The sequence below is a fragment of the Pecten maximus genome, chromosome 12 (genome assembly GCF_902652985.1).
Source record: "Pecten maximus chromosome 12, xPecMax1.1, whole genome shotgun sequence".
Taxonomy (NCBI): Eukaryota; Metazoa; Mollusca; class Bivalvia; order Pectinida; family Pectinidae; genus Pecten; species Pecten maximus.
The window spans coordinates 20,266,617-20,330,305 of NC_047026.1; the positions used below are offsets into that span (position 1 = coordinate 20,266,617).

General features: G+C 34.2%; 5 protein-coding genes across 8 annotated transcripts; 3 read left to right on the forward strand and 2 right to left on the reverse strand.

Moving 5' to 3' along the window:
- The first annotated feature begins 719 nt into the window (after nucleotides 1–719).
- LOC117339118 (ferric-chelate reductase 1-like) lies at nucleotides 720–27,179 on the forward strand. 3 transcript variants are annotated; one of them, XM_033900527.1, is made up of 16 exons: nucleotides 720–805; nucleotides 9,460–9,566; nucleotides 17,572–17,715; nucleotides 18,128–18,276; nucleotides 18,617–18,708; nucleotides 19,123–19,216; nucleotides 19,923–20,126; nucleotides 20,490–20,585; nucleotides 21,035–21,200; nucleotides 21,853–21,969; nucleotides 24,575–24,690; nucleotides 25,043–25,129; nucleotides 25,455–25,611; nucleotides 26,295–26,435; nucleotides 26,756–26,896; nucleotides 27,026–27,179. In XM_033900527.1, the coding sequence occupies exons 2-15, from the start codon at nucleotides 9,518–9,520 to the stop codon at nucleotides 26,872–26,874; spliced, it is 1,731 nt and encodes a 576-aa protein (XP_033756418.1). In that variant the 5' UTR covers nucleotides 720–805; nucleotides 9,460–9,517; the 3' UTR covers nucleotides 26,875–26,896; nucleotides 27,026–27,179. The 3 variants fall into 3 exon arrangements, with proteins under 3 accessions (XP_033756418.1, XP_033756416.1, XP_033756417.1); XM_033900525.1 differs by having other exon boundaries at nucleotides 26,756–27,179; XM_033900526.1 differs by lacking the exon at nucleotides 720–805 and having other exon boundaries at nucleotides 9,319–9,566; nucleotides 26,756–27,179.
- Nucleotides 10,464–16,716, forward strand: LOC117339119. Of its 2 annotated transcripts, XM_033900528.1 has the most exons (4): nucleotides 10,464–10,729; nucleotides 11,862–13,233; nucleotides 13,645–13,863; nucleotides 14,091–16,716. In XM_033900528.1, exons 2-4 carry the CDS (start codon nucleotides 11,863–11,865, stop codon nucleotides 14,151–14,153), a joined length of 1,653 nt encoding a protein of 550 aa, XP_033756419.1. In that variant the 5' UTR covers nucleotides 10,464–10,729; nucleotide 11,862; the 3' UTR covers nucleotides 14,154–16,716. The 2 variants fall into 2 exon arrangements, with proteins under 2 accessions (XP_033756419.1, XP_033756420.1); XM_033900529.1 differs by lacking the exon at nucleotides 10,464–10,729 and having other exon boundaries at nucleotides 11,556–13,233.
- A 2,000-nt stretch (nucleotides 27,180–29,179) lies between the features above and the next one.
- LOC117339117 (macrophage mannose receptor 1-like) lies at nucleotides 29,180–42,990 on the reverse strand. Its single transcript, XM_033900524.1, has 14 exons — nucleotides 42,861–42,990; nucleotides 39,537–39,703; nucleotides 39,048–39,187; nucleotides 38,593–38,720; nucleotides 38,094–38,266; nucleotides 36,911–37,032; nucleotides 36,490–36,620; nucleotides 35,867–36,024; nucleotides 35,312–35,436; nucleotides 35,074–35,195; nucleotides 34,317–34,495; nucleotides 32,528–32,661; nucleotides 30,128–30,261; nucleotides 29,180–29,801 (listed from the first exon to the last, which is right to left on the reverse strand). Exons 1-14 carry the CDS (start codon nucleotides 42,895–42,897, stop codon nucleotides 29,722–29,724), a joined length of 1,830 nt encoding a protein of 609 aa, XP_033756415.1. The 5' UTR covers nucleotides 42,898–42,990; the 3' UTR covers nucleotides 29,180–29,721.
- A 5,883-nt stretch (nucleotides 42,991–48,873) lies between these two features.
- On the forward strand, nucleotides 48,874–53,916 carry LOC117340007. The gene is made up of 5 exons (XM_033901750.1): nucleotides 48,874–49,058; nucleotides 49,475–49,918; nucleotides 50,105–50,245; nucleotides 50,661–50,862; nucleotides 51,510–53,916. Exons 2-4 carry the CDS (start codon nucleotides 49,481–49,483, stop codon nucleotides 50,811–50,813), a joined length of 732 nt encoding a protein of 243 aa, XP_033757641.1. The 5' UTR covers nucleotides 48,874–49,058; nucleotides 49,475–49,480; the 3' UTR covers nucleotides 50,814–50,862; nucleotides 51,510–53,916.
- Nucleotides 53,917–56,975: 3,059 nt separating this feature from the next.
- Nucleotides 56,976–59,774, reverse strand: LOC117340072. Its single transcript, XM_033901848.1, has 3 exons — nucleotides 59,265–59,774; nucleotides 58,562–58,775; nucleotides 56,976–58,251 (listed from the first exon to the last, which is right to left on the reverse strand). Exons 1-3 carry the CDS (start codon nucleotides 59,335–59,337, stop codon nucleotides 58,122–58,124), a joined length of 417 nt encoding a protein of 138 aa, XP_033757739.1. The 5' UTR covers nucleotides 59,338–59,774; the 3' UTR covers nucleotides 56,976–58,121.
- Nucleotides 59,775–63,689: the final 3,915 nt, after the last annotated feature.

A 63,689-nucleotide genomic window follows, 5' to 3' on the forward strand; every position in this document is an offset into this window, starting at 1 on the left:
TGGTGGTTATTTAATGAACTAATTGCGCTTCAGCACGGATAACAAAATTATATCAGTTTGAATCATTTTTGGTGATAACAAGACTGCAATTGAATCAGGGATATACTTTTATCAATGTGTCATTTGAATAGATACATCAACTTATTCATCTTGCATTCAATCTTAAGTTTGTTTCGTTTTTAATTGCATAGCTGCATTTTCCATTTACCGCTACATTGACCAATCATATACTTCATCTTGACCAGTAACGCCACCTGTCGCGTCATATCCGGGGCAAAAAAAGAATATTATACAGCTATGCCGAAAATAAATCATAAAATGATTACTACAATTTTGAACAAAGAAGACAACTTGTTTCCTTGTCATAAAATATATATTTGAAATGCCTAAAGTCACAAATAATCAACACCGTATCTGCTCCGGTTGCGGATGATGTTGCTGTAACGATGCCTCGCGCGCTAGCTTGACCTCATTTCACCACTCTAGCTTTGCAAAAAAAAAAAAAAACACTCTAACCACGCAACCCTCTCGTCATCCCACTTGAAGTACATGTGTCCTTACATCATTAAAATAATCAATCCGCTGCATAAGTATTTGTTGTAATGATATTTATTATATCTACGATATAAGGCTAAAGGTCGCTAACAACGATATCCCGAGGTTACATATTTACTTGCTGAACCTGACTAACTCAAAACAGCCGGGGGCAATACATCTACAACGCTCCCGGAACAACCATCGACCACCACCACCATCAGACTGGCCGGTTACCATAGCTTCAATATTAGGAGCTGTCACGGACATGGTGAGTTACAATTGTTAAATTATTCTCCTGTTTGACAGTTGATATAATCTCTCTAGTATACAAAAAGTGTGTTACAGCGTTTATTGAAAGTGTAGGGAAAGATGGGTGTTGGCTTTATTTTGATTAAAATATATGTGCGCCTCACTGACTAACTGCCGTTCAGCAGCATGCTTGATCTTCTACATAGTCGAATTAGCTTATAAAACGCATGATAAATTCGTCATGGCGGCCATCAACTGTGAATATGTATACATATTCATGATATTAAATAAGCAATTTGTCAAAGTCTGGTTTCTTTACATCACTTTTATATGATAAATACATGTTATGCAGATACGTATATACGTCTCTGATGTTATGTGAACAATTAAGACATATATGTACAAGAAATACATCTGTACCAGCGTACCGCGTCTTTTAACCTAAAACTAAAGCAACAATCATTTGTATAGATAAATGTATATCAGACACAGTGATTTTGTACTTACTCCCCATTCCACAGTCGGTTTTATGTGTATTATGATTATTTTATGATGGACATAGATGGACTGTGGGGCTAAAAAAGGTTTGTCCATGTGATCAGAAAGGTAATGCGCAGTTTTCAGAGTGATATATATAAATAAACAGACCATTTGTGCTAGAGTATTATACACGCTAACTGGCATCAGATTTAACCATTTATCCGGTCAACTTAACGACTATAAGCGAAGGTAAAATAGTAGAAGTATGAAAATAACTACTACCACTGTTATGGTTTCTATTAAAAAAACTATATTTTTATATCTTTATCATTTTTATTTACCAAGTCAGTTTAATATTTTTAACAATGAAGATAAAAATCGTGGCGTTGTCTGGTCCGTAAGCTGTACATACATTTTGATTCATGCTTCAGTGATGAATGATACGTTTAACGGTGAATAATTATCTACGTTTATCATGTACCGATGGTTTTTGTTACTACATTGCATATATATAGCCTCTTATTTACGAAAGGAAATATTCATGAAATTAGGTCATTTAAAATCCCAACCATGAGAAAAAATTAATCCAAACGCTAGCTTGACATTTTTTGCTTAACCTGATAGAAAATTCTATTGACAAATAAATTGTCACCAATGTCGTACAAAATAGACATAGTTTTACCTGTACCACCGACGAACTTACCGCCTACTTGGTAACAATGTTTGCAGTGACAGATCCGACACATTCCTTTCATACGGTTTTCACTGACAGTCATACTGAGGTCAACAGATTGATATGACACAGTCAAATGAAAACAAAATCTTCTGTCCCGCAAAAAAGGTCTATCTGAACATTATTGAAATACCGGACTAATGTGGCCCGAGTTTAATTAAGACGACGAGTTTAATTAAGACGACTTGACTGGACATATGCCTCTTTACATAACGTCATTTACATAGGATACAAACCGTATTTTTTCTATCCAAATGAAAGTGAAATGTGTGTTATTTTATTCGAAACCGACTGTATAGTATATAAATGTATCCAAATTAGTTACATCTACATTAATTTGTTCTATTGTTTTCCTGTTTTTTCTTCGAAATTGAATGTCTCATGGATGTCAAAATCAACACGATCGTTTGTTTGTGTTTAACGGCCCGTCGACGGGTTGTTTTTTTTTTTTTTTATTTAAGGTTCAATATTTTTATTTTCAAAGACACCAACAAATTAGGGCCATGGTGATTCATTTATTTATCTTCTTTTGAACAAACATGTGGGTAGCGAAGATAAAATCAGATAAAAATGTTCATTTTTAAAAGCATTCTCATAGCATGTTTAGATAATTAAATAAAATAGGATTAAATAATAAAAGAGATAGCGATAAGATGACATTGACTGTGATATATAACGTCAAATGGGGTAAGGTGGATAGGAAGACCTCAAAGTCTGTTGAACGGTGTGTATATAAATGCTAATTAATTCATGTACTAATATGAACTATCCAGAGAAAATACCTGCACTTAAAAGATCAGAGAATTGATCATTATTTTGTCTAAACGTTTCTTAATATACTATGCTTGTCTACGGTGATACATGTCTATTCAATATTTAATATTTTGTTTATTTATTTGTTCTAAGAACACCACCAGAAAAAAGACTATTCTAAATATAAGTTTTAGAAAAAATAATTTAGTTTCGTTTAAACTTATTTCATTGTCGATTGAACAAAATGATAGGGCACACGTTTTTACAACTTAGAAAAGCCCTCACCAAATATACAATTAAACATACAACATTCAACATACAAACATAATCAACAGTATTTTCCAACAGATGATGGTTAATTCCATCATGGCCCGATGCCTTGCCGAGTTTCAGTATTTTTAATTTCGCTTTGTGCTACTACTATATCACTAAGTGTATCATTAGTTCTGGAGGGAAAATTTGGTAAAACATGTTCACTGTCATCAAGACGAGTAATGTTACAGAAGTATTTATTTAATATATTAGCCTTTTCTGTGTCTATGGTGGCTAGGGAATCAGATTCGGTATCTATAAGGGTTGGAATTTGTTCAGATGTAGTATTAGATTTCATTAGACGTTTAACAAATCGCCAGTAAGATTTAGGATCAGAACTATAGTACTCGTCAATAAGACCATGAACGTTTTCGTAGAAAATTAAGCGTGCATTTTTTTCATGTTATTAACCTTATTTCTTATTATTCAAATAATTTAGTAGTTAGTTTTGGTAAAAAAAAGTAGATATACAATGGTGAAAGCTTAACATTCAATATTATTTATACGGTATATGTGCAATGAAAGGTTAATACTTTATTTAAAACATATGAACAACATGTAAAAGCAGAAACAAACAAAATAATCTCGAAATTGATTGAATTACAAGTTGAGGCACCTCGATCCCTTTATATATCTTATTATCAGCTAAGGCTTATTCTAATTTCCCTGACTTCCCACCTAGATTTCCACAAGTTCGACCCATATCTTCAGTGACGATCATTATGATAAAGAATAACTGTTTGGTGATTATTTTGTGATTGTGATTAAGCATCTACTGTGTCCATCTTTATAATGAAATATTCAATGATTGATAGATTGGCCTAAGGATACTAAGGACGTTAGCAAGATGTACTAAATTTATGGCAAGGCGGCGATGGACACTTTCAGAATACTTTATTTGAGTCATCGTCAGGGAAATTAAAATAGGCCTTAGCGATCAGTCGACAGTTTCCAGAAAGCTGATCACCTCTGACAAACATTAATTTATATTTGTTGTTATCTTGACACTTTGACAATCATGGTATACCTTTGGGATATCACGCTTTTTTCTCATCATTCCAAATATGTAAAAGGTTTTATTTTCGGTCACCACGAAAAAATACAGTTTCTATATAGTTTCGCCATGTTGGATCGATTTCCCCATGCTTTTCACGAAAAAGGTGTGTGAAAAATAGTCCATCATATGTTAGGTACACGTATATGGAATAGAGAAATTCTACCCTCGGCAAGCCTCGATTTTGACCCCAAATTCTACACCGTCGGATAGAATTTCCCTATCCCACATACCTACATATGACGGAATCTATTATTCACCATTCGGCTTATGTACAACAAGACTACTGTATTTCACCATTGCAAAAGTGTAAACCTACCTGCAGCAGTTGCGCGCTCAACAAAAGTCATATACTCCAGCCTAAAAAAGACCTGATTTTGATTTCCGACATAAATATTTGAACGGGAGCCGGGTCCGTAAGTATTGAGTTTTAATTGCCTTTGACAAAGAAATGAAAATTATCAAAAACATTAAGATATTGTATAACTTATTTTTGCCGCCATCTTTATTCCCGCTGTTTTCGCTAAAAGTGGCGTGAGATTTATCTTCTTAGAGCGAAAAAAAATGTCGTCCTTGTTCCGAGAATAATAAAGAACAGTGTTCTCTGGCTCGCCCAAAGACACCCCTGTGTGTTGGGAGACACAGGTATGTTTGTGTTTGTCTTCTTGTGATGCGGACGTTAAATTGCTACGTACCTCACTGAGGTATACTGTTGAAGACACCCAGCATGACTCCACACTTAATCAAATTATACTGACAACGGAGAACCAGTTGCCCAACTCCCAAAAATGTTGAGCGCTAAGGAGGAATAGCAAGTTCCATTTTAATAAACTCCAGTATGTTTCGGTCAGGAGACAGAGCCCAAAGCCTTCCTTACAAGGGCGAACGTTCAACTAAAGGCTAAGTGAGGAGTGTCAGGTGTGTGCAGGGTAGCGGGTAGAACGGAGCAATCATGATGATGTCCTCGGAATAGCGTTGGTGGGTGGACACTCGGAGTGGTGTCCGTGGGTGTTTTGCCGGTGATGCCGAATGACGTTAGGTATCATTGGAAGAGCGGTTTCTGTAGAAAACTCCTAGGGATGATGACATCGGCCTACTGGATGATGTAGTAGATGGACTGAAAGCGAAGTTGCAAAGGGAATGAATGCTCACCTTCGAGAACTGCTTTCTTGAGTACCATATTGTTAAGTTTATGAGAGATGCCTTAGAAGAGTCTAGCATGAGAATATGGAACCAGTTTTATTTCTGTATTATCATCATAATTTCAAGGGGCTGTGGTTCACAAGATCCCAAATGCCAAAAGTGGTGTTGTAAAATGTAGAGTATATGCTACTAATTCCGTCATCAAATATCAATGCCTAACAGGTAGGGCGTAAACAATCGTAAGAGGCTTATCTTTTTTCTACTTTCTAGCAACTTTATTCTTCCGAATGTCTCCTTTGGCGCTACCTCACTTTTGACATTTAGTAGAGCGTTCGCTCCTGTATGGAAGGTTTTTGGTTCTCCCTCCAGGCTGAGACATACCAGAGTCTTTAAAACTGGTAGTTGCTTCTCATTCTGGACGCTCAGCAATTTGGGGAGTGGAGCGACTGGTTTGCCAGTTGTCAATATGTGACCGGGTGAGGTTTCCTGTTGAAGAAGTGTAAAAGGAACAGGTCGGTATGGCTGGTACAAACATCGTAGAGCTAAATAGGACCCTGACACTAAGATGACGGAGCATGGTTCATTGGCGCAGGGGGTAGAGCCGTAGCACATTACGACGGAGAGCCGGGTTCGACTGCTGTCGGAGTACTCGGCAGGAATGTGTTTTCCAAGTCATTTCACACAGGTATGTATTTCGCACACAGCCAAAGCTGTTAATAGGACGTTAAACTGTAAAACCAAACCAAGCAATGCATCATCAATATCGGAACCACTGTCCATAAAGACGTGCCCACTCACTGGACTGCAGATCCCGATAAACATCCTGGCCATGCATCGGCAAAAAGTGGTTGGAATATCGAATCTCGCATGTCTCTATAAGACGGCAAGTTAATGAAGTTAATATTGAAACACTGCTAAAATGCCGTTGTTTGCCAAATAAAAATTATGTATATTTAACTACTAGAATTTTATTTAATCCTTATATTATTTATACATGTGGTAGAGTTCCGGAGTGGTTGGTTTGTTGGTTGGATTGTTTACATCTCTATATCATGGCCTTAGGTGTGTGCTAAGGCAAAGCGAGGGGTGGTGGCTTGAAGCCCTATCGGTTTGAACTGGCCTGAGGCTGCTACTATACTGCGTTATAAAGGCACAGCTTAATTTACTGATCTTTACAAATAAATCGTTATGGCCAGTGATCCAAGAAAACTTGATGTAACGGCTTTGCAGACACAAGGAGAACTTAAGAATAATCATCAATTGTCAAAAAGTATTTCATTTATCTGCATATCCACTCTGTTGAGTCCTCAAATGCGTTTCCTAGCCGGTTGGCCGGTTTTGCCACAGGAAAATGTGTTTTCCTTTGGGGGTAATTTTCGCGATTAGTATCTGAGATACAGAGATGTATATCTTAATATACGTATATATTAAATGAAAACGTGTTTACATGTAAATTATAGTTCAGAATAGCAGGCGGTGCTATGGGAAAGTATACCAGTCCTGTAAGAAAGAATGCTTCATGCGTGGATAATCAGAACTACAAAAGTTGTTATTTTCTGATGTAGAAGTGTGAACAGTTTTTGTAGAATGATGTGGTTGTGATTAGAGCGAGTAAAATTACTAGACGGGCCGAGTAGTCATTTTGTTCCCGCTTCGCAGCAACTTATTCTTGTTTAAATTTTGATGGCGGACGTCTGTATAAAAATCAATAGTTTATGCTAAAGATCTGTATATCTAACCTTCCGTGTGGCTACTGGCGATAGCATAGGACATTTACAAATGTGTAAACCATGGCATAGAATTCACTTCCCTTTATCACCATGGTTGACTATGACATTATGTGGTATTGAAGATAATCTCTATGTAGAGTAAATGTTGACCACTCGAATACATTGATACATATGGGTACATTTTTGTAAAGTATTTTTGCTTGATGCAGAATAGTTTTGTCAGTAACAACCGAGAGGCTTCAAAATGCGCCTGTGAATACCGTATTATGTGGTAACACAATAACCAGTCACGATAGTACTTAACTCGAAAGGTTTCTGATGTTTTATCGACCTTTTACAGAATCTTATATGGACCGACTTACATCAGATATAGTAAGGGGAGATTTATAATCACGTGATTAACACTACAACAATTACTTCCGGTAGGGTGTGTTCAGTGAGTTAAGTTTTTTGCCATACATACATGTAATACCTTATTATTTCACTGAAGACGAGAACGTGATTTTATAATTAATTCTTTACACCTGTATATTGACCTTTTTTTTTTGAGAACTTACACCAGAAAAATGCTATTGACTTGTATATTTTTATATACACGTATAAAATTATATGTGTAAAATAACCACAACCTAGGAAGGTGAGCGTCACAAAAAAATCATGATCGAGCCTACCACGTATTGCTGTCCTGACTCCAAGAGTATCAATAAATGTTGAAAACAATTAAACACCACTTTTTCAAAACACGTTCGAAAGTTCGAATGAAAGATGATATTATATCAAGCATGAATGACAGGGTGAACAAGACGGAAGTTAAAAGTGAGTCTTTTCTGTAAAAAATGGAAGGATGCAAACAAATCTCTCAAAGAGGTCACCATTTCAAAATTGAAGTAAAGCTAAATAACGAATCAAAAGGCGTTAAGCGCTCGAGGTCTGAGACCGAAAGTGGAACAGTAGTAGTACAGTAGTGATGGGGGGATACGAAGGAAAAGCCAGTAGACTCCATCGTGAACCGAGTTTTCTATGACCAACATCAAATTAAGTGATGAGGCTGTCAAACTGTTCATAGGCAAAAGGAACACCATTGTGCAATTCTTTTCACTTATGGATGATGGCATCAATCTAAGTCAGGCAACGTCGGTTCTTGGATCTAAATTACGGTTTTCTGTCTCCCTGACTTTCAACATCCCTTGGCAAAGCTACACTACAACCTTCTCGGAGAAAGAAGAGACAAGAAGAGCAGTCAAAATATAAACTGGTGTATTCGAAAGAATCAACGTTTCTTAAGTTGCTCAGGAAAAGGTAGAATGGGAATGAAAAGAAGACATTTTTTTATCTGTGATACTTGACTCAAGCATGACATCATCCTGGATGGCATGTACGCGCGATAAAGTAGTTTTGAATGCAAACTGGTTTCATGGCACATACACAAAGATAAGTTTTACACGAGCACGCTCCCACAGTGTGTGTCGGTTTTTTTTTACCACTACACAGGTAGCTTTATATATGAAAGGTTTCAGATTCTAATGTAACACGAATATGCATGCATACATTAACTACGACTAAGTATATTCATGTATATAAATACATACGTACAACTCTGCAGATAAACGTGCAGTAATATACACACTATACATGTTTCATGTGTGTATATATTATTCGATAATTACAAATATAGAATACTGATGTATTTTTTAGATTGAGCATTCCGCTCCAACGGTTTACTTATACATTGTACGGCAGGTGTGGGTAATCTACAATAGAAGACAACTTATACCCCAACATTTAGGAATTGTTATCAATCCCTTTAGATTATGAAGGGAGAACACTTTGTATTTAGTTTTCTTTCATATGTTGACCTTTGAATTTCATAATTATATACTGTTTTATTGTTATCTTTTTACTCAAAAATACTGTAAATTTACAAACTTTTTTTTTGAGCAAGACATTAACCGCTGGGTGGTGGCCAATCTACACACAAATGTGTGGCTGAGTGATAATGAATCAATCAAGTCCTTATTGTAATGTAGATCGTAATCTTAGTTAATTAGCTTCAAACGCAAGATTATTTCTACAAAATGTAATTACTTAAAGTGTTATACGGGCGCTACAAGTCAGTAAATTAATCATCAATAATTAATGGTTCAGGTAATACATAAATATGTTGTGCAGGTAATATACATGTTTTTCATAAGAAAAGGTAAAGACGAATATACAATATTTATTCAAATACATTGTTTTCCTATAAATCACCACTTAGATTATCTCCCTTGTTTCAGTTATCTTATTCTTCTTCTCGTCCTTCTGTGTTGACGTTACATATTTTATTTTATTTGTTATGCTTTTAGAAATGATTCTGATCATTTAGTTGAAACTATACACACAAAATGTTATTAATAAATGTGCAATTCATTGTTTTTAAAGATATAGTTCATCTCTAAATCAACAGATTGTCATATCTTGTTTCACAGAGCTCTAATCAATGATCGTGATCAACAATATCTTTGAAGAGTGACTCTCCCGACAAGTATGTCTTTACAAGGAGTGACCGTTATCATACTGACCGTGGTCGTAGTAGGTAAGTCTGCATTCATTGATATCGACCTGGTATAATATTATTGCCTTATGATGAAGCCCGAGGTCAATCGCTTTCTACTAGGAGGATATTTATCAATTATGGAACTTTGATGATGTCAATATGTTGTTATATTATTTTCTGATTGGTTGAAATCAGGTCACGTGATCACATACTTTGATGGTTATTCTGTAAATGATGGTGACATTAATGCTACACTTCGCAGGTTTTTATTAAGGTATAACTAACGTTCTTGTACGTGACAAGTAAGGCCGCCAACATAAACCAGAAAACTACACTCTTACACATAGAAGTGGCATTCGACGACATTTAAAACAAATATGGATATTATAGCTTCAGTTAATATGAAAAATGAGCAACATAATATCTCAACCGTGAGTCAAAGGATAAGGTGCAATAAGGGCCATTTTTGGCCCCAAAATTTAGAGAAATTAAACTGTGACAATTAGTTTAAGTGTATGCCTCAATAAGAAGTTGAATAAACGTAGTTCTAGGGGACAATTTTCGTTTTTTTTTAAATAATTGTCAAAATCTAACAAAAAATGAGTTTACTTGACGCCGATATGCGGGATTTAGGCATTTTGTTGGAAATTTCACTCAGAAAAACTTAAATTTGAGATTGGCCGCATGGATGTCCCAGCATCATATTTTGCCAATGGAATAAAATAAAAATGTTACGTGCATGTGTTGAATTTTATGCTGGGACATCAATGCGGCCAAATCCTAAAAAGAAAAAAACGACGATTGCCCCCGACGCTGTTGCCATGAGGTATACTGTATTAAAAAAACGACCGGAAAGCACGGTTTTCAGAAGTCCGGAAGACAACTCCAATAGAAAATAATCATCTTGTTAAAATCAAAACAAAATTCATTTTATCCGTATTGTTGTTCAAAATAATATGTATAATTTATATTTTCGAAATAAATATAAAATATTGACTTTCAAGGCATATTTTTATCTCGCAAAACATAAACTTAATTCCGGAAAGCGTCACCACCATGGCTGTTTCGTTATATTGTAATAGACCGGCATCGAAGACGTGTTTGTTTACATTATTTCGCGATGACAGAAGAGAGAACTGATCGTCCTCCTTGAAGTTTGGCTGATGGATTTGTTCAACAGAAGATGTTAGCAGTAGAAACAGGTATTTAAGTGTTGATCTGTTCCCAAAATCTGACCAAAGTGCAAGTTTCTTCCGTATAAAGTGGCCTTTTCTTTCAGTCCTGTCATTAACATACACATACAATGTACAGTGCTGCTTTCGATCGCTCGGTCGCCGTGGCTTTAACTACGACAGGCCCAACAGTACATCCCCTAGTGTTTGCTGTTTTTCGTTATCAATAAAGACTTGTTTTTATGTTATGATCATGGTAGATCTATACAAATCATTTGAAAAGAAAGAAAATTATTTGTTTCTTCTGCTGCCCCGACGCGGGCAGACGACAGCTGCAAAGTGTTTCAGTGTTTACATCTTCAAAAACGGCTACACTGACCGTCGTAGGACAGGTTTATTAGAAGATTATGTATAAAATACCATGATTTTTACAATAACTGTAATGTTAAGGTACTCGCACAGTTTAAATAGTCGAAAATCAAAAAATGTGGTTGTAAATGGAACGTGAAAAATTTACGCTGCTGGCTTTTACTTCCAAACGTATAAATTGCATTTAAACTTTGAATTATGACATACCGCCAGCGTGGTCGAGGGGTTGAATGATTGGCCGCAGTGCACAAGATCGCGGGTTCAAGACCGCTTGACGTCATATTTTTTTTCTTTTGGAAATTAAAATGACCTTTTTTTCTTTCTCTCTTTTTTTTTAAATCTTCCAAGTATGTCTGTGAAATTCGTTTTATAATTTAATATTAAAAAATCAAATAATTTTACTTCTTTTAAGCCAAATCTAGATCAGAATTTTGTCTTTAAAAAAAAAAAAAAAAAACAACATGATTTCCCAAATTCAGTGTTATATTTGTGTTATTAATGTTTTTATGACCTGATTTGAGTTTTCACTTAAATTTTGGTTATGTGACATTAACCAGGAATGCAGAAAAGTATTTAAGCATTTAAAATAGGTCAATACTAAATTATTTAGTACAATTAATGTATTAAAATCATTTCAAACTAGTTTTCATTAAACCCTGTTGTATTTTCTCGATTAAAAAAGCATGGGCTATACTATATATATATATATTAACCACTAAATTGACAAAATATGTAAAAAGAAATTAATATTTGTTAACTTATACTAAAATATTATTTATGATTTGTATTGCAGAATGCCAGGGACCGGGCCTAAGTCTTTTCAATGCGTTGCTTGTGGCAAACGTACACGGCCAAAAGAAAGAAGATTTGTGAACACTGATGTCTACAAAGGCTTTATTCAGCATTTAACCATAGAAGTTGCAGCAAATGATGTAACATGTCAAACATGTTTTGTGAAATACAAAAGGTCAGCAAAAACTGTAAAACCTAAGTTGTGTGAAAATGTGACCGATAGTGAAGATACACCAAAAGATCCGAACTATGTTCCACCGCCTAAAAAACCTAGAAATGATAACCAATTTAAAAGTCCTCAAAATATTCCATTACCCATTTTGTCATCTGGTAACAGTCATTCCACCTGCTGTATATGCAAAAAGAGAGGTTCAAAATTGATGACAGTTTCCATCGACTGCAGAACTAGACTATTTGTAGAAAAGGGTCATCTGCTTCTAGCTGGATCTAGATGTTGCTGTAAACACCTTGATTCAGATAAATATTTCAATGAAGAGGCACTTTGCTCTGTGACCGACAACTCGACGAATTCTCAGGAAGGCAGCACATATTTCAATAAAACTGATATTTCGTCACTAATTGCAAACATAAGAGCTATTGCAGTGCGAAATGAACGATACCGAATTGACTTTGATAATAACCATTCTTTAACTGATGCTGATTATCAGAATCTCACAGGCATTACAAAAGCTGACTTCAATGACTTGTGCTTACTTTTATCGAGTAGCACATCCATTAGATGTACAAAAAACCGAACAAGTAGAACATGTATTGCGTTATTGCTCGTTAAATTGAGAACAGGTATGTCAAACCGACTACTGTCCACTTTATTTAATATAGGAAAATCTAGTGTGCGCAGGGCGATTATGAGTGCAAGACAATTTCTTTCTGTTAATTTCACACCAAGAAATGTGGGATTCCAGCATGTAACACGAGATGACGTAATTGAACACCATACAAGACCACTAGCGCAAGAATTGTTTGGCACCATGATCAACAAACCCGCTATATTAGTTGTGGACGGCACATACATATACATTGAAAAGAGTAACAATTTTCAATTTCAACGAAGATCTTACAGCATACATAAAAATAGACCACTCGTCAAACCCATGGTAATCGTAACAACAACTGGGTACATCGTTTCTATTCTGGGACCATATCACGCCGATTCAAAAAACAACGATGCTTCCATACTGAAACACAATATCAAGACCAACATGGAGAACATGAAGGATTGGCTGCAGACAGATGACCTCCTAGTTGTGGACAGAGGATTTAGGGATTCCCTGGAGTTTCTGAGTGAACTCGGAATAAAGTACCAGATGCCAACATTCCTTCAGAAAGGTCAAAAACAACACACAACAGAAGAGGTAATATTACAAAATATTCAATGTTATTACTATGAGTATAAACCTACAATTTAATTAAGTAATACAATTACCTAGAGGTTGTTCCATTGCAATTCTTCTGTGACATAAACAATTATAATTAGTGTTGTGTTGATGCTCCCAACATTACCAAATATTGTGCAGTCATCATACATTTTGAAAAAAAATGTATGGAATGTAAACATAAATAGGTATTGAACTTTTATACATCATGTCAATATGAATGCAAGATGTTTGCAGACAAACGCATCATATAGAGCTACTGAGAACTGTATCCATATTATTTACATGTTTATACACTTGTTGGGGAACATCTGTCACTTTGATTAAATATGTTCAGAATGTCATAAATAGAAAAAATATTTAAAGTGTTTGTGTTATGTTCTGTTCCAGGCCAATGCTTCTCGACTCGTTACAAAAATACGATGGATAGTCGAGTCAGTAAATGGAAGGTTGAAGCAGTGGCGATATCTTCAGAATGTCATGCCGAACACACAGATACCAGCCATCGGCGACTACGTGCGGCTTGTTGCAGCCCTGTGCAACCGCTACCGAACACCACTCAACACTGGCACAACTGAAGGTGACCAACTGGTAGCAGCTAAGATGAAGGTAATAAAAACTTAAATAGATAAACTAGGATACACTATATCTCATGAGTCGGACTGTGTATTACCATAATTTTTGTCACTAGAGTTGATTAATTTTACATTTGTAGAGACATCTCTTTGCAAAAACTTAACATTATCGTTATATCAAAAAATGGTTATAAGGTTATTTTGAGTCTGGAATTGTGGCATGAATGATGAATGGATCAAAGTATCTGTTTCTTGTTTTAGGTTCTGGCGTCCAAGGGGAATGCTCTTCAGCAGCGTGTCCAGGAGGAGAATCTCGACACCTGAAATCACTCCTGGAAATCTATAGATGTTGCCGATGCTGTTGACCAGTTTCCCTCCATGTCAGAAGAAGACATCAGAAACCTGACTATAGGAGTGTACCAAGTGAAGCTTGCTCGTTCTTACACATCAGAGCACTTAAGCGAGGACGGCGACTACACAATCATGGTTAATGATGAGGTTAATGGTATGCTACGTGCCCGTATTCAAAGTCGACACACCAGTGCGAAGAAATATCTTCTTTGGATTGAGTACAGTCCCGCTGTTGTTTTAGGCCGGTTTTGTCAATGCAAGACTGGAGCTCGAGTTGTCGGCACATGCGCACACGTATCAGCTGTTGTTTGGTATCTGGGATATGCACGACATGTGGGAAGTGTTAGAGGCGTAAAAGACTGGTCTGCATTTCTGGAAGACGCTGCTAAGGTTCCAGAACTTGTAGACGGATCTGATAGCGACAATAGTGACCCGGAGGAGTGATAAGGTGTACGGTTTATTTTGGTGGATATTATGACATTGATATTTTATCATTTCTCATCGGACGTAATGTTGATTAGATGTTTTTTGTATCAGCTATGTGGTCACACATGTTAGTGGACATTTTGGTAAATATCTATATTTTCTCAAATGAAATCACTTAATTCCTGTAATATCAGGATTCATTAACCATTGGAAAATTATGTTCACCTTAATCATGCTACTTTGATTATATCTTGATTAACATGATATTTTGATGATATTCTATGACAACATTTTTTTTTATATTCTGATAACATGCTATTTTGTTATTTTCTTGACATGATCCTTAAATACTCTAATGCCATAATGTTTTGTTGATAACATGATCCTTTAATATTCTGATGCCATGCTATTTTGTTGATAACATGGTCCTTTAATATTCTGATGCCATGCTGTTTTGTTGATAACATGATCCTTTAATATTCTGATGCCATAATGTTTTGTTGAACATGGTCCTTTAATACTCTGATGCCATGCTGTTTTGTTGATAACATGATCCTTTAATATTCTGATGCCATGCTGTTTTGTTGATTACATTATCCTTTAATACTCTGATGCCATGCTGTTTTCTTGATAACATGATCCTTTAATATGCTGATGCCATGCTGTTTTCTTGATAACACTATCCTTTAATATGCTGATGCCATGCTGTTTTCTTGATAACACTATCCTTTAATATGCTGATGCCATGCTGTTTTCTTGATAACATGATCCTTTAATATTCTGATGCCATGCTGTTTTGTTGATAACATGATCCTTTAATATTCTGATGCCATGCTGTTTTGTTCATAACATGGTCCTTTAATATTCTGATGCCATGCTGTTTTGTTGATAACATGATCCTTTAATACTCTGATGCCATGCTGTTTTGTTGATAACATGATCCTTTAATATGCTGATGCCATGCTGTTTTGTTGATAACATGATCCTTTAATATTCTGATGCTATGCTGTTTTGTTGATACCATGACCTTTAATACTCTGATGCCATGCTGTTTTGTTGATAACATGATCCTTTAATGTTCTGATCTATTTTGATGACATGACCATTTGCTATTCTGATGACATGTTATGATTTTTTTATTAGATATTTTGATATCCCGATGGCATTCTATATTTATTGTTGATGAAACAATACTTTGATATTCTAATAACATGCTATTTCATTGTTTTGATACTTTGATGATGTGTATAATAGTTTGATGGCATGATATGTTGATATGTGTTGATGATATTATTCTAATGACATGATATTTCAATATTTTTGTTTATACATATGGTATCAAATGATAGAATTGGTTCATATAATGACTTATTGTTAATAATGTCATATAAAGTGTTAATATAAAATATTTAAACTGTTTCTTGGACTTTGTTATTCATCCTGCTGCAATGGAATTTTGTCAGAAGTGCTTAATATGTCATGAACATGAAACAGTCAGTCACTTTGATGAGAAATATCCATCAATGTACAATTCACAACGTACAACAACTAGTGGTTGTTCACCCCCTAGGTTAGTGGGAAGCTAGTGATCATATCCTTCAATTTTTACCACTAAACCATTTAACCAAAGACTGACACGTTACTATTATGGTATTGTATGTGATGTTACAACCCTACTGTCTGTCTAACTTCCCTGATAAATAGCATTTTAACGGTTATTTAAAAAGTTATTTACTGATTCTTACGTTGTTTAAATCAACTTGTGATGTTTTGAAGTAATTTTGATGTGGTTGCTATGGTAAATATGTGGTTGCTAAGATCAAAATAGCCTTCTATAAAGTATCCATACCTCTATGAATGCCATGTACAATACTGAGTATACTAAAGGAAAAAACAAATAGTGTATTTATTGTAATTCGGTCCAGTAACAAGTAATTTTTATGGCAGAAATCATTGAAATTAGCAAAATTAGCATGCCTTTGTTGTCAGGCTGGTTGCTAGGCAACATAACACGGAAACGCATTAAATTTACTTTTTTTATAAAGCCCATATATCTATGCACCTTTGTTGCAAAAACAAAGAAAATCTATGATGGGGCCAAAAATGGCCCTTATTGCACCTTATTCTTTGTCAAATAGATAAACCTAGCTGATAACTAATATATGAGTTATGTAATTAATACATTAGCGTGATTAAGGATAACATCCATATTTAAGTCATCAGTCTGAAATAGTTTTCATGATTCCAGCGAATATAACGTCATAATAATTTTGAGTTTTTACATTATCAAATCCATGTCTCCTCCCGAAAATCAAGAAAAATAGTAAAGTATTTATAGCATATTATTTCCGTTAATATACTGACCTCAACGAAATACTATATTTTTGTGCATGTAATATCCACATTGAAGAATAATATTAACTGAGGATGAAGCACATAACCAATACTTCTCTACGATCGATATTATATATATATTACTATATTTGCCAAAATTGACCGTCATTTATGTTTATATCACACTAGTATTTGAATTGACTTATCTGAATAAATAATTCAATCTGACGAAATACCTTCAAATCATCAAGCGTTTATTTTCTTAACCTTTTCACCAATAAGATGCCTTACATTACTATAAATTATCCTCCAAGACAGATATATCACATCATATATACAATATATGTTGTACTCCAGGGTCTATATGGTCCGATTGTTCAAATTAAGAAACATGGAGTCTATATTTTATAATATATTAATCTGCACGTGTTCATCCTTCTATCCTGTCATATTACAGAACAAATGAAAATCTTGACATTTGTAATGCTGGTATCCTAACATAGATGTGCTGTGATACTCATAATGCGTGAAATTTTATTTGATCACCTACAGCTGTAACTGCACACAAGTGATATATTTAAGTCTATCTGCATAATTCACGATTTTATCCTCCTCCTCCTCCTCCTGACAGCTGAAGGGTTTGGTGACGGGGCACCTTTAAGTTCTTGCCTGACGTTTTTTCCAAAACACGATCACGTCGATAAACAGATTTGTGCAACTCCCTACTGGATAGAGCTCTCGGTATCATCATTCATACCTTCCCAGGAAATAGACGGTAAGGATCTTGAATTCATTTGCCCTGTAGTTTTAAGTAGTTTCTTATGATCATACACAGGATCTATAAAAAATGTATATGTAAACATTTTAATATATAAATTTAAAGAAGCCTATATGTGCCAAACTTTGTACAGTACAATACAATGATCGGAGAAGATATTTCCTACTCGCAATAAAATGTTTGCGCTTTATTACAGAAAATTTTGCTCTGAGCATGTAACATTAAACATATCTACCTGTTATAATGTTATAATTATAATTAAAAAACTTAATATATATTTATATTGTAATACAAATGATGTTTTATAACAATAAGCATATTACACTTTGATTTGTAATACAATTAATGTAATGTAAACTGAATGAAGATGATACATCATGATCTTAACGTTTCTTTACACGCTTGTTAGTTACTCTAATGGCGCCAATCGGACAAACGTTTATCGGATATATGTTGAATGTACATCGACAAGCCGGCGACACAGAGGAACTGCTAGGCAGATTTACACGTTTTCCCTCAGACAGCACGAAGGCAGTAACTTGTATTGGAGGCAAAGAGGTATTTTACGTGCTGAACATTAAATAACTAATATCAAGCATTTAGTCAATTTGAACAACTGATGCAAATACATGTTCCGTTTTGGGGGATAAAAGATATTCTTATGAACAAGAAACAACCAACGTAACTAATCGTAAAAAAAATCAATGCCACTCAAGTAGTGCATATTTTTTTCTCGTTGATGTGTAATTTGTAAACTGTTTATCTTGGCAAGGGTCTGCCTGTTTATCCATCTGTTCTCTGCTCTTCTACATATACAGGGCGGGTGCTATATAATAAATATATATATGGCTTAAACAATAACCAGGTTAGTGGCATACATTTATCGATTTCTCTTCAGAACATGATAACTCATAAAAGCAATACGCCTATGAAAGAACTAACTGTCACATGGAAAGCCCCGGAATATGAAGTTGGAAACGTCACGTTCAGGTATGGTGTTTATTGCTTTGGCTCTGTTTGTTTTGTAGCTAAATCATATCATCATGTTTGTGTTAAAATTCTTTCTTTGCTTCTGTTAGTCGCTCAAATATATACCCTTTATTTCAGTTTTGTACGTTGACTTTATGTTATTTTACTGATTTGGGTATGTTCTATATTTAGAAAAAAAACTTGTGTTGTATTCTCTAATTCAGTTTATAATCACATTAAGTCTAATACAGACAATTAAAACACATCAAGACAAGTACAGTGTATACAATTTCTTAAAACAATAATTTCGAGGTGTAAAAAGGATTTATTTTTCTTATTTGTATCAGAAAAAATAAAACAATTAGATCTACAAGTAAAACATATATTTTATATGAAGTATTGTAATCAAACAGTGTATATGTCTAAATCTTTAAGGGCGGCATTTGTGAAGTCCTTTCGAGAATTCTGGACGGATGTCACCAATAATCTTCCTTCACAAAGTAACGTTCAGCAGACGGTTGTAAATACGGTAAAGTTTGGAATTCATTTACATTATTTTATTCCTGAGAACATTTACTGAGATAGATATTTGCTATAACATTTAGTTTAACGTTCATACTTACATCAACGTTCATAATTGTCTTTATAAAGAAGAAAAACAGGCATTCAATACTAAAAATACTCTTCGCGAAAAAATATTTCGGACAATGTTTGAAATTCTGAATAAAGATAAATGATTTTAAAACATAAACATAACTTATTTATGTGACGTCGTTTCAGCATTACGCTTTTTCACAACAACAAGAATTATGTTTTATGATAATAAATACAAGGGTCAATAATATTATCATTCCAACATCCGTTATCACCACAATAAAAAAGGATTAAACCAACGTGATTATATCAATTGATATATAGTTCATTAGTTTGTCGAATTTTAGTTAATGATTCCATCAATACGAAAAAAAACCATATCAACATGATAGAATTCTTTGTATAAACGCTATGAAACTGACACATTTATTTCCAAGAAATAAATGCTTGAAATTAATGGAAATTATAGAATAATGCTTAATTTTCCTAAGTATAAATTCAACTTGTCTTTATTGTTCGCTATTGTGTATAGCCATGCACTATGATGAAAAAATAAATCACACATTTACTCATGATGTACATCATACAAAAATTAAAATATCTTATTGCTTTTTTATCTTTAATGATCATGTCATGTTTAGATTCTAGCTAATAAAGTCAGCGTTGACTATGACGACTGTGGGAAGACAATGGGGTGTCTCCTGTATCCTAAATACTGCAATGGCGCAGACTGTGACACTGGGCTGACGTACACAATGACCAATACACATACAACACTTACCTTCTGGGCATGGACAACACCTCAAAGTTACGTATCCGTGGGATTCTCAGACGACAGACTTATGGTACGTACGTGTATATTACATTTTAATCATAGGTAGCTTACGTACTTTAACTTAGAGGTGTCGTCAATTTGTTTTCAAATGGGAAATTAAGAGCAATCCTTTGGTACCGAAAAATCATTGAAATTATATATCAGAATCGATATATTTAGCAACGCTGTAACATATTGATATGTGACATAATGATAGAAACAACGGAGCTGAACATCGTGAATGTCAATGTAAAATATTAGCGGTACTCTTATCTTATCGTTCTGTATTAAACATATGTACTGATCATTTCTCTTCTGGAATCAAGTTAATAAACATATTTTCGTAATTTTTTTTTTTTTTAATGAATTTTTCCCGTAATATTTTTTAATGAAGGGGAACGAGGAGACCATATCATGTACATATGATGGAAATATTGTGACTTTTCAACATGGAAATAACCCTAGTTATTACAACCAGCGTCAGTACAAGGTAATCTGACTTCCGGTGTAATATTACAATCGACTTGATATACAAATTACTTAACCTATAAATTTATAAAATTTGTCATTTTTTCCCATGAATACATGTATTTATCAGCCATAATCTAATATTCTGCTATACGATGGTCTGTCTAGAAAAACAAATAAAAAGACAGGATTTTGAAAAGCAAGCATTTATCAAATAATTTTGTATGACCTCCATATAAATGACTTCACCAGAACTTTTACTATGAATTATATGGTAGGTGACGTAGGTGAAGAAAAAGACGTTTATACATTTCAGAGCACCTGTTCTCATTCTCCTTGTTCTTTTCAATGAGTCTTTATGCAAATCTATATTTCTCTTCATATTTTGCCTTTGCTTTGTCTTCGATTAATTTTACCAATCACTTGCGTGGTGACATTTTAATTTTGTATTCATTGTTAATTTCTGTATAGAGAGACCAACTGAAGGATATGGCTAGCTCGTACGTGGATGGGAAGCTGTTTTGTACATTTACTCGACCACATGTAATGAATGTCACCGAATACAGTTCACAGATCACAACCTATGACCTTAATAACCCCTATTACGTCATGATTGCCTGGGGTCATGTTTTTGAAGGTATGCGTGGGTGTAGGTTAAGGGTGATATTAAATACAATTATACCAAATACACACGATTCTGATTATGATGGTCAGATGAATCTCCGGATTCAGATCTATGGGTGTCTGATGTCTTGGAGATATTTTGCATGACATGTCAACTTTTGTCAATTTATCTTTGATTGATTTCTTAACACCGCCAGAAATACTTTGAAAACAAAACAACAATCTGAACTAATTGAAGATCAAACTGAAAACATAACTGTATCTTATCAGTGAGGATTCATATTATTTCAAATTCCGAAAAAATTAAAAATGTTTCAAACCTCGTATTGGACGATTCTTGGCCCGAATTACAACACGTTCAGAAGTGTCTTAGATGCGGTAGGAATTTTTAAATATGTGTTGGTGTAAAAGTTCTTCGATGATTGTAACATAGAAACTACGGTGTTCCAGAATTCGTTTCTAGCAATATCATCTTTTGATTTAGAGTCAAGAGAATAGGTCAAATTTATTCAATGATTTTTTATGCAACCCTTTGTCGAAGTATTGAAGAATAGATGTGGTTTCGACTTCGAGAGAGATTTGTGGTATATGCGAGAGCTAGTGACACCCACGTGTTATATTGAAATTAGTTTCGTTGATATTCAATACTAATTGATTTATTTTAGGTACTGATGTAATGAGTAAACATACGGAGCTGCCAGTGACGTCACTGAATCCGATACAGTTTAATCAGTACATCATTCACAGAGGCGATGCCTTACCACTGCTTACTCAAATACACGGTGAGTATGTTCCCATCTCTTTGGATTTAAAGTAATGTAAATAAAAGAAATTGTTTCACAGTAGTCTAATCGGGGATAATATTCAGTGTTCAATGAAGAAGGAAATGAGTATTCATTCAAACATACAGATCATAGAAAAAAAATATCAAAGTATTTAGTTTTCAACGGGGTTGATTTCTCAAATAATTCGCCAATGTAAGTGTGCATTCTGTTTCCTGCTTACATGTATCAACGTTGTCAACCTTTCAGAAAATTTCCAATATTATTGCATATTTTTGCATTTGCTTTAAGGTATGATATTAGATACTGATGCTGAATTGTGTATTACGTTCCTGTATAGGTATACTGGTGATGTATTGTGTATAACTTTCCTGTACAGGTATACTGATGCTGTATTGAGTTAGGTATTCTGGTGTTGTATTGAGTTAGGTATACTGGTGCTGTATTGAGTTAGGTATACTGATGTTGTATTGAGTTAGGTATACTGATGTTGTATTGAGTTAGGTATACTGATGCTGTATTGAGTTAGGCATACTGATGTTGCATTGAGTTAGGTATACTGATGCTGTATTGAGTTAGGTATACTGATGTTGTGTTGAGTTAGGTATACTGATGTTGTGTTGAGTTAGGTATGCTGATGTTGTGTTGAGTTAGGTATACTGATGCTGTATTTAGTTAGGTATACTGATGCTGTATTGAGTTAGGTATACTGATGCTGTATTTAGTTAGGTATACTGATGTTGTATTGAGTTAGGTTTACTGATGTTGTATTGAGTAAGGTATACTGATGCTGTATCGAGTTAGGTATATTGATGCTGAATTGAGTTAGGTATACTGATGTTGTATTGAGTTAGGTATACTGATGTTGTATTGAGTTAGGTATACTGATGCTGTATTGAGTTAGGTATACTGATGCTGTATTGACTTAGGTATACTGATGCTGTATTGAGTTAGGTATACTGATGCTGTATTGAGTTAGGTATACTGATGCTGTATTGAGTTAGGTATACTGATGCCGTTTTGAGTTAGGTATACTGATGCTGTATTGAGTTAGGTATACTGATGCTGTTTTGAGTTAGGTATACTGATGCTGTATTGAGTTAGGTATACTGATGTTGTATTGTGTTAGGTATACTGATGCTTTATTGAGTTAGGTATACTGACGCTGTATTGAGTTAGGTTTACTGATGCCGTTTTGAGTTAGGTATACTGATGTTGTATTGAGGTAGGTTTACTGATGTTGTATTGAGTAAGGTATACTGATGCTGCATCGAGTTAGGTATACTGATGCTGTATTGAGTTAGGTATACTGATGCTGTATTGAGTTAGGTATACTGATGTTGTATTTAGTTAGGTATACTGATGCTGTATTGAGTTAGGTATACTGATGTTGTATTGAGTTAGGTATACTGATGCTGTATTGAGTTAGGTATACTGATGCTGTATTGAGTTAGGTATACTGATGCTGTATTGAGTTAGGTATACTGATGCCGTTTTGAGTTAGGTATACTGATGCTGTATTGAGTTAGGTATACTGATGCTGTTTTGAGTTAGGTATACTGATGTTGTATTGAGTTAGGTATACTGATGTTGTATTGTGTTAGGTATACTGATGCTTTATTGAGTTAGGTATACTGACGCTGTATTGAGTTAGGTTTACTGATGCCGTTTTGAGTTAGGTATACTGATGTTGTATTGAGGTAGGTTTACGGATGTTGTATTGAGTAAGGTATACTGATGCTGCATCGAGTTAGGTATACTGATGCTGTATTGAGTTAGGTATACTGATGCTGTATTGAGTTAGGTATACTGATGTTGTATTGAGTTAGGTATACTGATGCTGTATTGAGTTAGGTATACTGATGTTGTTTTGAGTTAGGTATACTGATGCTGTATTGAGTTAGGTATACGGATGCTGTATTGAGTCAGATATACTGATGTTGTATTGAGTTAGGTATACTGATGCTCTATAGAGTTAGGTATACTGATGTTGTATTGAGTTAGGTATACTGATGTTGTATTGACTTAGGTATACTGATGTTGTATTGACTTAGGTAGACTGATGTTGTATTGACTTAGGTATACTGATGTTGTATTGAGTTAGGTATAATGGTGCTGTTTTGAGTTAGGTATACTGATGTTGTATTGAGTTAGGTATACTGATGCTGTTTTGAGTTAGGTATACTGATGCTGTTTTGAGTTAGTTATACTGATGCTGTTTTGAGTTAGGTATTCTGATGTTGTATTGCGTTAGGTATACTGATGTTGTATTGAGTTAGTTATACTGATGCTGTATTGAGTTAGGTATACTGATGCCGTTTTGAGTTAGGTATACTGGTGCTGTTTTGAGTTAGGTATACTGATGCTGTATTGAGTTAGGTATACTGATGCCGTTTTGAGTTAGGTATACTGGTGCTGTATTGAGTTAGGTATACTGGTGCTGTTTTGAGTTAGGTATACTGATGTTGTATTGAGTTAGGTATACTGATGTTGTATTGAGTTAGGTATACTGATGCTGTATTGAGTCAGGTATACTGACGCTGTATTGTTGATTTCTTTCATCTACAGTTAGACTGATGCTGTATTGAATTACTTTCCTCCACAGGTATACTGATGCTGGTCGGATGGATCTTGTTTGGCGGTTTGACCACAGTGATAGCGCGATATTACAGACCAATTTTCCCTGGAAAGCAGTTGTGTGGCACATCAGTTTGGTTTCAGGTCAATATTTATGTAAATTCATTTTTTTCGGTGTATAATAATTATACGAGTAACTTTAAAATTTACTTCACTTGATATTCTGAATCATACTTAGTCACGTAATAACTCATCATCGAATAACCAAAATTATATTGATTGAAATTATGTGTTTCTGTATTAAGTATACGTTTGTTTTTATATCAATATATCTCCGATAATACATTATTTTTTAAAGATTCAACCGTAATACATGTACATTCCGAAAATAATAGAAATTATAATTTCCAGATGCAACAAAAAATAATGAAATGTATTAGGGAATTCATGAATCAAATGCTACTAGCAAACTAGATTTTTTGTATTACACTTCCAGATACACAGAGCAGCCGCTATCTTAACCGCTTTACTGACAGCCGTGTCTTTCATTATCATCTTCGTCAAAGTATATGGACTCACAAATGTAAGTCACGCAACCCATCTATTTCAAATACGTTATAAAAAGAGAAAATTAACTTTGAACTTCATAGGCTGACTAAGATTTTGATTATTTTTTATCTATTAAAATGTATGGGTAAACTTTATTGAATATACAACAATCGCATTGTGAACGGGTTTCCTGTAGGAAGAACCTAGGTGAATTGCGAGCACATTAGATATAATACTGTGCCACCAAACCCACATAGTATATCTTGATACCGCACAATAAACAAAGCATTTTCTGAGCTGCCTTCCGATTTTCATCTTGTTTACAATTATGTTTTCTTCTTTTGTTTTTCATTCCACAGGACACAGAACTTCACGGCTGGTTAGGTATAGCTGTGATGTCCGGAGTGGTTCTACAGCTGTTTGGTGGACTGGTTCGACCCGGCCAAACAAGCCCGTATAGAAACATCTTCAACTGGGTTCACTGGTTTCTTGGAAAAGGAGTATTCATTGTTGCAGGTACAAGTGGTTTGATGTATCACCTGATTACACAGATCCAGCTACACTGCTTCACTACACCTGCCCTGCAGTTTGTGCATGATAATTGCACCTGCTTCCCCATTTCAAGATCGTAAGATCTTATCTTTTCTATCCTTTCTTAACAACTTTCTTCTTCCTAATGTCTCCCTTGACAATGCCTCACTTTTGACCCTTAGTTGAACTTTATGGGAATGACTGGTTTACCCGTCGTCAATAAAATGTGACCGGATGGGGTATCCTACTGGGTGTCTTAGGTAGCATGTTTCAGTGAGGTAGCACTATAAAGTCAGCATCAGTTCAGCGCTATCACAAGGAGACAAACATAAATATACCGCATCCTCCCGAAATACACACGCATACACCTCAAGCATGTATCTCGCACACTGGGGAGGCCACCATGAAATGGCCATAGCTGTTGATAGGACATTTTGCCTTCATTTGATCGATTTTGAGTAAGAATTGCGGTTTCGTTACCATGTCAGTATTCTGGGTTGTTTTTGTGTCTTATTTTGTATTTGCAATTAAACTAAGAAGCAAAATATGCATAGAAACACGATATAAGCATTTTCGTCATCAAATTGCCTAACCAACAAACTACAGTTTTCCCGAGTATCACCAGATGCACAAGTAAATACAAAGAGATATTCACTTTCTGTTTTAAGTCGTGTCGTGTTTCGTACTCTTCAACACCGGATTCCTTCCCAAGGTCCAGGAGAAGTTCGGTAACATTATGACTGCCTTGTGGATTGGTCTTCAAGTCATCTGGGAGCTAGTTTTTGAAGTTTACAAACGTAGAAGAGTCGGTACGTAATTATTTTAATGACTATTCTTTCATCTCCTTGGATCTAAGATACACGTACTAACATTTATATCACTAGTTTTCTGAGTTATATTAATGCAATGTTACCTTTGACAAAATGTGCACTACCTCTATACTACTGGCATATTTGCTGCAAGAAAAGATGTAGAAATTTCCTGGAGGATATTTTGAATTTCACTCCTCGTTTAATATTTCATCTAATTATTGCATTTGTCATTAGAGTCGTTTTATTTAAATGAAGTTAACATGCTTAACAAATATGTGTGTATTTTAGTATATCTACGTTATTGTCTTTATTTGCAGGAGAAGACAACAAACTGAACGAATCAACACCGACAACACCCAACATACTTTTGGTGTTATACAGTGTTACTTTACTGGCATTAGTGGCCTTGGCCTCGTTAGCAATATTCTTTTTCTAGATGTAAAATCATTGATATTCATATTACAGTTACCTAATGTAGGTAACATTTTCGCATCACGGAAATTTACATCTTTGTTAATTTAATCATCGATACTCGTCTGTTCAGTACAAATGTTAAACTATTTTCGGATATCGTGTCAGAATCAGCAATGTTCTGCGCTTATTCAACATGTGTAAGACGGCTTGGAGATTTTGGGGTATTTTAAGGGTCATCTATATAGCATAATAATGTTGAATTTCAAACACGAATAGATATCTTAAAATTTGCCCAAAAATAGTCATATAATATACCAAAATGTTTGTTTGGACTTGTAGTGTCTTCAAATCACAAATAATTTGATGTAGATGTTAGCCATTTCTTCTATAGAGTTACTTTGTGGTAAGTTGTGCCATGAACTAATTCTAAGTCACAAAAATAGCCAAACCTGAAAAATAGCTCTGCTGTCATGCTCACAAGTGTCTATACCACAGGGAAGGAGCATTTGTTCGACCAGATTTGACTTTATGTAGGTATAAACACATATTTTGTTTTGACCTTGAAATGCAAATGGCGGCTGTGGATGATATTACACAAATATGGCATAAAGGTGGGCATTTCAAACATTAAAATGTTCCTATATCATACTTATACATCTGATTATAGTAAGAATAACCTTTTTAAGACAAATTGCCAAACTGGTGAGTTTTGGGCCTTTTTCAGAAATATAAATCTTTTACCCCAAACTCAACGGATGAATACTTTTTCCTAAAAACAGTCTTCCTGCCATGTCTAGAGTTCTTTATAGTATCTAATAAGAGCATTTTTGACGTTTGAAATACCTTCTTATATGTACCATAATTGTGTGATATTATTCACAGCCGCCATTTGCATTTCAAGGTCAAACTAAAATCAGTGTTAATACATATGATAAGGCTAAATCTAGTCAAACCAATGCTCCTATTTCGTGCTTTAGACTATTGTGAGCAAAATGACATGACTGTTTTGCGCAATTAATGCGATACATATGAGTTAATTATGCCCCCCTGAAACATGCATTTTTCTCATGTTTTGTTGAAATTTACAAACAACTGAACAAATTAAATGTCAACAGCAAGGCCCACAGTTTGACATGATACATATCAAAATTTTATCAAGTTATTTCTATTAAATTGCACCCTAGTGGGGATTTAAAGCCTTGTAAAATATCAACTGTTTTGGCTGGATTTGCTGTTTAGATGCCCCTTAAGCATGAGCAAAGGGAGGTGAATGTTGTGGGAAACTATATTTGTTTTCATCAGTGCGTTACAGTCTTACCAAAGATATCAATATGTAACGATATGTTTAAAACATGTTTCGGTAGCAGAATATAATGAATTAATTAACCTTATTTTTCATATATAAAAATATGATAATGGAAATAAGTATATTTCCAAAAATCAATGTATGAAAGTTTTTGTATGTTTGATCTGTCAACTGACTGCTCTTTGTTAGATGATAGCACAGAAAATATATTTGAAACAAAAGCGTAATAACTAATGCCATATATTGACTACTGTTATCATATTTAGTCAGAAAACATTGTTATTACGGAATCACGGAATTGGATATATTTGTCTATTTATTATTATTCCAGCAAGTTGTATATGCATACATTTGTTACTTTTATATTGTTCAACTTAGCTGTAGTATCAAGCTTCCGAAACATCAACCATTATTCAGAACTGCGTTTATTACGAACGTTCTAGAAAAGAGTTAATGGAATGTCCGAGATATGTATCTGTCGAGTACTTTTTGTATATTTTGGAATTATGGCTAAAAATTGATCCAACTAGTTACTGAGAGTATTCATTTAAATAGCAAAAACGCTTTCTCCTTAAGATATAAAAGAATAGTCTATCTGAGACTGTATCATGTTTAGAGGAAGCCTTGGACGAAATCCAAAAAGATTAAGGTTGACTAAATCCTATGTTATGTATATTATATACATTGATATGTATATAGAGGCAGCTTTGCCAGCTTTAAATGTTTTTTTTAAATCATCATAACATATATAATCATCTTCTATGATCGGTCCTATCACATTGTTGTATAAAGATTCATTTGTGCTTAATAAAATAGGAAGATTTTAAGATTTGTTGTCTTCTTACTAAAAATGAGTCACATTACTAGAAATTGAGTTACTTCCCTTGAAATGTACTCATCGCACAACTCTAGATTCGAAAACAAGATATGTTAAGCAAAAGCTCCAATTGGTGGTAATTTAAGCCCACAAAGACTTTGGCTTTGTTGACTTTGTTAAGTGGAATAACGACAGACGATGCGATTTATGTTTATATTTAATACACAGCTTGTTCACATTGTTTTTATGATTATCTATTGCACAGCTATTTTGGATATTGAACAGATACACACTCAATGGCAATACATATTAATAATATATATTCATATATATATATTCATATATTTACATATTTGAGCAGAAAAACGATTATTTTTCTTTATCTATAGTCTCAATTCCCAACCTTTGATTAAAACCACATTTAATTTAGTTTGAAAATATTGTAAATCAATTAAAGCGTAAGAGTATTTTATTCCCATTGATAAAAACTTTTCAAATAAACTTAAAAGGAATAAATTATATCAAATTCATACATCATCTTTCATATCCGACATGCTTTTAGAAAAAAAAATTCTCGAAAACTCAGGATTAACCTTTAACAAATTGCTGTCAATATACATGTATGGAGTAGATTAATGGTCAGAACGGAGTCAGTGTCTCCGGATAGCGGTTTCCATTTGTGTTCTGCCTTTTATTCTACACCTTTAGAGTTCTATGACATATGTACTTTGTCATAATACATCCTTTCAGTAGAGAAACAAAACGACGGATACCACTAATGCTACCAGTGAAGAGGATAGCGATCTTGTGCTTGCTTTGTTCGGATCTGAAAAGAAAATAAATAGCATAACTCATTCTACTACGCTTCGTATTTCTACATAATTTTATCCAGTAACGTACGTAATAATTTTTTATATATCTTTTGATTTGCTAAAAGTGCAATGTAATGCGTTTAAAAAGTTCGTTTTTGTTCCATAACATGGTATGAACGAAAAATGGAATATTTGGTAGATGTTAGGTCATATTATACTACCTCCATGCGAGTGGTGTGGAAGACCTAGATTAATGACATGACATGTGGCTAATTGTTGCGATGGTAAAATTGCATTTCTTTTCATTTTATATATATATATATATAATTTGTCAACATACTTGTTCCATATGGCCATTTTTCGCAGACAAATCCTATTTTTGCTTTGCAGTTGACAACCATGTAATGCCCAGACCAGCCTAGCATCACACAGTCTTTATTCCCGAGCTTGTCGTTGGGCTCAGAATTCCATGGACTGTAAATAGATACGACCTTACATGTCATTATCTGGTTCTATGTCGTTTGGCTATGTGTTTGATAATCAGACATCTTCACAAACAATGATTTGAATAGATCATAAGAAAAGCTAATTCATATGTGTTGTCGCTTTCAATTTCAAAAATATGACACAGTACCCTTAATGGTACAGTACCGAATGCGTGCCATTGCTTTCCCAAAACAAATGTTTTAAATTTTGTGCATGACTCTTGTTTTATTTTGAATTTTAATCAATCTTTCCACTTTACTATATCTAACTCCCAATATGTATTAAGGTTTTGTTCGTCTTTTCTATAACTTTTTAAGTAAAAAGAAACCCTAATCATATGTAAAAGGAACCTTTAGCGCATAAACTTTCTTTCTCAAGTCATTACCATATTTTTTTATATATACTGAAACGAAAAAGAAACGCAACTTCAAATTGTAGGTTTAATAAAATAATACTTGTGAGCATTATGTTTAAATTTCATATGTAATAGTTAATATTGAATATTGATGTAACATCCTTTAAATGTTTAGAGATTTTTAAGAACAGGTCACTTTGCTAGAAGGTCATGATTGGTAGTACCCTACGTGAATCCAAGTTGAAATGGCAGCAGTTTTGAAACCGTGCCATAATATCGTGTGTGTCCTCCTCGAACAGTTATCACATCTCTAATTCTTTGTTGCATTGAGTTCATCAGGGCATTGACTTTCCGTATTGGAATGTTATTCCATTCTTGGACGAGTGCATTTGCTAACTGAGGGAGGGTATTTGGGGGGTTACGGCGATTTCGAATTCTTCTGTCTAATTCATCCCACAAATGCTCGATTGGGGACAGGTCGGGGCTATATGGAGGCCAATCTATAGGAACAATGTTCTGTGTCGCAAGAAAGTCTCTACAGACTCTTGCAACGTGTGGTCTCGCGTTATCTTGCTGAAAGGTTAGATGATGCTGCCTAACAAACGGCACAACATGGGGCCTAAGGATCTCATCCCGATAGCGTACGGCCGTTAAATTCCCATTGACTATCACCAAAGGCGTCTTCAAACCATGGGAGATTCCCGCCCAAACCATAACTGATCCACCCCCAAATCGGTCGTGTTCCAAAACACAGGCGTCAGCAAAACGTTCGCCTCGACGCCGGTACACACGTTGACGGCCATCTGCTCGAAATAACGTGAATCGAGATTCATCGGTGAAGAGCATAGACCTCCAACGTCTCATAGGAAAACGTCTGGGCATATGTGCCGTTGCCCATTGCATACGACGTGCTCGACGTTGCGGTGTTAGTGGTAAACCAACGTACTGTCGCCTTGCACGCAAATTAGCCTCACGCAGTCTGTTGATCACTGTTTGGGGATGAATTCGACGGTTATGATTACCAATCGTATTCCTTGCCGTTTCAGCGGCCGTTAATCTCCTGTTACGCAGGTGTGCCAACCTAAGAACCCGGTCTTGACGTCGCGACGTTACGCGTGGACGTCCTGATCTCGGCTGGTCATCGACTCTTCCTGTTGCGTTAAGACGTGAAACTAATCGACTAATAGTCGATTTGTGAACTCTGAATTGTCGAGCGACGTGAAGTTGCGTGTTCCCTGCCAGAAGCATCGCTATAGCACGTCCTCTATCAACCTTTGATAACCGTGGCATAATTGTAAAAGGAATTATTGTTTGCAAAAGTATTGGCGATGATGTGGCTCAATGTTAGTGATGAATTGATACTGGTTTGAATGAAAAAAGAACGCATATGTTTGTACAGGCACGGTTTTTGAAGTTTTTACTGCGCCGGAAGTGCATAGGTCTCTAGTCACACTTGGGTGATTTTGAAGATTGGTATGGGTGTTAGGCAGGGTGCATGTTTATTTCCGCGATTTTTATACAGATATGTATATTTAATACAAAATTAATCACAATTTTCCATGTTGCGTTTCTTTTTCGTTTCAGTATAGTTAATAGATATATCAAAACTACCAGAATCAACCTTACAAAGTCTTAAAAGCATCGCATTCAAAGTCCGGGATTTCTGTGTTAGCTATACTAATCAAATCAAGACATAAATACATAAATTCACACATATTCCAAAGATCATTAAAAACAAATAGACATCTGATTAAAGAAGAATAAAATCTGGTTGTTAGGTACATCTTCGCTACCATTATCTGTCATTACCATTCATGTATAGAGTGGATCAAGCATGTCTGAACAGCATGCATCAGACATAGATATACAGAGGCAAAACATCCGTATTTAGTTACTTACATGACGGCCATATTAGGTGGAGTGTTGGATGGATCAGGATAGGTCCAGATGCCCTCATTTTTCACGTCGTTCAGTCCCGTCCACCAAGACTTCGGATTCATGGGTTGCTTTGCCAGTGCACCATTAATGAAAGTCTAGTAAAAAGTCAATATCGGATAATGATCAGAGTTGCATATGGACCCTAATTCAAATACAATTGATTTAATTTCGAATTTTGAACTACATATGCTTGATATGCAAATTATAGTATATACTTATTATCAACCTTTGAGATTGATTGGTTGATTGATTCAAGCAAAAATAAATCATTCCTATAATGAGGTATCTCAATCACTGTCAGAGACGTATCATTCAGTTTTTCACTACAGCAACAATGGCCCAGTTTGATTTGCACATACCGGCGTACGCCGTTCGCCGGTTTTCACCGTCTACAGCATTTAGAAAATACATTGTTTGTCACGGCATGTAAGAGATGACTTCCTCAAAGTTTGATATACATTTGTTGATCTTAGACTAAAAAAAAACCAGGCAATCGAATAACATAAGGTGTGTTTTCATTTCACTTTAAACTTATTAAAGTGATCATGATTACCTATGTCTTCCATTACACAACTACCTGGCATATCTAGTGCCTTTGGACATAGCATTACATAAAAATATGAACTTTAAGAGGATATTTTAAAGTAACGTCTGAATCAACCAATTAGTAATCAACCAATTAGTTATCATTATTAATATCTTTATACACGAGTTGTTCACTCAACAATTATATAGGGACCTGGCGCTTTAGCCTGTTTCCGTCATCGTTGGATACTCACCAGTGATTGCACTATGCTACACTACACTTATCACCCCTGGGTCAACTTAGTGAAAAATCCTCGGTTCAACGGAGTCTTTTTTTTTACATTTTGATATCGGAATTTCAGCCAATTTGCATATCTCGAATTTGTGTTGCAGAAGTTCGAAATCAACGGGTTTAAACTATTTCACCAGAATATTATCAATACCATTTTGCCTGACATAAATGTCTTCATATCAATGAATACAGGCTGAAGTTGAAAAGCCAGTTATCAAGAATTTCAGCCTATGTGAACACAGCCAAATCGATGTTCAATTTCGAAACTTTATTCAGCTTTTGGTTTGTTTTGCTTAACGTCCTATTAACAGCCAGGGTCATTTTAAGGACGTGCCAGGTTTTGGAGGTGGAGGAAAGTCGGAATACCCGGAGAAAAACCACCGGCTTACGGTCAGTACCTGGCAATTGCCCCACGTAGATTTCGAACTCGCAACCCAGAGGTGGAAGGCTAGCATTAAAGTGTCGGGACACCTTAACCACTCGGCCACCGTGGCCCCCTTATTCAGCTACGAGTATTTGATGACAAATGTAATGCTACGCACACCTAGGCTGTTCTTTATATTCCCAAAAACATTGCCGTTTGAGGTTATACTCATTCAAACACTAAAGACCTCTCGCCCACAATATATTTATCACATAACCTTCACGCCTTCATCGGCGCAGCAATATTATTACAAGCACTTTCTTTATAATTTCACCTTTAAACTGAAGAGTTCTTATTCTGAAAGGGTTATGTTAATTGGTTTGTTTTTATAATGTGACGTCATTAAAACGAGGGTTTTCATTGAGTTTACCCACGGGTGATTAGTGTAGCTAAGCGCAGTGCAATTAACCGTGGTTATCCGATGATGGTGTCCGTAGCCAGTTAGCTCACCTGCGTACGCCTGTCTGTGCAAATAAAACTCGGCAAATGTGTTCATGACGAATACCTACCTCTTCTGCTTGGCTGTTGACGGCTAGAAGCGTCGGTATCATCTTACCAGTTTGTGTTAAGCCTTTACAGAAAGAGTTTGCCTCGTCCCAAGTAAATGTCTGGTTAACGGCAGAGAAATAGTAACAGACAGTACCGCTGGTCGATGCCCAAGCCACCCATCCTTGTGGGCATTGATTGTCTGACGAAGAAAGTATTTATCAACTAGTCAAAATAATGAAAAATGCTTATATGACGAATAAGGTAATGGACGCCGTTGATCTGATATTACCTGGTAAGAAACTACTCAGAGCAAAGGGGGAAGACATTGGATATCTAATATAGGATATAATGCAAAAACAATAGATATTGATTATATGATATAAAACTTGGGATAGTTATTCAATAGGTGATTATAGAATACGACAATGCTTATCTTTTTATTTTATTTTTTAAATGGGATCATCTGTTTATGAAAAGTAATTAAGAAATGAGAAGTATTGATATGTTTTGAAAATAACGTATATTGGCAGTATTTTTAAGATAATGATCAGAGTTGATTATTTAGCGAAGAAAATAATGGGCGCGGATTGTCTTATATACTGTAGGAAATAATGAAACTATCATCTGTTGAAGAAAAATTGCTGATATTATCAAACAAACTCCACGGTATATTATAACGTAAAAATATTTTTGTGATTTGTCTACAGTGACAAATCGTTCATAGGGTACCAAACAACTATGATGAGTTTAGAAAAATGTGTCCAAGGTTCAATTTACCGTTATATTCACAAATGGCGGGAGAGTGTAGAAAACAGTCTTTATCGTTGTAGCTACCGTCCTGACGAATACCAGCACAATCTTCATCCCCGAACCATGAGTTAGGCTCCTGATTCCAACGGCTAAAATATGAAATAGATCGTATGCGGAATATCATGCAGTATTAGAATTAAAAAGAAAAGTTAATTAACCATGTAGATTAACGTAGGATACATATCCCCATAGTATTGGTGCTTACATTAGGGAACTATTGGCTTTGGTACCATCCGCCCAACGATAGGAACCTTCTGTAGCTCTGTCGTTCAGTCCGGACCAGTAGACATTTGGATGGGACTCATCTGTCAGCTGCCATTCAATCCAGTCCTGAAAATGTATATAGATTATAAAGATTATATGGCGGCACAGTTAAATACTTAAAAACATCTAACATTATCGTATTTGCCAAACATGACAGGTGCATAATACTGAACACCTTTGATATTTCATCTAATTCCATTCATTTCAGTCTTGTTTTGCTAATTTATTAAAAATGATTAGGAATTTGATAGAAATAGAAGCTTTTTGAGTTTTTGGTTTTCTACTGTAAAAAGGTTTAAGAATAGCATACCATCATTTCATATTGTTTCCGGTAAAGATTAACGCAAATATTTGTTCATACGCAGTGGTTTATGTTAGGCAGGACGCAATACGATATTCATTCACCTAAAAAAACGTGTACTGATCTTTCTTGTCTTGTCTCTCAACTCGCATATTATCACCGGTATAAAATTGTCAGTGAAAATACGAAACTTACTCTTTCGTCCAGAGATTCCACTTTCAATAGCCTTGCACTGAGAGACGAACATATTGTGTTTGCTTGAGACCAGGTGCTCTTGGGTCCGTCATAAATCATATAGCACTTGTGACCGGCGCGAGTCCATCCATTGCAGCCCATGTAGAAATCCGTATTTTCTAGTAATATGTAATATTCTTATTATAGTCTTCTTTTTTTAAATATCAGCAATAAGTTAATTATATGTATATATATTATCAGGATAGATATTACCATATTTACATAAAAAAACTACTTGATAAACTTCAAAAACGTAGTGGAATAATTTGTACATGTAACATAAATTTTGGGCAAAAGATATTTTCGCAAAATATACTGCTTGAAATATCAGTAAAAATAATGGAAATCATGGTAAAGATTTTATTCACTGTAAAAAAAAATCACACCATCGAGAACTGTGAAGATAAAAATAAGACAAATACTGGACTAATAAAGGGTAGTTGTTCTTTTAAAAAGGTGTCCTACAACAGCATTTGTCATCTTCAAGGAATCAATCTTCCTTAGATCCAGGGAAATATTATTAAGTAAGTATCTCGTTATGCTTTGAAGCTTTATATATCTTTTAGGCGACTATATCGACTTACGTTGTGTAGTTCCCAATCGACAGGCGTAGTTCATTGGCCTGTTACAGTTCTGGTCACTAAATTTACCGTCTGTTTTTAAGATGGCGCAGTGCTCATTGTTGTTAATATGGTCAGGTTCTTTTGCCCAGGCACTGTAACAAAGAATACCGAAATCGCAGTTCACCATCGATAGCACGATGTCAAAATACGAAAAAAGTAAATGTTCAAAGGAAAACGATTGGAGTACGAGGAAAATAGACCAGTGGTGCCGGAAAAGTGAGCGTCTTCTCCCTTTAGCAACACGCTAAAAATCAGTAACATTTATTCGTGTCAACTCAGATTATAAACGTTTATTTTTGATATGTAAAATACACTGATATTTTCAGTTTAAAAATTGATGATCCTAGTTATAACATTGTGATTATTTATATTATATGCTTACAAATAACCGCCGTGGTACTGGTCTCCGCCATCCCATGCCCAGGATGAGGCCGTTTTGATAAGCCCCGTCCAGTACATTACAGTGGAGTTGGCAATCTCAGGCATCTCATTTACAATATAAGACTGAAACACATGCAAAATATTAAGGCTGGTTTCTTATTATACCGATTCACTTATTTATGTTATGAGCCTTTGTGGATTTTGAATACCAAGATTGTTTAACAGGATTGATTAATTCTGCATTTCGATGATACAAATATTTCTACTTATACTGAGAAAATATACAAAACCGTTACAATTCCCTAATACTTAAAATCACAATTTGTTAATGCAAGTACAAGGTAGCAATGTAAAGAGGTCCCTGTGGCACAAATACTCAGAACATGATCAATTGCAATCTGCATATTTTGAAAACCAAAGTTCTTAAAAGATAAAAGATTTTTTTTTTTAAATGGAATGCGTTTTTAGTTTGATTGCTTCATATAGGTTGGCAATACTATCACTATAATTGATCTTAGTGCAGGTATGCTCGTCCAAAAATGAGTGTTTTCTTAAGAATAGAACTAAATTGATACAAATTGTCAGTTTCACAGAATTAAGTTCACTGATTATTAACATTCCCTTCAATTACATAAGGCGACATAAATTGTCTAATGATGAAGGTGCTAACGAATGATGGAGCCACTCGTGTGTCATTTTATAGTGTAATCACACTGAAATACCACAACTAACCAAGGTAGTTAAACAATTAAACAATTATGACCAGTTGCATCATGCCTAGAACAAGCGAAGGATTTCTTACCGCCAACTCATTTTCATATTTACAGATTACGCCAAGGAGAGAGTTAGATATAGGTATGAAGGCCTGACACAATACACCAACACGCTTGAGCAGATACAAAACACAAATACCGGATGCAAGATGTTGTCAAATTAAGTGTAAGGGAGTGTCAAATGTCTCAAAGCGTTCGGAAGACGTATCATGATAGATTCAAACTGTCAAAGCAGAGGTTATTAACATCACATATTCCCCGATGATTTCCTACATCTGTCGACATAATTATATCTTGGTAATATAGTTTTATATTGGTTTACCTGCTTGAACATGTTGTGTTTTAATTGCGAATACAAGAACAAAGCAGAGATTAAAACAAAATATCATACGAAACAAAAAAAATGCTTACCGCATCAGTCGGTTTGTCAAGGGTCACAAGTTTTCCGGTAGCATTGCCAACGACATACGATGCACACTGGGCCTTTGCGTTGGTCCAAGACAATAATTGACTAGGATCACTAGTATTGCTGAAGAGAAAACAGGTGTCTATTCCAAACATCCATCTGAAAGGGCAAGCACCGTCTGCAATAAACAGGTTGTTAATTACATATGATATCCTAATGACAAGAGTTTACGCAAGACACCATGTTAATAAAGGACATGAAAATGACAGTGTAGTTAAATCAAGTGATATCTGTGCATTTTATGGAAGAAGAGTTATTGATGACTGTCTGATTATGAAATATAATATATGAAAATATGCGAATGAAAAATTCATAATTTATTACAGCACTAAGCAATGGCTAGAACCATCATATATATTGTAGAATTAACATTGCGTATTTTGCAGCAAATCTTTATCGATACCTTCACCAGAACCAATAAAAACAAAATGTTCAGACACCTACATTGGCCAACGTCGAGCTCACATATGTAGCCAAGACGCTGGTCACATTTCCAGTTCTGGAACTTTCCCTGAATGTTAATTGCTCCACACGAGTCTTTTGGGTTGCTGGTCGGGTATTGTTCCCAAGAGCTGAAATAAATAAGAACACGTACAGGTCAAAGCAACACATTCAGAACCAGGAATTTTTTTTATAAACACCGCTAAAGATAATAAGAAATTTATTAGAGATCCTCTATTTACTTAGAATCTGGGCAACCATACACATAGGTCTTCATTCCAAATACCAACCGTCATGAACACTAGCGGTAACAAACACAAAAGAAGGTATAAATTTGTCTGATGCACTTAAAAATATAAATGAATGAACAGGAAAGGGTTAGAATCATCAGACTGAAACAAAAACTTAAAATGCATCATGTCACTATGTTGTTATACCGGAAGTGACGTTATACTTACATTGAAGACATGTTAACCTTCTCGTATCCTCCCCACTCCCACACCCCTGTTCCTGTTGATGTCCCATCAAAGCGGAGGTCTGTCATATCCGTCCAGAACCCATCTGACGTAAATTGAGGAATCGTGGTTTGTAGAAACGTCTAAAATGAAATAAAAACTATAGAGCATACCAAATATCTAATTAAGGTTTCAATGCCGAGGTAGTTTCTAAAAAGAAACATATCGACCTAATTATTAGCATTATTCGCTCTCGAAAAGAAAACCTTCATTTAGCAGATTTTTTTCTATTATCTACAGAAATGACACTTATAGCCTATTATTATAGACAATTACTCTTATAACAATTACAATTACAAAGAGTAACAATGAACAATAGCACACTTTTGCCTATACTTTGGTGAACGGCTATTGCGTCAACCAGTGCGCCTGCCCACCAACCATTCTAAAGAACATTTTGAAATTAAGATAAAATAAGAAATCATTAATTACCTTCTCGTTCGCTGACTCCACCCTGACAAGTGTAGCCAGATAGTCGTTACATTCGTCGGCAGCTTGTTGATGTGTTACGCGTTTGTTTGTATTAAATAGATAACAATAGCCGCCATTAGGATACCAGCCAGGGTCACATCCTAGGTCCACGGTGTCGCCTAACACAACTGTCGCAACAAATACATTATTATTGAAGATATCACTCAAATTACTTCTGAAGTAAAAATCTTGCAGTCGGTTATGTTGAATATCAGTCCAATTCCGACAAGATCACTGATACCTACATTATACAGCAATAAAACACTGATACTAGCACTTCAACACTTTTACCAACCTTATACAGTACAACACACTAACGTATGTGCAACACTACAACAGTAACTTGATAATAGATCTACAGACAACATATGTCTTCTAGCACTAGTACACTACACATGTAACACACTACAATCAACACAAGCTCTATACCACTAATAGTGATGCTACTTAGCTTATGATATATCTACAACACAAAAAGATCTCCTAGCATTACATGCACAACACTAGCACTACAATTAACACTAGCTCTGCAACACTAATTGTAATCCTACAACGCTGGTCTCCGAGCAAATATGTACAATACTAATACTAGCCCTGCAACGCTAACACCTATGCTACAACACTAATAGTAGATCTACAGCCCAAATAATTCCCCTAGTACCACAATGCTAATACTAGCACTATAATAAACATTATCCCTGCACCACAAATTGTGATGCTACAATGGTAATCATATTCTTACAGCCCAAATAGTTCCCTAGCACCACAACACTAATACAAGTACTACAATTGATACTAGTCCTATACCATTAATACGGATACCACAACACTAATACTAGATCTACAACGATTAGCGTAGCTCTACCTCGCTAATAATGATACTTCAGACACTAACGCCGACGCAAATGCTGTCAACATTATAAGTCTGGATTTCTTACACCTATACGAAATGAAGTGTTCTACAACCTTCCAAATGTAAAATAATGACTTACATAATGTTAAATAAAAATTTCAACATATATAATGCTAACTAAGGCCATGCGTCAGCTAGCAATTGATAAGAGTCCTTGGTTTTCAAGAACACACGTCAGATAGCTAGCTTATTGATAACGTGCTTTTCACATAAGACTATAACCTCGATACTATTCTAGAGTTATCTTTCTTAGTTAACAAATCTGCATTAACTGCACTTGGAAATAAGATGCACCATTGTGTACTTAGACCGATATGGGTCACTGGTTGACTATTTGCAATATTAAATGTGCTAGCTGTGTTGTATACTGGGGTAATAAGGTTCAAAATAGGATGCTGCTATGTTGACTACTGGATTATCAAATGATATTACGTCATTATCTTATTCAAGTTCCCTCGAGTCGCTTATCTATCACATACATTATTCTAGCCAATCGGTAGGCAGGGAAATCTCCATTATCCACCAAAACACCCAGACACCTTTACATCATTGTGATCGTTGTAATGAATATCATGTGTATATATATATTCACTGACGGTCGAACCCCATCCCTAATGAAATATGAGTGTATGGTGGCTAGCTAAATATGAACCATGGTTTTAACAAATATTATTGCTTTTTCAAACGTCCTGATCATTACCTCAGACAATATCACTTCTGCGTATCCGCTCTACCATCATTAGTGTTACAGAAAGAACAAATAATGCCGACACTAAAACTCAAAATCACCAAACCTTTGGTGAAGTACAAACAAAGCCTCTAGCATAGAGACCCATGAAAAAGTAAAATACCCATTAAACTGCTAAAGTGACTGGATATTTCTATTTGTTTGTTTGTTTGTTTTTGTTTAACGTCCTATTAACAGCCAGGGTCATTTAATGACGTGCCGGGTTTTGGAGGTGGAGGAAAGCCGGAGTACCCGGAGAAAAACCACCGGCCTACGGTCAGTACCTGGCAACTGCCCCACGTAGGTTTCGAACTCGCAACCCAGAGGTGGAGGGCTAGTGTTAAAGTGTCAGGACACCTTAACCACTCGGCCACCGTTGCCCCCATTTCTATTTGTCAGCAGACAGACTAAACTAATATAGATAACTAAAGTATACACCCCGCCTTTTCATAAATACTTAAGAATGTGGTATACCTTTTTATATGCACTACTTCTTACAACAAGTCAAAGACTATTTTAGTGGTCAACATGATACTCTGATCAAATGACCCATCAGTTATTATCAAAATGGACTGGCTGGTGAAATATGCAATTATCTGTTAGAATTGATCTCAGTCTGGCTATTATCAACACAATATGCAAATATTTCCGTATATTACCATATCATAAATATCCTTTTAACAGTCAATTACTGGCCACTATATATAATGGTCACATGGAACTACAATACAGACAGTTCAATTTCAATTTCAATTTCAACATATTTTATTGACATGATGTTAAGTCAATAGGATTGGACATCAGGCATAGCCTATCTTAGTCCTTTCCTTATAATTAACAGATGGTAAACAAACACAGACCTATATACATATATGGAAGGTTGGTGAGGGTATCAGGGGAGGTAATTCCTTAATAATTACAAGGATTTATTAATTTTAACATTAAATAGTAACCCTTAGGATATTTAGTTTAGCTAATTGTTTTATTATTTACTAAATGAATATTCAAACGTAGTGTATTTTGTAAAGTAGGTGTATCTATATGATGATATTGAGTTTTTTCCCCCAACAGATACAGGCCATAAAGTCCATATGTTTAACACACAGACAGACAGTTTGAGAAAGGAACTAAAGGTACAATATGATTATAGGCTTGTACATAAGGCACATAAGATACCTGTAATTCAAATTGAGTGTTAGACATTGAAATGAAAGAAACTGCATTATACAACGGTTTCGTGTTTTTAGGATTCTTCTGAGACATAATGAATCTACACGTTTCAGACATTAGAGGAAACTAAAAAATCAGCCGCAGTAGCCTTTAATTCAATAAATCTCATAATTTTCAAATGAATTATTCGATAGAAGTTATTAAGTACCTGTAAAACACGATTACGTAACATGAAAAATTATCAGTTTAGAATTATTCGTCTTTTGTCAACTTAGCAGCAGAAAACACAAATGGTTTAGTTAAATATATTAATGAATTATTTGACTGGAAGATGGAGAGGGAGCACATAGCAATAGGATGTAGGAGAGGAAACAACGCCCAATGGAAGAGCAGCTGTAGCTCGAAAAGTGGGGAATTTTGGAGTGGGCAACTTTTGTAATATGGTACATGGTTTTTCCAAGATAATCATACTTACCAGCCAAAGCTGTCAGGAAGAGAAATATCCTCAACATGGTGACACCTTAGTTACAATATGAGATGACGAGTCGCCATAAATTAATCACACCGCCCCACAACAGCAAGTGTCGACTTTGACCAGCCTCCGTTATCTTGCTTGTGATACATTAATAATCCAGCATGTGAACTAAATATCATATACACAACGTACCAACTATTCTTATGCCTCTAAAATCGGTTCGGAATATATGATTAATTTCAAATTAACATGTTTTTTTTATGTCTGTTGATTGAAGATTGTTGTTAGGTAAGATATTCCTCGTTAAAGAATAACAAATGGAATTACACACATTTAAAAATATTTGAAAGTATTTATTAAGATGACAATGCTTCTAATTCCTATTGATAGTTTATCTCACCTGTACAAGTCAGAAAGAGATCTGCTCACCTGCCGTATCTATGTCACGTGACATGTAATCGCAATAATACAATGTAAACTACTAGACAGCTAGATAGTGTCCGCATATGATACGATATTATGTATATAGGTGTACACGTATGTGTTACATTGTGTAATATTGTATGTGTTCAATCATATACCACAATATATTAAACATGTTCAAATTAGTTATTTAAAAAACAGTTTTTTACTAAATATATGTAAACGGAAACAATTCCTCTATCATACAAAGATATGAATACTGTATGAACTGAGATTGCGTTTAAAAAGATATAATATTGATATATTTAAAAGTGTGGTTTGAAATAATTGCGTTCAGGACTCTCATACCTACTTCCTATCCCTATGTCCAATTTTCAATTATGTGGTATTGTCGTTATAGATTTCCATTGAAGATATTCAGAACTGTTCAATAAATTCAGATTCTTGTTAAATTCCCTGAGTGTTGTGGATTTTTATTTAAAAACATATGCAACGTAAATCTCAATTCCAATGAAATCAAATCCACTTATAGCGAGGTTCACATAGAACAAATGAATATACATATATAAAACATAATCTTAAAACGCAACAATCAGTGTATTTTCTAAATTTGATTGAGATGGCTATTCTAGAATTTGAGTCCTGATACAACCACACGCATTTCTTGAAAATCTCAAGCATTCAAGATCGATCCAGGAAATGTGAATCCGAAACAATGACTTTATGCTGCAATAACAAAGGGAAAGTTCGGGAAAGGATAGGAAACTCGACATTTGTGCAGCGGAAAGTTATTCGCCGCTGTTAGTTGTGAATATTAGTAAAGATCAAGGCAAACAGATAATTTAGAAATGTCATAAGTATGCTTGAAAAATAAAGAGAAGAATGAACTATCTAAATGAAGTATCACATTTCAAAATAAAAGGACAAAGACAGGAGTATAATTTGTCATGCTAGCAGTCGTCTGCTATAACAAAAAAAATCTTGTCACTTAACTCAACAGAATGCTGATGGCTATCTTTTGAATGTTGTTACACAATTTCATTATATATTTTTTATTGGTTTTTACAAAATATACGCCATAATGCTTTATTACCATATATATTTATGTAATGCATTTCTGGTTAAAGAAAAATGTGGTCACGTTCAGTTTAGTTTGAAATACAGATCAGCGAAATTTTTATTTAGTGGTCAGATGTATAAGGAATCCTGGGGCATATGTATTTCTTAAAGTGAAATGGAACTCGTCATTATAATGTTGATAATAACATTGTGCTGGTCACGACTGGTTCAAAATGTGATAACAAATAGTTGTTTACTTTTAATGTTTATACAACGCTAATATCAATATGATATATCTATGTACTAGGTAATCACACATAGTATATATTATGTATACAACCTGTATATTTCAAAGTGCATCTTTACGACACCACCAATTACTTTCGAAAGAACACTGTCCTCGATACATTTACCTTTATGGTGAAAGGAAAGAACTACAATACTATATATAAGAATATATAGTTCATACCGGTAATGTATGGCTCAGTGTTCTCACAAAACCGCAGTAAATATATTTCATTACTACAATGAAACAGTCGTAACTGGTATCCTCATAATATACATGTGTACTTATATAACTAGTATAGTCATGATAACAACGAACCTAGCAATTGTCAGCATTATACTACTGATGTTACTTAGATGTACCATCGTGGACAAAAAATATACCGCTGTAACAAGTGGGACAGGAAATAATGAGTATCATATCCTGATTTGCTCCACTCCTATCCATCCGGAAGTGAGATATGGATTTCTTCTGGGAGACTTGAGTATGACCTAAATTTATAACGTCACATTGGTTTTGACTCTCCAATTCTTGTGTTATATTGTATGTGTTCAAACACATATGTAATACAATGTACTAAACATATTCATGCAGTTTTCACAGTGGCTATCGAAAAAAAAGTTTCTAATTTACATATATTTGGAAGGAAACAATACATCTACCATATAAACAACATAGATGTGTGACGAATTTGCCTATAAATCTCCTATATTCATACATTTAAAAGTGTTATATGGAATAATTTATTTTGTTAACTCTAGGTTTAGGGCTTTGATGCATATTCTCCCTATCCTGATGCCCAGCTTTGATTATTTAGTATTGGCGTTATATATTTGTTACAACATATGCGAGGTACATGTGTATCGTAATCTAAATGAATCAAACCCATTTGCATAGAACAAAAGGCAGAACATATAAAGAAACATAATCTTAACTCGGAATGATTTGTATTATCAGAGTATTTCTAAGTTAAATCGAGATGGCTATTCCAGAACTTGCGACTTATTGTTATTGTTATTTCTTTTCTTTTGACGTCGCATAGATTCGTCTTATCGCTGTCTATTATTTTGATGCGGTCGCATTTCTTTTATTGTTTTCATTTCGATATCTAAATTATATAACAAGAATTATTTCAGCATTTCTGCTTTTTGACATAAAAGTTGTTCTTTTTTAAAAGTTTCATGACACAAAAATGTTGAAAATAATTAACAATAATTAATTGAAATATTCTTATAAAAAATAAAATCACGACATTCTAATTTTCATAACAATTATCAATATCAGTTTCACTTTGGAGGGTAGTACACAATTCACACTTAGTCATACTTAGGAGTTATTTCCCTTTGTAAAATACAAAACAAGATCTTAAAAAAGCACTCGATGACCCCCTGGCTCAATGATCAACGTTATGTGATGTAAAAAGGACATTTTGATAAAATAATTAGGAAATTCTTCCGTTACTCACCGCCATAGTTTAAATATCTTCAAAGGTAGCGATGCTGAAAGGCCCGATACATCCTATCAGATAAATTGTTTTATGTTATTCACTACCATGAAATTAAGGAAACATAAACAAGTTTCGTGCGTACATATTAACATATTTATGGCTAGGTCATACAACGCCTGGTATATCTGACATTGTAGATCAGGAAAAAACGTTTCTTTACGAACTTAAATAACACTCATAAAAACTTGTTATGTGGTAAGAAATAACATTCATCCAACAAAATATACCACTTAAATGGAATAAACGCTGCTCTGATGGAAAAATTGAAGCTAACAGTGCATTCTGCATTGAAGAAAACTGGGGTTCTTATATGTGATTAAAAAGTAATGAATGAGTGATTGTGCAGAGAAGCGCTCATCCGGAAGTAAAGAGGGATTTATTGACGCGAGATTTAATCAACGGAACAGATTTAGTCATCCTAACCGTAGGTAGTTCCTAGGGGAGATATTCAGGTCCTGAAAGATGATTTCACACGTGTTTGTTGTTATAACAGTATGATGGGTGTATGTACAAATATGTTGATTATTATCTAAATAAAACCTCAGAGATTATTAACGAAGACTTTGATTGTTGATATTAAGTTGCATATACATATATCATTCAAATTATGTTCCATATGCAAGTTTAACGTTATATAGCATCTGAAAGATTTTTATAAACAAATCACATGTTATACTAATTAAAACTTAAAACTGCACTGTTAGAGTCAGTGGTAGCATGTACGAATGGGTATCAAAAATTAATTCTACAGTCATTTTTTCCTGGGGAGGGCGGAGGGTCAATTTAGATTTGTGTCTAAAGTGAATATATGTCGACATCATCCTGCATTTTAACGATATTCCTGATTTATCCTACTGTTTAAAGAAGCACTTTTCATGAGTATGCTGCGTTAGGCTTTAAAATTTTATTTAGAGACGGGATTGATAGATTGATGGACAAATATGCTAATCCTGTGGAACCATTGAATTCTCCAGGATGCAATGCTGACTGCTGACATCTTACAAAATATGTTCAGAAATACAATGTACATCTAACCGTCAAAAATACATCTAACCGTCAAAAATACATCTAACGTCAAAAATACATCTAACGTCAAAAATACATCTAACGTCAAAAATACATATACGTCAAAAATACATATACGTCAAAAATACATATACGTCAAAAAAGGGGTACTAGTAGTTTAGAGTGTTATTAGTACAAATATGTTGTCGGGGTAGTTTAGAGTGTTATAATGTATTAGTACAAATCTGTTGTCAGGGTAGTTTAGAGTGTTATAATGTATTAGTACAAATGTGTTGTCATGGTAGTTTAGAGGGTTATAATGTATTAGTACAAATGTGTTGTCAGGGTAGTTTAGAGTGTTATAATGTATTAGTACAAATGTGTTGTCATGGTAGTTTAGAGGGTTATAATGTATTAGTACAAATGTGTTGTCATGGTAGTTTAGAGGGTTATAATGTATTAGTACAAATGTGTTGTCAGGGTAGTTTAGAGGGTTATAATGTATTAGTACAAATGTGTTGTCATGGTAGTTTAGAGGGTTATTAGTACAAATATGTTGTCAGGGTAGTTTAGAGTGTTATACGTACAAATGTGTTGTCATGGTAGTTTAGAGTGTTATAATGTATTAGTACAAATGTGTTGTCAGGGTAGTTAAAATCGCTCTCTGGTTTTTATCAAAGTGTTATTTTTAACATGGACATTACTTAACACTAAATAGAATGTTGAATATCACTTATCGCGAATTTTAATGTACATAGACTTAGAATAATCTAGTGACATCTACACATATGCATTCTTTTTATGTAACATTTGATACAGGAATGCTACTATATCATACCTATACGAGTAACAACTAGAAGGAACTCCGTTGCTATATACCTTCGCCTCCCTTGTGATAGTGACTATGTATCCTTTGAAGTATAAGTGACCTACAACAAGTTTGTTGGGATGTAGACCGTCGTGAGGTATAATGACCTCGGTAGTCATAAAGGCACATTAAACGACCACCAAGATAGAAGCTTAAAAGGAAATTCTCACTTTCATCGCAAAGTGTTATTGTTTTGTGTTTTTGTTTAATTATTGTTTTTATTACTATCGTTATGGAAATAAAGGCATATGAACTTTCTAACACTCACGAATGTGCCCCAAAAATAGCAGATGTTATTTGTTTTGATTGGTAACAACACACGCGTGCGATGTTTTACTATGCTGCCATCACAGTATAAAGTTTCTTAGCATTAACGTCATTCTATTGGAGTGATGAAATGGCGCGGTGGTCTCAATTGTTCATTATTAAGTTCCAAATAGCAAGTCATTCTCTTTTTTACTTTTCTTTTTTAAATACTAGTCAAACATATCAGTAGTATAAACATTATTATGTTATCTAGATAATTTTAAACTGACATATTTCATTTCAATTTCACAGGCAATGAAAACACACCTATAACATTAAGGCAATGTAAGTTTCAGCACACCAGTGTCCAGGTCAACAGTCAACAATGCGTAAATAATTCGCAGATTATTTTTTGTGAAGAACTACTGTTAACGTCTATAAAACTCTATTTATATTTTCAGTCATCTTCTGTTTCCTGGATATGCATGTAAGTAGACATGTACAAACCTAAACATACAATTATAACAAACATAAACAAACATAATTATTTATAATTAGGCTGTCTGGGATGGAGAAAAATTTCCATTCAAGAGATCGAGGTTTTATTGGCCGACAGTCACATAACCGGAAGTTGTGGTTATCGGCGGAAGTGACGGGCACGCAAATCCTGATCTTTGAACTTAAAGTATAAAGACATATGTTGGTGGATTTTGTAGACATTATCTGCTTCTTTACTCCACACTTCATAAGTGATTGAAGTTATAACAGAAAAACGTGCGAAAAGTATAGAGAATTAACGCAAAAGTAAGTACTGGATTATATATCTATGTTTACAATGATGACAGTTTGATTTAATGAAAAAACATTTAAAGTTAAGTTGTTGTTTTTTTATATATTTCAATTTCTATGTTTTTTATGAACAAAATATCCATCTAGTATCAAAGAGAATACATTTACTAGCAGTAAGATTCATCTTCATGTAGAAAATGCAATTATGTAGAAAAGTACGCGTTATATGAGTCTGAACAAAGTGAGTGACCTGGTTGTCTTGAGAAGTATAAATTATAGATTTCATTCCAGAGCAAGCACCAATGTGAAACAATATGCAATAATGTGTTTCCTTGATCAATTATACTTTTTAAAACGTATTGTGCTTAATCGAATAAAATGTTTTTAAATAATATCTACAACATTAACAGAGCACCTCTTCCTCTTTTCAGAATCCAATGAATTCTGGTAATCTGACGCTCGAGTTTGTGGTTGGGTTCCTTCTGGTGGCATCAGCCTTCTCATCACCGATTTTCAAAAATACAGAAGGACAATACCGTTTCCCTCCGAGTTTCTATGACAAAATATCAAATGGAAATGATGACAAAATATCAAGTGGAGATGATGAGAGTAGTCACAAAATTCTACCTTTTCCCCTAATGAACAATCAACCAATCACAAACGACGGGACAGTTGTGGCTTATACTAATACTGATGCTGGTGCAAATATCGAACTTTCAGATAATTCATATCCAGATGTAGGAGACAAACTTCCGATCCTCAGGATGGGAGGATCGGCATCCTCGCACTTCCGCTTCTGGAAAAGTGTATCCAAAATGACAATACCAACGGTAGAATTTCTCCGAAATTCTCTGGAACGTCTTGTTTTGAATTACGTAAGTAGCCCATAAATAAATAAAATGATAAATAAAATACTAAATATTATGAGAATGAAACATCGTGGAAATAAATGTATGCAAAAATCTAAGCCAAATTAGTGATAATATAGGAGACATTTGTAACAGTTGCTTAACCTTAAAATCAATTACTTTTTTAACATTTACACATTTTACTTATTTTAGTGTCAGGACAACAATGACGTCATACCAGATGATTGCTTGGATTTCTCGTTTAATCTCGTTAATAACTGGAATGTACGAGATTTTATCCGATCACCATCAGACGAAGTCATGACGATCAAAAAACAGAAGAAATTTGACAAGGTATCGTAAACAGATATATTGTATCATTATGTTATAATCAGAGCTTCTGATCAATGCACAAAATAGAAGGAATATTTAAGATAGAATAAAATGGTAAATATGAGTGTTAGATAATTGGAATATCATAATTGAATTGAATTGAAACATTAATAAACTAAATATATCTATGATATAATGGTTTCTGATGAAGATATGTTGTGCCCGAATTCTGCATATAAAAGGGAAAAGGCATAGTGCTAAAACGATTATATGAAAGCATGCATCCTTGTCTTGTTAAGTGAATTCATGCATAAATACATTTTGGACTCTATCAAGTCTACGAGAGTCGGGTTTTTACGGTAGAATAAGTTCTTTAAATTGTTGTCTGTCTCTGTCGATATATATACACACGTCTGGTGTTCATTTCATGTTATAGAAATTACTTATTGACGTCATCCAAGTACTTCGTTACAATCGGAGAAACCTGACCGACCTCCTTGCCATTGAAAAACGACATATTTGTGGAAGCGAGGTCACTTGTGACGTTGACTGCACTATGGGGATCCTCCCTTTACTGTTCCTTGAATGATATTATTGTTCCTAACATGGACGAGCTCATCCTTGGTCTGGAAAAGGAGGTAGGTCAATTAAAGGGAAAGGGTGAATTTCAACCAATCAACTTAGACTACTAAACGTCGTATACAATAGACTGGTCTGGCGAATTAACTATTATAATAGTGTTGTGTTTAACTTATGCTAACTAAATTGGTATAGATGAGCAAAATCTACTAGTATATAATGCATTTAAGTATGAAACTGAAATTTTTCCTTTTTGGTTTACCTTTTGTATGGGTTTTTCTTTAGCAAATATTCTGTTCCGGAAACAAAACTCATTATTTCTTATGTTCAAGTAGTTTGTCCTAGGAAACATAAGAATATCATTTTACAACAAAAGAACTTTTGTAAGAAATTGGAAAAATAATCAATGATTTTCTGTCAGTAATGAATAAATTTTATAACCATTTTGTTAGATATTGTTTTATATCGAATTCCTAACGCATAACTTCTTATTTCATTTTCATTTACGTTTAAACTGAATTCGTAGTAAGAACAGTATTAATGCATTAGTTTGTATAATAACGCATGCCCTGCTGCAGTTATGTAGTCAACTGTTAAGTAATTAAATAGATTTGGTATCAAATACATACAGGTTGCAAGCATCCAGTATATTTGATTATAACATGCTCGACCTTTATCTATATGTCTGCTTCTGCTTCAATTTCAGGCAAAACTGTACTTCGGTGCCAGAATCAGTCGGCAGACGCCACAAAAGATGAATCCTGAGAAAGTGAAGTTTTATTCAAAATACAGAGTATTTTTTACACTTGGGACTATGTATAACGTAATGCTGCAAATGTTCGAAACGGAAGCAGCTCTCAGTTACATACTTGACCTCTCAAAGATAACACGTCTCCAAGTTCGGTAGTTATTTCATACAACCACACTGCATCTGTAGTAGAGTTTGCGATCGAGCTATTTGGAACAAATCATTTCATGATTATATTTGTAAAATGTCCTAAGGATGCTTTGATTTTTGTGCAAATATTTATTTATCTATTTATTTTGTTGACTTGTTCATTATGTTTTTGTCATTTGCTACCGTAAAACGAAGAGGAATGGCGTAAACACAAACAATAGAGAATAACAGCCGGATCGATATTGTATAACATAAACGTTTTAAGTAGGATATACCCCGATAATTACAGGGATTTTTATTTGTATAACATCAAATTTACCTGTCTCAACAGCCTTCTAAGGCTTGTCCAAATTCTAAAAAAAAAACAATATTAAGATCCTGCTTCAGAATCCGATATCTCGAGACAGTTGTAGGTAAACTAGTCGAAAGTAAACCAAGATTAATTAGAATACAGTTTTTATTATTCTTTATTTTGATATATTGCTGATGTTATTTATTGTCAATTACTATTGAGATGTCTCTTATCGTAACAGGGATCAACGTCTCTAAGTCATTTATAGTTAATAATGTACAAGACTTATTGTATTTAGTGGGTTTTTTAATTACATTTTGTATATTTATTTTATCGTTTTATTCGAAGATGTTTAATGACCTAGTTTTATATGGAAAACATGCTGCTTTTCGCATGAATTCTTATTGATCAATGTTTATTTTCAATTCTCAGGTTGTGTTTTAACATTGGACTTTTGTCCTGTTTTGAGTATTTATGAAACATCAATTATTTCTGCGTTAACCTGATTATTAATGTATTTACGTTATACAAATATGTAATTGGCACTTTAAGTTATACACAATTTGTTTTATATTATAATGTTTTAAAGTGACATTAATCTATATTTCATTATTTAAAAACAGTAATTCATCAAGTATTAAACAGTATGATGACAATTTAGCGATCGCTTCAGATATCTATTACATAATGATGAAGCGCGAGATTTTGATATAACTGAATGACGATTTATAGCGATACATATATGTCAAACATGTCGATTTAACGCTAAGATATCTTTTATTTGACGAATTAACGCAACATATATCTAAAACACGACAAATTAGCACTACATATATCTAAAACACGACAAATTAGCACTACATATATCTAAAACACGACAAATTAGCACTACATATATCTAAAACACGACAAATTAGCACTACATATATCGATAACATGACGATTTCGCGCTATGCATATGTATATCATGACAAATTAGCGCAATAGTTATACTAGTATGTAACATGACGATTTCGTACTAACGATATTGATAACATGACATTTTAGCGTTTTAGATATATATGTGCCATGACGTTTTCGGGCTATGTATACATGAAAATTTAGCGCTACAAATATCAATAATGTGACACTTTAGTGCTATATAAATATAACAGGACGATTTAGCTTTATGTAAACATGACAGTTTAGCGCTACAAATATCGATAACATGAAAAATTAGTGATATAGATATATATATAACATGACGTTTTAGCGTTATGCACATGCATAGCATAATTTAGCGCTACAAATATCGATAAGATGACAACTTAGCCCTATATATATAACATGAGGATTTAGATGCTGATTTAGCACTACAAATATCGATAACATGACAACTTAACACTGTAAATATCGATAACATGACGAATTGATACTGCAGATATCAATAACATGGCGTTAAGCGCTACATATATTTATAACAGGATGATTTAGCGTTATTGATATATTTAGTTATACGAAGTGTATAACTTTTAGGAACACAAGAATTCCGAGATAAGGGATATTTAATGCATTTATTAGAAAATTAAAATGATTGCGGATAATATCACAAGTCGCTTCATTGATTTTCATATTGATGTTTTTGAGAAAATTCTATCCATGAAAACAATGGTTGCTGTTTATTGTTTTTTCTTTAAATATCAGGGTTTTTTTTTACCGTTTTACCCTCCTTTGATATTTATAAAAGTATTTACAACATATTGTTATGTTCTGGTGCTATATATATGCATGTACAGTTGTCGTAGAGATACTAGATATGTTTACTTACGAAACCGTATACGTTTACTTGCCAAGTGAATGCATAATATGTCATACATTTTTCATGTAGTTATTTTTAATTTGATCATTGTTGTATGTGAATTAAATGCTAAAATATACAGACCTGTTATGTGTTGTAGTAAATCCTTTATTATGCGGGGTTGTACTCCATCTGTAAGCTTTTATAGTATACATCCACTGTATAGTATTAGTGAGGGATAGTTCTTTCTGATATCGCAAACAATAGCAATACTGCAGCATTTCTTATGATGATATGACTTAAACGGTCATCTTTAATGATGACAATCAGCTTGAAAAGAAGAACTAACTTATAGATACGAAAGAATCCAGTAAATCAGTGGTCATATGATAAACAGAATCAATCACTCCTGTCCATACCGTATTAGATTGATCACGTTTTGAATCGTCATTTTTTTTCTTGTTATAGGCTTGACATAAAAAACTATAAAACTACTACATTAGCGGTTTTATTTCTATATTACCATATACAACTAGGTTTGAAACGCTAAACTATGATGTTAAACCCAATAAACTCATTAAAGTTTAATCCCCCTCCCCTACCCACCCACCCCTCACACATACACCCTCGCACACACCCTCAAACACACCCTAACGCACTACACACACACTCTCACACACACTACAACACATGCCCTCTCACACCTACTCACACCCATACACACCCAGACCCACACAGCCCCTTACCTGGAACATGCTATACAAGAAATCGACTCAGGTGATGTGAATACACAGTGTTATACAAACCAGCTACCGCGGTAGAAGGACAATAATGAACTGTTTTATCAGCTTATTTTATAATAAAGAATCAATTTAATGATTTAATCAACAATTTAATATTCAAATTTCACAATAGATTTGTATTTTATCCCTTTTTACTGCTCATTATTTAAAATCGCGTACTTTAAATCTATTGTTCAAATAAAAAATGTAGGTCGGGTAATTAAACGCGTTCAAATTTAACCTTTTAATTTTGACATAATTATATACAAACTTTTCATAAGAAAGTGAAATGAATATGAAGATGCATTTAACGCATTTATCAAAAAAGGTTAAAAACAAGGAGACAAGACGAAAATGGCAATCAAGCACAAAAAGAACATCTCATGATGGCTTTTATGTCATATGATAGGGACATGATTAAAGTTGTACTAAATATACACACACAAGACACACTTTTAAAATAACCGTTCCAGTTCCAGCCAAAAATCCCATCTAGTTAAGAAAATAGAAGTGCATTTTGTATACTGTCCTGACATAAGATAAAACGTAACAATAAATTAAAATGTTAATTACTAGTCGTATATCGTCCTTATATGGCCATAGCTGTTGTTAGAGGGGGCCGCGGTGGCTGAGTGGTTAAGGTGTCCCGACACTTTAACACTAGCCCTCCACCTCTGGGTTGCGAGTTCGAAACCTACGTGGGGCAGTTGCCAGGTACTGACCGTAGGCCGGTGGGTTTTCTCCGGGTAATCCGGCTTTCCTCCACCTCCAAAACCTGGCACGTCCTAAAATGACCCTGGCTGTTAATAGGACGTTAAACAAAAACAAACAAACAAATAGCTGTTGATAGAACATTCAACAATACTTTCCCTAGCTAGCTATATTAGCACATAGCTCTTGTAACATATCATGATCGTCACCTATTAATATGAACAGCAGAAGTTGCAATGATTAAAGTCATTTTTCTCTGTGTGTTATAATACTTACATGATATAAAGAAATACATTATCAGGGTGTTGCATATTATATTGCAATCTTTTGAGATGACATGTTGTACAGCTAGACGCTGATGGTTCACTTCATAAGATATCTTTACGTCAAGGATGTTAATACCTTGTGTGTCTCATGTACAACCCATTTTCTTGTTTTATATAAAATCAGACATGTGTCATGCTTGTTGATTTACCTAGTGGTTCTGTTTTCACCACCCTAGATCTCATTTTGAAAATGTGACTCATCCCGAGTTGTATGACATGTGTCGCCGATGGAGAAGACGCTTCCTCTTCAGAACATTTGGTTCTATTCCCCTGGTACTTTTTCATCTATGCAAATTTATATTTCGTTCGTATATTGTTCATGTTTCGCTTTTAGTTTGAATAAGTGGTTCGTTTTTATGTCGGCATTCTTTGTTGTTGTGTTGGTAACATGTTATTTTAATTTTTAGTTACCACAAATTGAAAAGATACAGATATAGTACACACCTTTAAACATAAAGACCATATAGCTAGTTTTGATGTTTTAATGGTGAGGTTTTATTAAATTGTAACTATGAGATAACACTTAACATTTAACCTGAAAACAATCAGTGAAAGTAGAATAAAATCGATAACACTAACTGATCAAGATCGGATAACATTAGTCGAGGAAGATATTGTTGCTAAATCAAACAGAGTCAGAAACAGGAGTGGACAAATAAATTCCAATGCTACCTCACAGTAATGCAGATTGAAAGGGTCAATAACTTTTACAGGAAAACCTGGTCTTAGTACTTTTGCAAGCTTCTACGCGCAATGTTTTTATTATCACTATTTACTTATCTATCTATTTTATTTTATTGTCCTGTTTTTCGAGTTGAAATCACTGTTTTGTTATGTTGCTGGCATTCTTTTTTTGTCAATTTAAGTTAGAATATTATGGTTTTGTTATTATGTCGGTATTCATTTAGTTTCTTTACTAAATAGACAGAGATGTTGCATCTTTTGGTCAGTAGTCAGAAAAAAATATATTTCTCGTTCAGAAACAGAGAAATCTGGACCAAACAGTTTTTTCTGCACAATCCCAATAAGATTGTTTTTTTTTTTTTTTTTTTTTCGCCATTCTGATTCAATGACTATGAGAAAAGAAATTTCTTCCAAAAGAGAAACCTTCTCTTGTAAAACATTGTCTTTCCTGAAGCTGGCAGAAGATCATGTCACAAGGATAAGAATCACAAGAGGCATGCCAGGATATGTCTGTCTGAGGTGAAAGAATTGTATTATAGTATGACATATTGGTGTAGTGAACGTTCACCCTTATCTAACATACGTTTGAAAAACTATTGTTGAAGTAAAACGGTCGATGAGTCACATTGCTTTTAATCGCCAAGCAAGAAAAAAAACTGAATTAAAAGCAGAAATATTTGAAACAAAAACAAAACAACAAACTATTGTATTATTATTTATTCCTGTGATATATTGATATCAGCATTAATTCTTAAACAAATATCAATTTACTAAACAAGGGTATTAGCACTACTAAATACGTAATTTAATAATGGATACTTATACAACATTTTTAGCAAATGGTCAACATTGCTTACAGATATGTAGAGAAAATCAGATAGACACTTACTTGAGCATGACAGCAGGCACTTCACGTGCATGGTTAAGTCGTTTTAGATATTCATCATAATAAAGCGATTTATTTGCTCTACCTTCGGTAAATATTGTGTGTTACCGCGATGCATAAAATTGTTTTATGTTGTGAACAGAAATACGAATATTTCGTCAAAACAACGTACAAACATTGAATGAAAACCATTTTCAGTCTTTAGCGAACTTTGTAACTCCAACAATAAATTCGACATAAATAAAATAATCAACATCTTTGTGTACTAATGCATCAATGGAATTCATTCCAGTTCAATGTCTACAAACGTCTGAAAACCTACATCACTATCGCTAGTTGTGTCTTTTCAGTATCAGCTATACATCAGTTACAAACGCGACTTAGTCCAAATTCTATAGTTAGGATACTATCTGTTATGACCAATTATTTTAGGTATATTTCCACATATGTTGACAGGTTATTGCCATTGATGTACTTCATATGCACATAATGATGTGTACTTTACATCAGATCAATGATATATATATATTGATCTACGTCTAATATGCTAATATGATATAAGTGCATGCGTAGACAGATAATGAGGTTATGTGCAAATGACTCTTTAGAGACAATCGTTTTTCGTGTCTTTTGCGAAAATTATTCGGTAGAATCTCACCAAGTCTTGCATGTTTTATTTCAACAAAATTGGAGCACTACATATCCAATACCAAAACCTACAAGTATACATTGGTGACATAATTGCTTCAAAATATTGCATTTCCAATTTATTTTAACATAGTTTTACTTATTAAATAAGTATATAAATTACCACAAATATATTTAGATTTAATTATTTCATCACTTAAACACAAAAAACTACCGAGGCATTTTAAATGCATTTCGAAACTACAACAATCATTCAACACAGGTGGTGATATCTAAAGGTCGAGAAGGCAAGTGAAGTTAAAGTCTTCTGTGGTTTACATCATCCCATCTGCCATTCCTCCAAAACTTCCAGCCAGGTAGTCAGTCATTGGGTTGTCAGTAGCCATAACAAATCCTTGACCACCTCTGTTAGATAATGACAAACCTGTTGATCCTCCAGGGCTCCTGAAACAAAAGAAGAATTATTTAGAATATGCTTGTATAGTTCGACAGTCGTTGTCAAATGCCATTAAAACAGCGAGGGTCATAGAAGAAAAATACTTCGACTATCTCATGTAAAAGCCAATGTGTTCTCAAAATACACAGCATGCATGTGGATGTTCTTACCGGCAAAAAATACATGTATTTTAATTTGTTCTAATTTAATTATATATTCTTCCGAATCGTTGTTTAATGCGACAAGTAGACCACTCTAAATTGTAAGGGTGTCAAGAACAAATGAAAAGTACTGTGTAAGGAATATTAATCTACATACTGCACCATCATTCCGCCAAGACCGCCCATATCAACGTCAGTCATCATAGATTGCTGCATCTGCTTCATCATCTTTCTCTCTCTGGCGGCATTAATGGTCTTGGTTATAAAGCCTGGGATCCACTGAAGAATGGGATTACTGGTCATGTTCCTCATTATTCCTTTCGGAATGAAATTACTGAAGAAGTCCGTTGATGGCGCTACATTATTTCGGCCTGAAAGGACGATTATTAATGTCTTAGTGATTTTTTTTTCTCCGATAAGGCAATATTAACAATAATCAATGATAACAAACATAAGCATTTTGACGACCGACATCTTTTTAATTGATCAAGACCTGCTATGATCTCGCGTTATGATCTGGTATTTTTAGATCCGGACGTAAAGATATAGCTGAACGCATTTAATTGCCGTAATGGAATCCCCATTATATAAAATTTAGCAAGTCAGCAGTTAATTTTTTTGGAAATATCGAAAATAAAGATATGTACATCATTATTACATGAATATGAGTTGAAAGTGAAACTGTAGTATTTGAAATTTGTAGAAATTGTAGTATTAACCTCTCATATTAGATCAAAACAGGAATTAGTTTCCTGGATATCAATTGTAATGTTTATGCCGAAAACCATGTACATGTACACTGATATAGAATAGATACACATATATTTTTACAAGAAATAATAAAAAAAAAATATAATTACCTCCAAACATTTCCGCTGGATATGTTGATACTGCCGCTACGGCGCACAGAACACAGATGACTTTGATGAACATCTTTACAGATACTCCAAATCACAAACAAAAAGTGAGTTCTGAAATGAGAAGATTTTTCCAAAGCTCTGTTGGTATTAGTCAACTTTTCGAAAGGAAAGCGTTATTTGTCAGCTTCTCAAAAACGAAGATCTTTTTCCGGCAAATATTGCTATATTGTTTTAATTAACGATCCACTTTGTTCAACTGTTTTCAACTTAATATTGTCCGTATCTGATTATCTGGTCATAGTCAAATAGTGATAGTGATATATATGACGACCATTCCATTAGATACCGACAAAAAGAGTTCAAATCCAACTAACATCCAATCGGTTCAATACGCAATGAAGTTTAAAGGAGATAAACTTGCATAAGCTCATCATATCGTTATGTTCCGAGATCCGTTGTACTATTCCAAAGTGCAAATTGTGTTACAATACCGTATATCCTTATTTATATATCGTGTTTACACCACTGACGTACTGTAAACGATAACTCATTATAGATATATAGCGCTGTCTTCGCCCACGCAAATCTACCAGCAATAAGGTGACAACTGGCCCTAATTAATCTGTCTTATGGTCGCATTTTGGTTAGAGGTCAGTTATCAACATGTCACTTTGATTTGTGTAGGGGACGTCAAATGACGATGCGGTTTGTAGTTAATTTCTTGTCCTTACCACAAAGTATTGATAATTATTTCAAACATTGCATTTTTTGCTAATGCATTTATACGGAGAGTACTTTATCGTTGAATTCAATTTCCAAGACAAACATGACACTATGTCAAATGAATACACAATATAAGCATTTATTAGATATTGTATATCTGTAATACGCTTCGATATTCTTTTTTTTCCTTTGCTTGATTCTTTGCTTACAATGATAATAATCACATACAACATTTATTTATCTAATTTTCAGAATTACTCTAACGCGCTTCACATTACACAATATAATAATATTTTCAAGTGTTACACAATGTATAGAACGTAAAAAACATACATCGACTAGATTCGATGAAAATATGTAATATGTGAGAGTATAAAAAGCAAACGCAAACAAGTCTTGAATCTTAATGTCCTTTTCAAAGAGTTTTAAGCGCATAAACAGGATTGTGTCTCCGATCGTAGTGACAGCTGGTAGAGAGAGATAAGTTCCTGTAAGTACTCTAGGTATGATATATATATTGTCTTGTATGTGTACATCTTGCACTGTGACCTGAAACGGACAGGTAACCAATGCAGTGCAAAAGCACTGGTGCGATGTGCTGATCTAATCGAGAAGTAACAAGCGAATAACTAATGTCTTGCATCTGTCGGATACACCCAATATTTTTTTATTTGGTTATAGCAGGAACTTGCTATCTGTTTGTTTGAGTCTTTCGAACACTACAGTAGGACAGGCTGGCCATGGGCGATTTTTTTGTTAAGCAAATAACTCCTGTATTATGCTATGCATAAAAATGAAAAAATAAATATACCCTATAATTGGTTTATTCAGTATGAAGTAGTACAAGCATGCTTCACATTTGTTAAAACAAAAATTAACAAATTGGTTCCGGATTTTAAATTTCTGGATTTTCCGAAAGTGTGTTTAAACAGGAAATTTAGTTTTGCCTACAGCGAAAAATGGTAGCCCACCGAAAAGGTAAGATAGCAGAAAACTTAATTTACAACATATGTCAAAACAAGATTAATTCTGTCTTTGGGATAGAGATATTTAATTTCAAATAGGTTTCAGGAAAAAAAATTGTTTAGAGAATTGTGTCATTTTGGATCAAATATCATAATATTTTGAGCATTTTTTAAGCTGTTACCATGGTATTCACAGCTCTAAAAATCACAGAAAATATAAATTTACTTATCCTTCAGAGCTGTATTAAATTGCAAATGTTGTACAGATTACAAATATATATACTTTATTAATGGTAATATGTAGGGTTAACTGGTAATGTTTACATATCTAAAACATGTGCCATATTTTTCATAATTGGGCATTTTTACTGTACTCTGCTACCTATATAACCTATCTGACCACATCAATCGTTTTTGGAATGAATATCAATTGCAGCTACCACTAAATCAATAAAGGTTCAATTTTATTGTTGCACGTGCGGATCCTGCTAAAATGCATTACAGCCTGAATCATAAACACTCTAAGGAGACCTATTGGAACGTCAGTACGGACTATACAAAACACACAAGTTTTGTAGATTAGATTGCTTTTCCATATAAATAGATACAGTCGAGTCAAACAAGAATTAAACAGCATCAAACAGCTCTAAATGAGTTCTCACACGCAACGAAGCAAATACTAAACATGGTTTGGTGTAGCTTTATCAAACTGTTCATGTGAATTTTATTTGCTTGTTTCTTGTGATATTGAGTATGTAGAACTATTGTTTAAGTATGTAGAGATGTAATAATATATGCTATAATTAAACTATATCAAAATAAACTAATCATGTTAAACATGTATACAATGAAACGTATACTCACGTAAACACGTTATTAAAACATTTAAAATATTACAAGGAATACGTATATATTAAAATGAATATACACATGTACGATTATTAGGATTTTAATCTTGCAAGTGTTTGCTAGAAGATGAAACTGAAATGTAATTCAGTAAGAATATGTTACATATGCGTAATACCTGTGTAGTAAAGTTGCTTTCTTATTTCTGACAACAAAAGACGTTTTAGAAAACTAGCAGCTATATTCATATATATTTAAAGAAAATAAATATTCTTTTTTAAATCATTAAATGGTTATACGTTTGTAAGTAAAAAAAAAAAAATGAATAAATATATCCGTTTCTATTTAATTGCAGATGTAAACGCATTCGTTTATTCCTTCAGAGCAGTCAAGTCAAAAGCGTCTGCTTAAAGAAAATATAATTCATGTAAATTGGAAAACCTTAGTATCACGATTTCAATTTTTAGAAAATGAAATAATTTTTGTGATTTGGTATGTCAGATTTCCGCTATTGTTTCTGCTGACAAAAGAAATGAATAACAAAGTTGTGTGAACACATGCATAATGCACGTCTTACCTGTATCGTCTGCGCTGTTGGATCACAATTTCCAATGTGAAGTTTGTATCTATATGTGTATATATATGCCTTGCGTGTGTACGTGTGGCATGCACGTGATGACGGAGACATGTGGCATTTGTCATTGTGGAAGTGGCATACTTTTCCAGACAATACCGATGTACGAACGAGAATCTATCAACTGTTGTCATGTGTGATTAGTACATTTGTATAACGTTTAAGATTACAAATAGTTAACACATATACGATGCCCTTTATTCTGTTTTGTGTTAAACAGGTTACGCAAGCCTCGCCAGTATTATTTAAAACATTGTTTCGGTTTGAAAATATACTTTGAGATTGTTACAAAAATTAGCTTTACTGAATCATTGTAAAAGTGGGTTTTTCGTTCTATATTCAAACATTCATTTTGACTGATATTGATTTTTCTCATTCCTGGAGTCCAAGAAATGTGGGATAATATTTGTATATATTATATTTATCTTAAAAAAAAAACTTTTAACGTTGTTATCAAGTCATATATGTCTAAATAATCCATAAAGTATGGCTTTGGTTCAATGGTATACAAACCACATAAACCATTTTCTCTGACATTTTAAATACTTGTTAATTATATGTATATAATAGGAAATTCATTTTTTTTATTGATAACATTTTATTTGGGGTGGAAATATGCTTCAAAACAAACAAAAAATAAACCAAAGTGTTAATTAAATCGTGATTATTTTTTTTGCAACCGATAAAACGAATGGAATTTATGAAAAGATTCAAGTTAAAATTCCTCATTGAATTCGACTCTTCTGACTCGTCAGTTTCACAATCTGGCCTTTTTTTAACGTTTTTTTTTTTTTTTTTTTTTGTATTTTGTATGTTAAGTACTTCTATCTTTTTCAGCATGCTTGGCTTATCCCACATAGACTATTGGAAAAGTATAACGTGGGCAGAAGAACAAATCGTCATTTGGTTCGGAAGGGCAATAACATGTTGCAAAGACGGTAACGACCATGCAAATACAGCTAAGATCAATGAATTGTTGTAACGACCGTAAATACTTACAGGTCAAACTTTATACAGGAAATCTAACATCGCCACAAGATCGTGCTAACGACCATATACTAGTATACTAATAGGTCAAACTTCATACATGAAATCTAACATCGCCACAAGATCGTGCTAACGAGACTAATAGGTCAAACTTCATACAGGAAATCTAACATCGCAACAAGATCGTGCTAACGACCGTACTAGTATACTAATAGGTCAAACTTCATACATGAAATCTAACATCGCCACAAGATCGTGCTAACGACCGTA

What these genes read in the sequence shown, in the direction of transcription:
- LOC117339118 (XM_033900525.1), top strand. Translation starts at nt 9,518, where the DNA reads ATGTCTTTACAAGGAGTGACCGTTATCATACTGACCGTGGTCGTAGTA. An exon ending in ACTGCTTACTCAAATACACG is followed by an intron (nt 21,970 to 24,574) that starts GTGAGTATGTTC and finishes TTTCCTCCACAG; the next exon opens with GTATACTGATGCTGGTCGGA. An exon ending in TTACAAACGTAGAAGAGTCG is followed by an intron (nt 26,436 to 26,755) that starts GTACGTAATTAT and finishes CTTTATTTGCAG; the next exon opens with GAGAAGACAACAAACTGAAC.
- LOC117339119 (XM_033900528.1), top strand. Translation starts at nt 11,863, where the DNA reads ATGCCAGGGACCGGGCCTAAGTCTTTTCAATGCGTTGCTTGTGGCAAA. An exon ending in AACAACACACAACAGAAGAG is followed by an intron (nt 13,234 to 13,644) that starts GTAATATTACAA and finishes GTTCTGTTCCAG; the next exon opens with GCCAATGCTTCTCGACTCGT. An exon ending in TGGTAGCAGCTAAGATGAAG is followed by an intron (nt 13,864 to 14,090) that starts GTAATAAAAACT and finishes TTCTTGTTTTAG; the next exon opens with GTTCTGGCGTCCAAGGGGAA.
- LOC117339117 (XM_033900524.1), bottom strand. Translation starts at nt 42,897, where the DNA reads ATGTTGAGGATATTTCTCTTCCTGACAGCTTTGGCTG. An exon ending in CAGTACCACGGCGGTTATTT is followed by an intron (nt 36,621 to 36,910) that starts GTAAGCATATAA and finishes TCTTTGTTACAG; the next exon opens with TGCCTGGGCAAAAGAACCTG. An exon ending in TCGATTGGGAACTACACAAC is followed by an intron (nt 36,025 to 36,489) that starts GTAAGTCGATAT and finishes ACATATTACTAG; the next exon opens with AAAATACGGATTTCTACATG.
- LOC117340007 (XM_033901750.1), top strand. Translation starts at nt 49,481, where the DNA reads ATGAATTCTGGTAATCTGACGCTCGAGTTTGTGGTTGGGTTCCTTCTG. An exon ending in AACGTCTTGTTTTGAATTAC is followed by an intron (nt 49,919 to 50,104) that starts GTAAGTAGCCCA and finishes TACTTATTTTAG; the next exon opens with TGTCAGGACAACAATGACGT. An exon ending in AACAGAAGAAATTTGACAAG is followed by an intron (nt 50,246 to 50,660) that starts GTATCGTAAACA and finishes TTCATGTTATAG; the next exon opens with AAATTACTTATTGACGTCAT.
- LOC117340072 (XM_033901848.1), bottom strand. Translation starts at nt 59,337, where the DNA reads ATGTTCATCAAAGTCATCTGTGTTCTGTGCGCCGTAGCGGCAGTATCA. An exon ending in TCCAGCGGAAATGTTTGGAG is followed by an intron (nt 58,776 to 59,264) that starts GTAATTATATTT and finishes TCGTCCTTTCAG; the next exon opens with GCCGAAATAATGTAGCGCCA. An exon ending in CTTGGCGGAATGATGGTGCA is followed by an intron (nt 58,252 to 58,561) that starts GTATGTAGATTA and finishes CTTTTGTTTCAG; the next exon opens with GAGCCCTGGAGGATCAACAG.